The sequence below is a fragment of the Semicossyphus pulcher genome, unplaced genomic scaffold (genome assembly GCF_022749685.1).
Source record: "Semicossyphus pulcher isolate SPU_LCO1_2020_fin unplaced genomic scaffold, fSemPul1.0.p SCAF_5, whole genome shotgun sequence".
In the NCBI taxonomy this organism is placed as follows: Eukaryota; Metazoa; Chordata; class Actinopteri; order Labriformes; family Labridae; genus Semicossyphus; species Semicossyphus pulcher.
The window spans coordinates 33,064,111-33,135,000 of NW_027211726.1; the positions used below are offsets into that span (position 1 = coordinate 33,064,111).

At 43.6% G+C, this 70,890-nt stretch overlaps 3 protein-coding genes and 3 non-coding genes across 6 annotated transcripts in view; 3 read left to right on the forward strand and 3 right to left on the reverse strand.

The window, feature by feature from the left end:
* Positions 1-23,305: 23,305 nt before the first annotated feature.
* On the reverse strand, positions 23,306-23,379 carry trnat-cgu (transfer RNA threonine (anticodon CGU)). Its single transcript has one exon. It is a non-coding gene; the product is annotated as a tRNA-Thr (tRNA).
* Positions 23,380-23,643: 264 nt separating this feature from the next.
* On the reverse strand, positions 23,644-23,717 carry trnat-cgu (transfer RNA threonine (anticodon CGU)). The gene has a single exon. It is a non-coding gene; the product is annotated as a tRNA-Thr (tRNA).
* Positions 23,718-24,442: 725 nt separating this feature from the next.
* Positions 24,443-24,516, reverse strand: trnat-cgu (transfer RNA threonine (anticodon CGU)). Its single transcript has one exon. It is a non-coding gene; the product is annotated as a tRNA-Thr (tRNA).
* Positions 24,517-34,584: 10,068 nt separating this feature from the next.
* LOC138609546 (diphthamide biosynthesis protein 3-like) lies at positions 34,585-36,404 on the forward strand. Its single transcript, XM_069682175.1, has 3 exons — positions 34,585-34,754; positions 35,668-35,742; positions 35,959-36,404. Exons 1-3 carry the CDS (start codon positions 34,647-34,649, stop codon positions 36,037-36,039), a joined length of 264 nt encoding a protein of 87 aa, XP_069538276.1. The 5' UTR covers positions 34,585-34,646; the 3' UTR covers positions 36,040-36,404.
* A 94-nt stretch (positions 36,405-36,498) lies between these two features.
* Positions 36,499-60,312, forward strand: LOC138609544 (NLR family CARD domain-containing protein 3-like). Its single transcript, XM_069682173.1, has 12 exons — positions 36,499-36,898; positions 37,944-38,117; positions 38,390-38,548; positions 50,472-50,550; positions 50,700-50,928; positions 51,091-52,873; positions 52,983-53,156; positions 53,251-53,424; positions 54,208-54,381; positions 54,581-54,748; positions 56,531-56,577; positions 56,664-60,312. The coding sequence occupies exons 2-12, from the start codon at positions 37,978-37,980 to the stop codon at positions 57,260-57,262; spliced, it is 3,726 nt and encodes a 1,241-aa protein (XP_069538274.1). The 5' UTR covers positions 36,499-36,898; positions 37,944-37,977; the 3' UTR covers positions 57,263-60,312.
* An 8,746-nt stretch (positions 60,313-69,058) lies between these two features.
* The window catches only part of LOC138609485 (NLR family CARD domain-containing protein 3-like), an 18,577-nt gene continuing 16,745 nt past the window's right edge, over positions 69,059-70,890 (forward strand). Inside the window, exons 1-3 of the mRNA XM_069682117.1 lie at positions 69,059-69,101; positions 70,166-70,339; positions 70,612-70,752. Of these exons, the coding sequence (XP_069538218.1) occupies positions 70,200-70,339; positions 70,612-70,752 (281 nt within the window). The 5' untranslated portion in view covers positions 69,059-69,101; positions 70,166-70,199. The remainder of the gene's footprint in view (positions 69,102-70,165; positions 70,340-70,611; positions 70,753-70,890) is intronic.

Here is a 70,890-nt window from a genome sequence, read left to right on the forward strand (position 1 = left end):
AGATGTGAAGAAGTGAATCCAGACTGAAACCACTCAGCTGCAGCGGCTGGACGCAGGAAGGACCACTGACTGTGTTAATGTGTAAGTCTATATGCTCCATCATGAGCACGATATATTGATTATAATAAAACCTGTGTGTTACGTTAAATTAATACTTTTATGACAGATCTAGACCTATTCTCTGAGCCGTATCAAACGGACCTATAGAGCAAATCAAATAAACATAAAACCACAATTTAAAGCAGTTAAAAGTTTACTTTTACATCTGATAGGCGTAGTTTGAACTTTAAGGTTTGGGGTTCACAAAAATAGAGGAAATGCACAACAAAGTACAACAGAGGCAGAGTGATGAAATATTGTGAGAATGAGGCCGACCACAGAAACCGAACCTGAGAGTAAAGCAGACACAGATCCTCAGCGGGTCGCCTTTGATGATGAGCCTTGCAGGCTCGTTCATAGACCGACCTCGTGGTGTCTAATTTAATCCTTAGCATATCACAGAGGTCTGTCGTGTCGTGGGATCGCTGGACATTTATAACCCAGCCCGTGATGTTCCATGCTTTGTGAGCCTCTCAGATCATTTACTCCAGCACCTCCCGTTCGTATTTCTTCCCCACTTTCTGGCTGAAAGGAACCAACGTGGTTCAGAGCTGTTGCCATTAGCAATGACAGCGCCGCACAATAAGAGCATTATTGTGAAATTCTCACTGTAGCTGCTGTCAGTCTCTTCTTTGGCCCGAGCTGGTGTTGTTTTTAAAGCAGAAACAGAGTATATCTGTTCTAAAGGCGGCAGTAATGCAGTGAAAGTGAAAGTGTTGACACGATGTTGACCGTCATTAGTGTGTGTGTGTGTGTGTGTGTGTATAGGTGTGTGTGTGTGTGTGTGTGTGTGTGTGTGTGTGAGTGTCTCTGCAGGGCGCCGTACCACAGCTTTATGAAAATAATCAGTCACACAATTAGGAGAGACTTCACTAAGAACAGACTGCAGCCGCTGATAGCTCCATAAATTGTGCATCACTTGCCCCTCTATCTGCCCCTCTATCTGCCCCTCTATCTGCTCCGTCTCAGGGCAAACTGCACTGCTGATATTTAACCACAAACACGCCCATAAAGTGTCGCAGCTCGTGCAGTTTGCTCTCGTTTTGTGTCTGATTGTGGAGAGAAGCTGTCTGCAGCTCTGCTCCACCCTGACGGAGCTCGGCTCCACCCACAGATCGATGATGAGCAGGGAGAGGAGGGGGCAGCTCTCTAACAGTTTACTGTGAAGTCCAGACTCGACAGGTGTTACTAGCTGAGCCTCGCACAGCCCCGGCCTGATTGGTCTCCTGATTATAATAATAATGACAATATATCATTAACAGACTGTGTTTATAGACAAACACATTTTGATCACACAACAGGTGAGTTGTCGTCATGATCAGTGTAAGCTCAGAGCGTGACAGCCCTTATAATACTGTGCTGCAGTTCCCACCCGCTCTCTGCAGACGGTCGTATTCTCACTGTAACTGTGCGCTGCTGTTAGCGCTGCTGTTAGCGCTGCTGTTTGTGAGTTAGGGGCTTTTTGCTACGAGGCTCATTTACATAGAAAGGGGCCAAATTTGCCCCGAATTATTTGCACAATGACTCATTTAAATACACACTAACAGCACCGGAGCACAGCGCAGTGATCCTCCGCTCTGCAGCACACTTTGGGGTGCATTCAGCCCTCTGCGTGTGCGTGGAGAATGAGTCTTTTTGAGTCATTGACAGGTTTGGCGGGAACAAAAGCCGTGCAATCTTTAAGTGAATTCCCCCCTTAGTTTACTAATTGTATCTATTTTTGTAGAGCAAGGCATTAGGCTACAATAAATTATTAGTTCTGCGTTTTAGAAAAAAGATATTGAACTACTTTTGGATTTTGTCTGTGGTTCAGTGAACCCTCTGAACCCCCCCAAACTCCGCCTCCATTAGATCTTATAAGTACAAAGGTACTTCAGGCTTCAGTGCTGTGATCAGTCTCTGTTGTAGATGAATATCAGTGACGCTCGATGAATATCTTGGATGTATTTCATAAAATCAGACGGTAAGCAGGAAGTTCTCTCCCTCCTCCCTCTCACCGTCTGCTCACAGAGCTCCTGAATCAAGAGACCTGATTGGTCAGTGGGTGGTGATTAGTACAGGTTGATCTCTTATCTCTGTCAGGTGTTCAGCATACGTTACCATAGTGATCTTCCCCGGTAAGAAGTGAACCACCTTCGTAGTACTGAAAAGTCGGAGTGTACCCTGAAGTTAAAATCCTGCTTCGTACTGGCGGCCTGGCCCGGGTCACTCACTGCTCTTATAAACATGATGAAGTGAAGAGGAATAACGCTGCCCGGTTTCTTCCCTCTGTTAGGCTTTTCCAAACACATGACAGCAGTATTATACATCATGTTAGGTCGTCATGTTTGTTTGTTCACTCTCGACACCTCCAAGAGAACAAGCTGCGATTGGTCAGTGACCAACACGTAGTCTTATACATCTCTCGCCCAGGTCACAGAAAGAATGAATGACTCTATAATCTCCTAATCTGACACAGTGACCATATCAACAAAATATATATATTGTGTAGAGTGAACATGAATAATTCAGCAGCAGCTGTCCTCACGTTCAGCCTGGGTGACATCGAGACGCAACACAACAGGACACGGTCTCCAGGGGAGTCTGTTATACAACCGAGCACAGCCACGGCCAACTACCACTGCCTGGGGCTGATGGAGAGTGTGTGTGAGTGTGTGTGAGTGTGTGTGTGTGTGTGTGTGTGTGTGTGTGTGTGTGTGTGTGAACATGAGAGATTCACATTGTCAGCAGGAGCATGCCAGTGAACATGCTGCAGCAGTGCGAGGTAAGGCGAGGTGAGGAGAGACTGTGCAGAATCTGAAATCCTCTGCTGTCAAAACAAATGGCTGTTGTGTGTTTTGTCGGCTGACACCACATCGCCGTCTCTACGGTCCCTCCGCGTCTGAGATGATGGCGGGGGGGCAGGACTCGATCCGCCAGCGCTGGCTGCCTGTGAAGGTCGGGCAGAAGACACCACCGGAGTATAAATCAGGTCAAAGCCTCCAGTCGCAGCCTGCAGGAGAGCGTGTGGTTAGAGGGAGCAGCAGGAGACAGGCTCAGACGTAAACCCGCAGCTACTGCAACCATCTATGAGGCCAGCGTAGGCCTTAAAGTCCTCTGCTCATAACAGTGTCATCACTTTTATTATAAAGTCAGAACGTCGAGATTAAAGTGGAAATGTTGAGAATAAAGTCAAAGCACTTTGATTAAAGTCAAAATGTCTTTAATAAAGTTGAAAGTAGATAAACTAACATTTTGAGCCTCTTCAATCTCTCTGTTTGCTTTCTACGACGGCGTATTAGGGCTGAAATGGAGCTGGACGAGAAGAGAAATATTCAGAGCAAAAACTGAAGGTCGTGCTTTTCAAGAAAAAATGGCTAATTAGTGAGAATCTGCTGGCCCTAGTTTTTCCATTGTTTCATGATCCCGTCGTGTTTGTCTGAGCTGCTGGCGGATCTTAAATAAACTTTAGGTCGTGGGGTAACTGTCATGTGTGATGTAACCCCTGGGACAGACGGGGAGCATAGAAACGTGAGCTAAATCTGCTCCGAGCTCCGTGCCATGCACGCCAAAGCAGCAGAGCCAACAAGGCAGAGAGGGAGGAGCCTGTGAACCACAACCTACTTTTTTGGGGGGTCGCGGCTCAAAAAGGTTCCTATAAATACTATTTTCATACTTCTTGTTTGTTGCAAGTTTATGACTGACACGGGCCCTAATACGCCGTCGTTGCTTTCCTTCTCGTCCCGTGTTTCATGAGTTCTTAAAGTTTGTTCAGGTCAAAAGAAAATGAACTTTTTCATGCAAATTTACATTTGGCGATGGGCAATGGAATGACTCACCAGCTTGCATCATCTCCACACGTTCCAAGAATTTTACTTGAGCATAAAATCTGCTTGATGCTGTACTGCGAAAGCCAATCAGTGTTCAGATTTCCCTGATGTCCTGGACTTATGTGACTTATTAAATTCTTTGAATTCTTTTCCTTTTCTCAGCAACCGACTCGCCTTTACGAAATCTGTCGCGCTCTCGTGTGGCCCACATTGTTTCCCCTTCTCCCTCGCCTTGCAGTGAGCAGCGAGACGGAGCACGCACTACGTAACGACATAATATTGAAAATGAAAAAAAAACAACAACCAGGGTTGCCAGGTCTGAGCTACTTTTGAAGTGTTGCTGCGGACCCTGTTTGAGGCCCTGGAGAGGCGCGAGGCTGTGCAGTTGCACACTTTGCACAGTCCATGCGGCGGTTCTGTGCATGCACCTCCGAGGAGGTAAAGATGAAAGGAATCACAGCGTTTAATGTTCGCTTTGCTTTGGTCTGAACACACCTTTAGACCTAATTCAATCTTCCAAACTGTTGTTATCTGTTAAAGGGTCGACTCATCTGAAAGGTCGAATCCTTGATGTAGTTTTCACGTCTGTTTTTGCCCAGAAAATGTGATTTACATGAAGTGTTTGTGGTGTCAGAGGGTCAGCAGCACGGGCGTCGCCAGGGATTCTGGGCCCCATGAAAAGATATCCCATTGGGCCCCTTCACCACGCCCCAAGCCAACCCTGCACAATTGTTCTAACCACACCTGCATTATTCAATGATGCATTAAAAGAACTAAATATTTTTAAGCCAAGTGACTTGTTGAGTAACAACAAGCGGACCTTACCTGGTGTAATCTAACCTCTCAAAGTGATTAACTACAGTTTACTTTAGATTTAGCCACACTCGATGCTACGTCCCTAAAATTTGAATTATTAGTTTACTTCCTTTACACTCGAAAATAATGGAAAATAATCTTCACTGCTCCTGCTGACTGCCGTGACTCTAAACTGCTGGTATCACTTTGCTTTCTGTGGGGAGACATGGAGCTGCAGCCTGCAGCATCACTCTCTTAGCTCTCTGGACTGACTGCTCACAGATCAATCCAGTCAACCAGCGCAGGGCGGACTAAACTATTTGTGCATTTAGCAGGGGTGAGAGGGGCCTCTGAGAGACGCCACTACGACGCCCTTGGTCAGCAGCTATGGGCCAGTACTCAAGTCTCACTATTGGAATCATTATTAGCAGAAAAAAGTTCTTGGAACATCTCTAATAATCAGGGACACTTTCTCAGACTGTTGCTGTTTCCCAATTACATCGCCACAAAATCCTGATGAATTATTAATAACTTTTAACAATTGCTGTATTTCCATTCTGGGCTGCACCGCACCGCTGACAATCAGGATACTAAACCACGTTACAACACTCCCGTACGTGGACACACATTTACGATTTTGTGGCTGCAGCATGAAAACCTTTTGAAAGTCAGGTGACCAAACCACAAACCTGCTGCAGTGGAGGTCTAAGGTGATGGATGGGTCAAACAATCAACAGACTTTCATCTGGGAGACGTGAGTAAAAGTTATTTTTATTTTATATTTTATAGTTTTTATTGTATTGTATCTTTTACTGTTTCCTTGATACGCCTTATTTTAATTTGTAACCTTCATTTTAACACCACATCTTTTTTCTAAACACGTGTGACAGTATTTGTCAGTACGACAGCGAATTAGGGCCTTGTTAAAAAATACATTTAAAATAAGAATCAGAATCAGCTTTAAGGAAGAGAAATATTCAGAGGAAAGAAAAGAGAAAATTCTCAGATTAAAGTCGTAAATCTGCCAGAAATTAACGAGCACATTTATGAGATGATAAAGTCATAAACTGTTGAGAAACAAAAACTGGTAAAATCGTGTTCATAGGAACCTTTTTGAGCTATCTTGCTACAACGACAGGAACGTTGTTCACAAGAAGCAGAAGTAGCCGATGTTACAAATCGTTGCTTAGTGACCTTAGATTTCTACCACTACGGCAACCCACTGGATCATTTCACGGGCGCAGTGACCATCCCTCAGACAATGCTGGTGTCCAGAGAGGATTCACACGCAAATTTAAGACTTCGTAATCTTTGATTTATTGCCACTTTATCAGGCGAATTTACGACTTTAAGCTCGGAATTTTAAAATCGACTTTTTTTTTTTTAACAATGGCCCAAATACGCTGTCATAGGTTTAGGCACCTTTAGTTTTAGTTAAGACTATAGTTTAGGCTAAAATCAAACAGATGTCATTGGTGAGAGAAAAAGAGCTTGATGTCTTACTGGGACACAAAAGTCATGCTACTGCCAGGTGATTCTGTCTCGCTGTTACGAACAGGCTCTCCTGTTGCATGCACAAATATAATTACCATTAAAATACAAGAGTCTGAAATTCATGCCGACTCATGGAACACAAGTTAATAATTGATCTCTCATGAACTTCAACTAAACTGAGAAAGCACACTTACACACAGCTAGCAGTCCTCCTGAGATAAAAGCAGCACACGCAGCTGTCATCGACACACGCCGCCCTTAAACACTGATAACTGTTTGACCTTACAGTGAACTTTCTCATGCCTGGCAGGCCTGTGGTGCTGCTGTACACACTGTAAACTATCAGTGTTGTATTTGAGGAACTGCTGCTGCAGGTTATATATGTGTCGGACATATAGAATAACTTGAGAGAGGGTCTGGATGGGATAATAACAGCAGCTTGTTGACAGGTCACATGCAGCCGAGCAGCATGAAACTCCGCCAACAAGACACTTGTGTTATTAATAGCAATGGCAGCACTGAGGAGAGAGTGTGAGGTGTTTCTGACTCGTGGACCTGCTATGATTACCTCACTGAGAGTTTACACACTCAGGACTTCTGCTGTCAGTTTTAAACAGTGACATTCATCACATTCATCACATTCACGCTGCGGCCCTTTAGCTCTGACGTCCTGCTCAGAGTGAGAAGCCCAGTGACGTTGGAGCTGAGGGCCAGGTTGTTAATCTTGTGATCGAATGGAGTTTGAGTTCTTATCATTAACGCTTTCGTTTGATCAGCAATTAAGAAGACACTGGAAAATGAGCTAAATGAACCAGCTAACGCTCATGTAAGCTAGAAAATCATCACATGCTAACAGTAGCTCTGTTACAACTCAGGGAGGCATATTCCCACCCTGAGTGTGATGTCAGAGGAACATGGCCGTGGGTGGATGTGGTGAACTGGCTAAACACGCCATCACCTCCTGCAAGACCCACTTTTTACTTCAATGTTCGCACGAATTAGCAGCTACCTGTGTCTGTGCTCAGTGTTGGTCATACATTGATTTATTTGTGGCGTCCAGTGCAATGGAGTCAGGATTGTCATTGGCTTTTCCCCGCACAGAAGACAGCGGGCCGTAGTGATGAGAAGACCAGGTGTTATAAGTTACCTGGTTTGTTTCGTCCGGCAGCTGATCGCTTGTTCTCAACGTCAGCGAGCAGAGTTTGCGTTCTTAAAGTTCTCTGAACTTTTTCGGTCCAGTGAATAAAAACTCCCGTCAGATACAACCACAAACAGAATGTCATTATTGGCATTAAATAACTAACAAAACATTGATAGAGATACATAGAGTGTAGATGCTAACTTTACGCTCACACAGCCTGCCTGAGTGCTGCTCTCTGCTCTCGTGGTGGTGTCATCTACTCTCTCCCTCTACGTCAGCTTTTGCCTCTAAAACCGCTCACTCAGACTCTGCCTGGCCCGAGCGTCAGCTGGAATAACATCCAGTCCTGCAGCAGTCAGCACGCAGAGCAGGACAGCGAGGGGAGTTTCCTTTTTGTAAAATGAGAAGCTAAAGGAACTCCTGAGAAGCTCACTCAGCCAATGGATGGCATTATCGCAGCGTTCGTCCTCGTGGCTCATGGTGGATGCCGTAAGCTTTACTCAGAAAAAAAACAACATTGCAACTTTTTAAAAAAGCTGCCTGAAATAAGGCCTTCATGGCCGCAGAGGGACTGATTATCCATGCTGATTCCGTCTCCTCAGCCAGGACTTACTCCAGGACTGAGGTTGAGTAGTGCAGACAAATTTTAATCAAACTGTATCAGATGTTTGCGTGCATGCAGCAGGTCCCGAACACTTCTCTGTTATCAGGTGCTGTCAGGCTGTAGTGTAGGACATATCAGTGCTGAGGTGACGTTCTTCATACTGAGGCGGAGACAGGTGGGGTGGGGGTCGGCTGCGGGGGGTGAGCCCTCAGGAGACACAGTGTTTGTTTCCCACTGTGTGCTCCTCCACCTGCTATCCTGGGATTTATCTCCACTCAGCTGTTGCTCACCAGGTGGAGAGTGGAGAAGCTTACTGCTGCTTAACTCCCCCTCCTCACCCATACACCCCCCCGAACATCACTCCCTCCCCCCAAGAGAGAAGCTACAAGTAGGTCAGATGTGTGAACATGCTTCATGTGTGTAACAGAGAGAGAGAGCACAAGGAATACAAACAAGCAGCGCTTCATTGTTAGTGTTTCACAAGTTTACTTGGTTTAATGTGAGGTGTATTCAGGAGAACGCTAATGTTGGGTGTTTGTTTATTTATTTTACATATTTTGGGGTCTAAATGAAGAATAGGCACAGCGTGTTTTGGATTTGCTTCAGAACGTTGCTTCAGCCAGCTGCAAAAAAGCTCCTGGTCAAAGGTCGTCCACTAAAAGTTCTTGTTGTTTCCACTGACAGGCTCAGATTGTTCTTCTAAGTGTGTGACAACATGACAGAAAGGATCCCTACAGAGATAGACCTTTTTGTTACAGAGGAAGATGATTGTTTTAACCACACACAGACGTTACATCGCTCTCTGCACACACACCAGACTCCATTCATAAAAACACTGATTTTACATCACAAAAACAGGAGCTGCTCGATCTCGATCTGTTAGTTTTTTTAGGGTTATTGTGTGACACAGATAGTGTAGTGTAGTGTTAAAACAACAAAGTCACACAATAGCACAAACAAACTCTCTGACTGAGGCAGTGGCAGACCAGCAACTTCTGTGTGCTGCAAGGTAAAATTACTGTTTTTTTCAATGGAGTCTGGTGGCTGTAAACAGAGCGATGACAGCTGTCTCTGGTTAAAAAAAGCACCTTCCTTCAGAAGTATTTTTTATTCCTTTGCTAATTTAAACTCGTTTACAGTCATTAATGAAGCTTCCTGACCCAGATGTCGGCTCTGTGGCTTGCAGGGCGCCGCGTGTGTCAACATCTTTCCACACTCACAAACATTTCCTGTTATGTTACGGTATGAGACCAAAATCAAGCAGAAGTATTTTGGGTCGCCCTCTTTTCCTCACTTGACTCATTTCACTCATATCTGAAGTGTGTGCTCCTCCGTGAGCTTCATGCACACTCCTCAGATTGTGCGATCACTTTGAAGATCTCGGGCTGCCTGTGGGAAGCAGAGCAGCTGAGGAGCGAACGCAGATCTGGATCGGATAGTGTGAAGCAACACGAGACGGAGAGAGACTCTGTTACATCTCAGGAAGACTGAAGAAGTTCTGAACTGATGTGTCTGCAGCAAAGTCAAACCCAGAAAGTTCTGAATCATCTCACGTGAAATTCTTCCTTTGAGCTCTGAGACCGTCTCTTACTTTTACTTTCAAAGCCTTTGTGCCACTTCATTATGACTTTTTCACTGTCTTTATGTTGTGTGAGACTGTGTGAAAGAAAACTTCTATTATATCTCTTTTCTACTATGTTTCTTTAAAATATATCCTGTGAGGTCTCCTCTGTTTAGGATCCTATGGGAGCATGATTGTTTCTGAACTCAAAGTACCTCTCTGAGGGTTTGCTAACAGGAGGCAATAGATGCTGGAGGGGGCTTTACAACTTTTGGACACCTCCTCACATAAGCAGGTTGCACCTTTATGGACAAAATACTACAACAAGAACGAGTGAACTTTTGACCTTGACCTCTGCAAGCACATGGTCTTCCCCCCGGATCTGCTGGGTGTTCATGTTGAACCCCTGCAGGAAGAAAGTCGACTCCTTTCAGCTAATTAATGGAGTTAATTTTCATCCTGCATTTAGGTTTCTCCTGTGAGGAACCAGGGTGTTCAGGTCTGTGTAGACAACAAGGGGCACTGGAAGACACGAAAAAATCAAATAACCCCGTGCAAGAATCAGGGCCGAGGCCTCTTTTTCTGTGGTGGAATAAGTTATCGAACGTAAGTCAGTTTTTTTTCAGAAGAGCGGCTGCTCAACCCCTGATGAGACCTACTGAAGGAGAACAGCCCCAACAACAGCATCACTTGCATCCATGTCTAGTAAAGAGCCTGTTTAAGAAAGAGCAGGAGCTGTCCAAAATGTCCATGTCAGCCTCCTCCTCTCGAGCTTCAGGGCCCCTAGAACGGCACCCCGTGGGATGCTGCTCTCGCTCAGTTGGTAGAGCAGGCGCCTCATATACAGAGGCATCAGTCCTCGACACACTGATCGCAGGTTCGACTCCCCGTCTGCCGATCAGTCGGTGCATGCATGTCATCCCCACTCTCTCCTCCCTACATTTCTCTCTGCAGCTGTCCTATCAAATAAAGGCAAAAAGCCAAATTAAAAAAAGGCCTTCAGGCAGACGGCCCAGGGGCAGGACTGATGGCCAGCCTGGAGGATCAGGAACAGGTGTCGGCCGGGCCGCCGATGGAGAACCAGGTGTCTGCTGAACCGCAGACGAAGAACCAGGAACTGGAACCGAACAGCATCAGGAACTGGAAAGAGCAGGAGCACTAGCTAGCAGGGCATCAGGTGCTCACATGCAAGTGAGTTAGTGACGGGGGCAGCAACTTCTACAACAGGAAATAATTCAACTCACAGTGAGACCTGGGAACACCAAAGTTTCCTGAAAAGCCTCCACTCTTGCCCCTTCGGGTGAGACTGCCACATCCTCCCCCAGGTAAGTTACTGTCGCAGAACACGTCAGCTTTAGACACAGTGCTGTCATTAAACTCCACATGCAGAGAAATGCAGCATTTTTACAAAGTTATTTAAATACCACAAACTGAACTCAGCTCGCTGTGTTGAGTGGAGACATAAATCTTACATATCTCAGAGTCAGGACAAAAAAACAACTTTATGCACATTAAGTGTCCACAGACTTCCACGCCAAGTGAATCAGGTCTGTGGTTTGCGGTGGTCTAATCGCATTCGGTCTGAAATGAGCCTCGGTGCATCTTCGACAACACATTCTGGTTTAATCTGCAAACTATGTAAACCAAAGGCAGCTGTGTTTATGTCCCTGAACGGGGATATTTTCTGTTCACAGCAGTAAACTCTGGACATTATCACAGTTGGCTGCAGCTGACCTGCTGGGACTGAGGCCAGGTCAAAGGTCAGGCTGTGGGTCTGAGGTCTCTGTGGAACATGTTTGGCATCGCTGTTATGTGAAAAATATTCAGTGAGTAAACAAGAAACGGGACGGGTTGCATTTTGTCGAGGGTCCTGCTGTCTCAAGCACTCAGCAGAGATCCTAAAGTGGACGTTTATATACAACACATGCGCCTTCTGTTTGAGTGATGGTTGTTAAGAGGCACAGAATACTGCAGGAAGAAGATGAAGGTAACAGTTTTAGGAGAGGGGTCTTTTATTTTAGTTTTGTCACCCCAGAATTACTTTTTCTTTGGTTTGTTATAAAACAGAAACGAGTTTGCACAATAAGCAGTGAACATGTGCTTCGTCAGGTGACTGTCTAATTATCCCAGTTTTATGGATACAAGTTATTAAACTTTATCTCTTCGTGCAGGTTGAGGAAAACTCTCAACTTATTGGTGTGTTTGTCTTTCAATAGAAATTCAGGCATTTTACACCAAGCGCCCTATTTTTACATGTTGGAGTAAATGTGTACAAATTGCTCCAGTGCTTTCCTTCAGCTGGCAGGTAAGATGTATCAGAAACAGCCATATCATCACTCTCTTCAAAGCCACCAGACTCCATTGAACAAAACAGTCATCTTACCTCACAGAACACAGTTCCTGGTCCTGCCTTCACTGGCTACTGTTTTGTTATGTAAGGCTCCTTGGAGTTTTACATGGTTAGTTTAGATCCACCAAAATGCACAATATTGTAAAAAAATAAAAACAATTGAGGCAGCGGTAGAGCAGCAGCTCCTGTGTGCTGTGAGGTAAAATGACTGTCTTTGTCAATGCAGGCTGGTGGCTTTCAAGAGAGCGAAGTAACTGGGTCTGTTTCTGGTTAAAAAAGCCTCTAAGGAAAAATGTAGAACAACAAAAGTGAAGATAATTTATAGCACTGTAAAGCAGCATTGAAAAAACCCAATAATAAAACACACAACAATGTAGGAACAACAGCAGCCTAACAGGTTCTAAGGTAATAATTTGCTCTAAAGCTGGAGATGATTTGAGTTTTGGCATCAGCACAGAATCTTTGGTAATTTGAGTCCAACGTATTGTGACACCTCTTCCTTTAGAGTAGCGTCTCTCCCTGTGTGGCTGCCAGTCAGGAATCAGATGTCGAGACTGAATGAATTATCCACTTAGCAGAGCAACAGTGAGATGTGAGGGCTGAAGGCAACAACAGGTTCAAGGACAGAGAGGGAGGCTTCGTATACATGTCATCCTCTTTCACTGACACTCACTGACTCACATTACAGAGTGGAAACCAACCGGATTCTGGATCAGTCAACCATACCAAACTATAAATCCAGACATTGCAGCACAAAAACCCCAACCTGCCCCTTCTTCGAAACAATGCACATGTGAGTTACGTTTCATTACAACACAGAGTGCACGCTGAAGCTTTGTGCACAAAATCAGCTCAACCACAGTGCAATTAGCTGAGATGCAGCTATAAAACTTCCCCACTCACTGAGAGCGTAAACACATTCTGTCCTCGACAAGAAGCCACAACCCGACACCATCCAACACTCCGTGTTCCCCTGCAACACATCCACATGCTGGTATGTTTTCAAGGCCACCCTGACTCTGCTAAACACATGGGCTCCACGGTTACAGTTCGGAGTGCCTCAAACGTGCAACGAATGTGATGATTTACAAGCAGTTTGAACTTCCAGAAGCTGCAGGAGGTGAAAAGTTTCCACAAAGGAATGTGTGGAACGTTACTGTCAGCAAAAACGCCGCTAACATACTTGTTGTGAATTTTGTGGTGTTGATGATTCTGTTTTTTAAACCCAGGCCATATTTTTACTTATTCAGGGTCTAAATGACTAAATGGTACCAAGAGTGTTTGAATGTCTCCAGTAGACTTCTTCAGCCTGCAGCAGTGAAACAGGCTGTTATCAACATAATCCTTGATGGGTCAAAGGTCGTCCACTAAAAGGAAGGCTCAGATTGTGCTTCTAAGTGTGCGACAACATTACAGAAAGGATCCCTACAGAGATACACCGATCAGCTATAACATTCTGACCAATAATAGGTGAAGTAAATAATATTGATTATCTTACGATGTCACCTGCGAAGGCTGGCTCGGGTGGTCCGATCCAACAGAACAGCTGCTGCAGCTCAAACTGCTGTTGAATGCTGGTTCTGATAGAAAGGTGTCAGAACACACAGAGCATCACATCACAATTTCTTTTACATCACGTGGACGGCCGGGTGCGTGAGCGTCTCTTACCTGGGGAAGACATGGCACCAGGATGCATTATGGGAAGAAGGCGAGCCGGCGGAGGCAGTGTGATGCTTTGGGCAACGTTCTGCTGGGAAACCTTGGGTCCTGCCGTTCATGTGGATGTTACTTTGACACGTACCACCTACCTGAACATTGCTGCAGACCAAGTCCACCCCTTCATGGAAACAGTATTCCTCTCTCAGCAGGATAACGCGCCCTGCCACACTGCAGACGTGGTTCAGGAACGGTTTGAGGAACAAGTTCAAGGTGTTGACTCGGCCTCCAAATTCCCCAGATCTCAAACCAACGGAGCATCTGTGGGATGTGCTGGACGAACAAGTCCGATCCATGGAGGCCCCACCTCGCAGCTTACAGGACTTAAAGGATCTGCTGCTCACGTCTCGGTGCCAGATACCTCAGCACACCTTCTGGTCTTCTCAGTTTTGGCGGCAAAAGGGGACTTACACAATATTAGGCAGGTGGTGATAATGTTATGGCTGATCGATGTAGACCTTTTTGTTACAGAGGATTTTTTTAACCACAAGCAGACGTTACATCGCTCTCTGCACACACACCAGACTCAGGTCTACCACAGTCGTGATTGGTTTTTTCTTTGTGTTATTTAATGTAACACAAAAATTGTGTTGGATCAAAACTACTTAAAACACAAACGTCACAAATGAACACAACTGATCAACGCAGAGGTGAAGAAGACACTTCTGTGTTCTGCAAGGTTCTACAAGTTCCATTCGTGTGCAGTCTAGTAGAGCCACCGCTGTTCTGTGTGGAAACGCACACTCTTTGTGTTCCAACCAGCAAAATAGTAATCAGGGCTGATTCTTGTGTCTGCTACCTCTGGGCACAGACTGTCTGCTCTGCTCACCAGTTACATAACTGTTTGTTTTACACACACACACACACACACACGCACGCACGCACGCACGCACGCACACACACACACACACACACACACACACACACACACACACACACGTGGGGATTTCTTCTCCCTAAAAGGCTGTGACTGTTTAACAACAGATTTGACAGAACAGGCCTGAAGCTGCTGCTCGTGTCAAACACAGAACTCCTTCAGTCTCTGCTCACAGATAATTACAGTTAATCCTCCTTCTCTTCTAAATGTTAGTAACATTCAGATGTATTATTTTTGTTTGTCATTGCTTGCAGCTTTGATAAACTAATGCATGTTAAATGAAAACTTGGTATTTATTCTTATTCCTTACTATTCCAGTAAATGATGACAGCTCTAATCCCCGTTAACTTCACTAAGTTTATGATCACGTCCAACAAAGGTCACAGCTATAAAATCTGTGTCACAGAAATAAAATGATTGTGTAACATTAAAATAACACAATATTTCTCTTTCAAATAAAAAGTTGGTCCGGGGCTGTGCGAGGCTCAAGCCCGGCACACGGGCGCACTTTGTGCACGTGTGGAGACGGTCTGGAGCCGCTACGCAGTACGGGGGTTATTATCTGGACGAGCTGATTCGATTAAAAAAACGAAGCTGCGTTACAGAGAGTGAAACTAAACACCTGTCGAGTCTGTACGATTAACTGTTAAAGAGCTGCCCCCTCCTCCTGCTCATCAAACATCTGTGGATGGAGTCGGTCCGTCAGTCTGCAATTTGCTTCGTGAATCGGACCTTGAGACGGAGCAGATTTAATGAGCGATCAGTGCCCCCCAGGAGTTTTACCACTACAGTCTTTCTACTGTTTACTGTTAATCTACATTTTAGCATGATTGATCACAAAAGTAAATAAGTAAAGCACCAGTAGCTCATCAGCAGACATGTGTTTTTGTTTCCCACACTTTCCCACTTTCTTCAGAGCTGCACTGATTCATTCAGCGTAAACCTTTAATCTTGTTCACGTCTCTCCAGGACAAATTGATCACTATAAGCAGGTTATTGTTATATGTGATGAAACTAACATTTGATTGTCTGCTTCATCTCTTTGGCTGGTTGTTGTCTGTTAAATGCTTCAGGGAGACTTTTTTTTGTCATTGAGAGGAAATGACTCGATTTTCCGGTCATGATATAAATGTGAAGGCAGCAGCAGCCTCGGGGAGCGAAGCAATCAGGAAACGAGCAACGTCTAACCGGAGTACAGTTTTTAAAAATGTAATTACTGTATATGTGTCTCAAGCTTTTTAAGCACATAAGCTGTTTTTAAATGTAACCATGATCGAGGCAAGTTTATTTGCAGCATTCATACATAGAGCAAAAAGTGCTTTACACAGTTAAAAAAAGAGCATTATAAAATATAAAATACAGAATACAAAATATAGTCAAATATAAAAACAGATCTGGTCAGAACAATGCAACATTAAGTGCTTTCTGCTGTTCATTTATATTAACGTTGGTAAAACGTTGCTCAGTGACAAAAGAAATGGTCACCTTCTCCGCAGCTCGTGTGACTTTTCAGCATCTTTCAGTTCCTTGTTTTCCTTTAATGCCGCGTTTTACAGCCTTTTTCAGAGAAGAAGCTCTAAAATCAAGAAGCAGACCCACACAGATTATTTTTCTCAGGAGTTTAAATTTAGATTCAACATTGGAGATAAATGTTGATGTTTCTGCCACATGTGGAAATAAGCAAAATACTTTAAACAGAGTCATTGCCTGTAAAAAGATGGCCGACATGACAGCTCCTTAAACCCGCTCTGTCGCCCCCTGCTGCCTGGCTGCAGTATAGCTCATAAAGCCCGCCTCCTCCATGTTAACAGATGGGACATGAGTCAAACTATAAAATCAAAATACACGTCAAATACATTTTTCTCCAACATGGTTTCTGTCATTATAGTTAGTTCTTATCATGCTGATTTATGTCACAGTGTTCATTTTTCTGTCAAGTTTACTTTTAATTAGTTATATGATGCTATAAAAAGGGGGTGTGGCCTCATGATTGACAGCTCTGTGGACAAATGGGGCTCCTGCAGCGTTCTGTTCCCGAGTAGCAGAGTAGAGGAGGAACGACGAGAGGAGACGTAACTAACACTAACACTACAGTCATTGAACTTTCCATAAGCGTGAATATCTGCTTCAGACCGACACAAGAAGCTGTTCTGCTGCAGACTGAGCCCACCTGAGGGCTCCAACACGCCAAGGACACCTGAGGGCTCCGACACACCAAGGACACCTGAGGGCTCCGACACACCAAGGACACCTGAGGGCTCCAACACGCCGAGGACACCTGAGGGCTCCGACACACCAAGGACACCTGAGGGCTCCGACACACCAAGGACACCTGAGGGCTCCGACACACCAAGGACACCTGAGGGCTCCGACACGCCAAGGACACCTGAGGGCTCCGACACGCCAAGGACACCTGAGGGCTCCGACACACCAAGGACACCTGAGGGCTCCAACACAGCAAGGACACCTGAGGGCTCCAACACACCAAGGACACCTGAGGGCTCCAACACGCCAAGGACACCTGAGGGCTCCAACACGCCAAGGACACCTGAGGGCTCCAACACGCCGAGGACACCTGAGGGCTCCAACACACCAAGGACACCTGAGGGCTCCAACACGCCAAGGACACCTGAGGGCTCCAACACGCCGAGGACACCTGAGGGCTCCAACACACCAAGGACACCTGAGGGCTCCAACACAGCAAGGACACCTGAGGGCTCCAACACGCCAAGGACACCTGAGGGCTCCAACACGCCAAGGACACCTGAGGGCTCCAACACACCAAGGACACCTGAGGGCTCCAACACGCCGAGGACACCTGAGGGCTCCAACACACCAAGGACACCTGAGGGCTCCAACACAGCAAGGACACCTGAGGGCTCCAACACGCCAAGGACACCTGAGGGCTCCAACACGTCAAGGACACCTGAGGGCTCCAACACGCCAAGGACACCTGAAGGCTCCAACACGCCGAGGACACCTGAGGGCTCCAACACGCCAAGGACACCTGAGGGCTCCGACACGGCAAGGACACCTGAGGGCTCCGACACGGCAAGGACACCTGAGGGCTCCAACACGCCAAGGACACCTGAGGGCTCCGACACGCCAAGGACACCTGAGGGCTCCGACACGCCAAGGACACCTGAGGGCTCCGACACGGCAAGGACACAAGGTAAAGGTGTGTGTCAGGTAGAGGAAGAGGCGGGACGTCTATACTGTGGCTCCACCAGCCGATCTCTGCTGCACACACTCTGGATACAGATGAGCAAGATGGCAGCGCCCGCTCCCGGGGAGGATTTAAGGCTTTTATACAATGAGAGGAGGAGGAGACACGTCGGCCATCTTCATATACAGTTAATGGTTAAAGTCAACTCAGTGTAAAGTTGATCATTTAACCACTTTGTTAATAAATAGAATACATAAGCAAAAACAATTAGAAAACATAAATGTTAAAATAACTTTTAAAACATGTTTTTGTTTACATCCGAGCTGCTCTTCTGTTGATCACTGGTCACTTGTCTCTGCTGTTCATCTACTGTTTGTTTACAGCTCCAGCAGATGAAACATGCTGTGACGTGAGTGTGTTGATCTTTACGGCTCAGATCTCCTCCCTCTGTGGATGTTCCCGTGCTGGCTCCCCCTCTCTGATCCTGGTCGAGCCTCCGGGGGACGACAGATAATCACAGTTCTGGCACAGCGTCCCACATGTGACCCAAACGCCCCACGTCCTACGTCTCTGTTCTGTCCTGATTCACTTCCTGTTTGGCAGTGATGCTTCTCTCTTGGCAGACAATCACAACAGCACATGGACTCTCCACCTCTTCACAAAGCTGACTCACAAAGAGAAGCTGTGACCTCTGACCCCAGGAAGGATGCCCACTACAGGCCTCAGCCAGGAGGACAAAAACAACAGGGCTGTTTTTTACTTAGTCGAGGGGTTCTTATCTTTATGAGGTCTACCTTCTCACGGTGAAGTTTACAGTATTTCACAACACTATTACTGAACGGCCTCACCTGAGTGCTTTAAAAATAACATAGGTAGATAAAAAATAGATGATGGACTCCCTGACGAAAACAGTAATTGTACCTCACAGAACACAGGAGTTGCAGGTTCTGCTGTGGATGGGAGGTACACCATGAGACCAGTTTTAGTTTTTTCAGACCCGCTTATAGATACCGATTGTCTCTTTTCCCATTGCCAGTGAAGTATCCTCCTGTCGGTGTCTTATCTGCTGCGTCACCGTCTGACGTCACAAACGCGCCGCAGACAGGGTTAGTAACCAGTGAAGATGTTACGGTGGTTAGGTCTTTATTGTTTCTGTTACTCATTCAGTCTGGTTATCAAACTCAGTGCCGACGCATGTGGAACGATGTTCGAGCGCTGCTCGGACGGAGACGGGTGGAGTTTGTAGCTGAGATGAGGAGTCGCAGAAGTTACTGACGGAGCGTAGCATTGCACCAGAAAGGGGGCGGAGATTAACGTGTCAACACGGGTTTCATGTTCCCATCAATGCCAATCTGAGCCAGGGGGGATCCAGAGGGCTGGCCTGGGCCCCCCTTGAAATCTGATTGGCCACCCCAAGTGCCACCCCAAAATGCTAAACTAAGATTGGCTATTTGCCTTGTCAGAGGGTCTTGTGTTAAAATCAACTATTTGGACTGTGTTGCAGCAGGCTCATTTAGTGCTTTAAATTGTTACTCTGACCACACATCTTCTGTTTCAGTCCGTCCTAGAAGGTAGAGTTAATTAAATGCTATTCATATGTGTGTGTGTGTGTGTGTGTGTGTGTGTGTGTGTGTGTGTGTGTGTGTGTGGACACATACTTCATGCAACTCCTGCATAAGTCAGTGCCCCTGTTGGGTCACCCCAGTCAAAAAAGTCTGGATTCGCCCCTGTCAGAGCCGAGGTGATAATTACCCGGGTCTATAGAGTCAGTTGACCTGGGTCTGAATGCTGGTTGTAGCCTTTCTGGGTGTCAGCAGGTTTTTTTGACCAGTGGGAAAGGTACTCGTGTTCCCAACACAAACAGTAACAGCTGTTATGGATAAGTATGTTATATGATGTCATACCTCTCTCTAGAAAAATAAAACCTAGTCCTGACTCAGGTAGCTTCTGCTGTGAAGAAATGAACTCAAAACCCTGACCTGTCTCTGCATGGAGGCTTTAGAGGAACGAAGCAGCTTGTTGGATGTTTCAGAGTCACCCAGAGAGAGGAACTACTCTGTGAAGTTATGGGTGATGTTTGGGTCTGCTGTATTATATCATAGTGTTTACGCTGTTTGACTTTGTCTCTATGTGATGATGTTACTTAAATAAACAAGCATGAAACACAAGCATGTGTTTCTCCTACTGTAAAGTTCCCATTTGTTGTTGTTGTATAACCTCCCATGTGTCACACTTCATACGTTTCTTTACAGCTCACATATTTCTCCCTGACATGTGCAGGTCTTTCAAAGCACCAGAACATTTTTCACTGCGCTGCCTCCGAGGCACAGCAGCCTTCATGGAGCTACAGTGTGGATGTAATCAGCCATGGCTGCTAAAAACAGACATGTGTGTGCGTGTTAGTGTTTGAATGTGACAGTGAGACCTCAAGGGGATTCTGGTATTTTTAAACCTGGACTGTATTTTCATATTTTGGGGTCTAAATGATTTAAAGGTTAAAAAAAAGTTCTGGTATTGCTCCAGTAGATTTCTTTAGCCTGCAGCCATGAAACAGGCTGTAACCCGTGTGAACCCGATGAAGGTACTTATGTACAGTACACTGACAGGCTCGGATTGTTATTCTCAGTGTCTGACAGCATTACAGAATCCTACAGAGACAGACCCGTAAACAGTTACATCCTTTTAATGAAACAAAAAGAAGCCTTCATCGCTTTCTTCAAACCACCAGACTCCATGATGAGAACAGTCATTTTAACTTGCAGAACATGGGAGTTTCTCATCGACCACCGCCTTGATCTTTAAATTTGTTTTTAGTATTTTGTGACGTTCGTTTTTATCCAACACAATATTTGTGTAACGCACAATAACCCAAACAAACAGACTGATTGAGGCAGCAGCAGAGCAGCAGCTTCTGTGTTCTGTGAGGTAAAATCCCTGTTTTTCTGAATGGAGTCTGGTGTGTGTGCAGAGAGCGATGTAACGTCTGTGTGTGGTTAAAACAATCATCTTCCTCTGTAACTAAAAGGTCTATCTCTGTAGGGATCCTTTCTGTCATGTTGTCACACACTTAGAATAACAATCTGAGCCTGTCAGTGGAAACAACAAGAACTTTTAGTGGACTTTACAGAGATGTTAAATGTTAAACCCACAAACGTCTCTCATTCCAAACTGAGTGTTTTGTTCCGTCTTCACTTTCATGCTGTTAACCTTTTATATAAATGCAGCCTCAAAGGGGCTTGTTTGGATCTTAAGACTATAAATCCAGATACATTATATTTAGAGTGTGTAAGTACAACGGCCCTGACATACAAAACACAACAACTGTGGATGAAACTGAAGATTAACTAAAGATTATTGAAGCAGAAAACATAACACAAAGTTCAACACTCAATGAATCAAGAAGAACAACAACTTACTTTCACATTTCTCTAATTATATCTCAGTGATTATATTTTTGGTTTGTGGTCACTTGATGTTTTTACTGCTTTAGGCATTTCTGCAATTTTATTTGCAGTTACATAACAGTATAACAGTAAACAGGAGGAATGGGACACATCATTTCAGACTTCTTCCCTACACTGTGCATGCTTGTTACATTTTATGAGGGGGCGGCAGGGTGTCATTTAATTCCTGAGAATCAACACCTGATAAGTGGCTGGGGTGAATCTATGTGCTAAATGATTTAAATCAGTGTTCAGCTTCAGGCTGTATCTAAACTTCATGGCTTGGAAGCAGCCGGAGAAAGAGAAACTTGTCAGGATGATGGGGGATGGGACGCAGTTGTGGACCCGGGGTGTCTTTAAAGTGGGAGGGATGACCACAAAAGTCACAAAGCGATCACAAGCGATTATATTAGTAAATATGTCTGACAGTAAACATGATGGACAGGAAACATGGCCGACAGGAAAAACAGACGAAGGTAAACACGGCCAACAGTAAATATAGCCGACAGGAAACGTGGCCCACAGCTGATTTGTTCGTGAAAATCTTCATGTTGATTTGGGGACAAGGACGAGGCTGGTTAGCTAGCTAGTCTTGTTGTTACAAATACTGGAAACTTATATTAACTTTACTCAACCCTACACAATGTTATTGACTTTAAATCTTGTTATCTTAGCGTTAGCTTTCTGGCTAATAGCTAAGAGCGTTCTATGAGTTGAGCGGACTGGAAATGTATCCACAAGTCGTAGCTAAGACCCCGTCTATTTACCGGAGGTGTGAACAATGTTTCCATTGCATTAGAACCTTATAGGATGGGAACGGTTCTTTCAGGAATTAGTCAAACCAGGGTAACAGAATTTCTTCTGGTTATGAACTTAAGTCGCGTGAAAACACAAACTGATGGTCTTACTTTTAGGGCACCAACGCAGGTCCCAAGCCAAGAAAAACATGACACAGGGTGCAGACGAATACTAAGAAATTATAAGGATTTGCACAGGAGTATGCAATCTGAATCTTTGTTTCTGCACTTCAGAAATCATAAAAATAAACTCTCATCAAAATCAAAAGCAAATTATTCCAAATTTAAATATTATTGATTTTATTGAAATCGTCAAATCATGTCTTGATAACAGGATACGCTGGGTTCAAATACCAGAGTGGGGTCTTCCTGATACGAACATTGTATGTAAGCCCACCGCATGAACCCTCCACAAAATATATTTGTACATTGTTTGCTCGTGTGTAATTATCATTTCCCTTTTCCTGTATGTTATTTTCCTCTTCGTGCTATATGTTTTGGTAGTACACATTTTTAGAATAATATATGGAACAAGTTGAAAAAGTCTGAGGAAGACGGTGAAGTGAGTCAGTCACTGGGGGTTTGCAGGTTTGCTACAGATAAGAAATGCAAAGTGCAGAAGGAGACCCGGATCAGATAAGAGGAGAGAATAAAAACAGCCTCCTGCTTCCACTCCACCCCCCTCGGCTCTGTGGCTCTGTACACCACTTTTCAAGGCTGTTTGACGCTTTCTTCTGTCACTGTACTCGTTCTGTACGTCTATTTTTAACAGGCTGGATGGAGCAAAGGAGAAGACAGATAGTAAAAGAGAAGGTGTGTCCAAACAGTACGGATCAGTTTGGATCATATTTAAACACAACTTTAATTATCTTTCTCAGAAAGCAGGAGACAACCAAGATGATGGTTGGAAGTTAGAACCTTAATTAACCAGGGACACATTCAGTCCTGACAAAACAGAGCAAGTGCGTTCATCACCCCTTTGTGTTTGTTGTTTTATGCATGAGCACAGACTTTTTAAGACGGCGAGTTTTTTTCACAACTGGCTGCTGGTTGGGTTAAACCTCTGACCCACCAACCAAACGAGAGGAATAGTACCTCACAGCTGATACACACCGTTTCAGAGGAAATATTTTCTTCAACCCAGAAACCAGAGCAAACTGTGCACGAGATGTTCGTGAGTTAACGTTCAGAATCAGAATCAGAAATACTTTATTTATCCACGGGGGGAAATTTGAGCGTTACAGTCCAAGCTGCAGCACATGGTGATGACAAAAGTACACATTCAAAGTTTCTCACAAACATTAAGTCCACTGATAAAGATAACATCACTGACCCATAAATAACTACAAAGTCTTTGATATGCTAACATAAGCTACCATGAAAGTTCTTTTTGGATGGTGGCATTTTGTTTCAAAGGACATTGGGTTTTATTCTGTAAACTGGAGGACATGGAAGGCACTGCTGGGAATTGAACCCAGGATCTCTTGTTTACGAGGCAGGCGCTTTGACCAGCTAAGCCACAGCGCCTTCAGCTTGTTGTTGATCTTGGAATCCAGTGGTAAATGTTTGATGTCATCACAGATCTCTCTACTCTGGTAACAAAAGTCTGTTTTTCAGGGCTTCCAGTGGAAACCGGGGTTATTCTGAGCCATGGCTTCTTTTTCTACTTGCTGTTCATTGTTTACAGTCACAGTAGTAACTCTGGATTATTGTTCAGCACAAATACAAGATGTGTAGATATTTTTTCTTTGCAACATGGGCCCATGTGAACAGCAACAAGGTAGTGCCTGGAGGCACTGCTGGGATTTGAACCCAGGATCTCCTGTTTACGAGACAGGCGCTTTGAGCAGCTAGGCCACAGAGCCTTCTGTTCATCACTGACATCCAGGACATTCTGATTTTGTCTTGAGCTGTTCTTTGTTTACAGTCTCAGTAGTAACTTGGGACACGAGAATGGAGTTGGACTTTGGAGACGACAGTTTTGTGAGCTGAACTGAGATGCCGATGTCTGTTTTTCAGAGCTAAATTGTAATCACCTGATAGCTGAGGGGTTTGGGATTGCATTACTGCCAATGTGCTCCACTTCTTTTGCTCTCCACAGTGACGGATTTCCTGCAAACAACTCGCCAGAAGTTCTTTCTGGATGGTGATATTTTATTTCGATTTTTGGAAGGACATGGCTTGAATGTGGTCGATATCACTCAGGAGAAATGCCCCAATATAAAAGTGGATATTTGTAGATGATCCAAAGGTTTAGCTTTCCTATACACTTGGGTTTCATTCAGTAAATAGGAAGTTCCTGAAGGCACTGCTGGGAACTGAACCAAGGATCTCCTGTTTACGAGACAGGTGCTTTGACCAGCTAAGCCACAGCACCTCGTATCCCCACCTGATTGATGTTCTTTATCAAAGTGACAATCAGTCACTGGAAGCCTGGATTTAAAACAGAAACTGCAGCATGTTGTAGAAACCAGATATGTAGAGAGAGTTTGTTCTTGCATTCTGGACACAGTCACGTTGTACTGCTAATACCAGGGACATAAAGATAAGTGTTAGTTATATCAGAGCAAGGAAGGAAGGACAATCCTATAGGCACTGCTGGGAATCGAACCCAGGATCTCCTGTTTACGAGACAGGCGCTTTGACCAGCTAAGCCACAGCACCTGTTGATTGGGAGTAAAAAGTTATAGCTAATCTCACTAATTCAATCCAAGTAGTCAACTAGAAATGTTTCCGTATGCCAACAATAGCTGCCTTCTGGTTGGACGGTTGTTGTGAAACTCGCCTGTTTTGAGAGTGAAAACGTTCTATCCAAGAAAAATACATTTAGACCCAAAATTCACCGAGAACAGAAAACCAATAATCCCACTCAACCCCATCAAAGACTTTCTCAACATCTAACGATAAAACCGATTCAGCCGCTTGAGGTGTCAAAAGATAAACCTCATTTTAATGTCTTCTAATATTAGACCATAATTGCCCTCCTCTGACAAACCCTGTTTGATCTTCCAGCCAAGGCCTTGGCTTAAAGTCTTACAGGTGAATCTAACATTCAGTGCACGATAGTCTGTCCTGAAAGATTGGTCCCACTTCTGTTGCTACTGATTGTTCTTGGTTTTTACCACATAAAGGAGAGCGGTTGTTGCTGTACAGATTGTAAAGCCCTTAGAGGTAAATTTGTACTCTTGATCTATATTTACATTGTCTTGAGTTAACCAATATAACTGTCACTTATATGTAAATCCATTGGGTAGAAGAGCACAACAAGACCAGAATATATGAACAAATACTGTTTTCCCACAATAACCTCCTCAGAGAGCTTTAATGGCACTGTGGTTTAGCTGGTCAATTTTGGGTTAAATCCCGGCAACACCTGTTTGAGTCTTCCATGTCACAGTAGAAGGACCTGGCTGCAAACAAACGGACCATCTACGGTCAGTTTAGGGCCAGTTTTACAGCAACTGTCCAATCAACAGGTTTCAAGTCATTTCAAGTTGACTTTTGGGACTAAATCCGTGGTGCTATCTATATTAGTGAACCTAAAGTTTAGGAGACACTATTTTCTAGGCTTCACCTGTGAACAGGCGCTGTAGCTTAGCTGGTCAAAGCGTAAACAGGAGATCCTGGGTTCAAATCCCAGCAGTGCCTTCCTCACAGTCCTGTGGCTGTAAAGCAAACCACAATATGTGTGCAGAGCTCAAGTACAAATACTGCAGCACATGTTTGGCTTCCAAGGAAATCCAACTGTACTTAGGCTAGTTTGAACTACGCTTGTACTCCGAGTCATGTTGACCAATCACGTATCAGCAGAAAAAACAGTCTGTGAGGAGGAACGTAATGCGCCGTGATGTCATCCCGGCTCCCATCAGCGTGATCTGACGACCTTAGCTTCTTATTAATCTCTATAAACAGACGTCTGCATGCTAACAGCTAACAGCTAACAATCTGTCTTAGAGCTAAAGTTTAACTTGAGATGAATTCCCTCGACGCTGTGTCACGAAAGCCGTTCCGCGTTCAGATGTCCCGACTTCCTCGAATGCATCAGATCGAACCGACTTCCGTTCAACAAACTTCTCATTGTAAAAGTTTTCTTCCCCTCCTGAGGACCGACCTGACAAAGCCTGAATTTTTACTTCTTACAAATCTGCATCATGATGTTGAAATTTGGGCAAAGAGCCGTTAATAACACGTAACTCACAAGAGAACGGTTTCTCTTTCTGTAACAATGCAGCACACGCAAAAGGAAGTCCTGAAGTCGAGGATTGCTTACCGCCCGGCACGTTCACCGGTGTGACCAGAGGCTGTATCGCCTCAGACTGTAGCCGATGGGATCTGAGGTGGGCTGACAGTGACTGATGGGCATCTGATCTAAAGCACCCCCCCCTCTCTGTGTTGTAACAGGACATCCTGGGGTCAAATCCCAGCAGTCCCTACGTAGTTATTCCATGGCCATTGGTAAACTGAAACCTTATACAGCCTTCAGTGAAAGTAAAGTCAACTGTTTTAATGTGAAACACCTTTTGGCACTCAAAGGCATCCATCTTCATCTTGCATTTATTCATTACCATCATTGATTTCATTTGTTTTTACTTCAAGTTTCTGCAGCCGTCACCAGCGTTTCCTCTCAGATACAAAACACAGTTGACAGAAGTTTTTCATAATCTTTGTTTTAAATCACCTCCTGATTTTCTTTATTTCTTCTGAAGATCTTGTATGAATTAATTTCAAATATAACTTAGAACATGTTTCAAGTTTGGACTCAACTAGAGGCCCGGTGCCTTAGCTGGTCAAAGTGTCTCATAAACAGGAGACCCTGGGTTCAGATCCCTGCAGTGCCTTCGTCAGGATTCTTTGTCTTGGTTGAACTTGGCTGTAGCCTAAAAATCCATGAGCTCAACATGTTAGATCGCTATAAACCAGAGACACTATGTTAGATCTGTAAGGCTTTACATCCAGAGACAAGTGGGTTTTAACTACATGAAAAGTAAAGAACGTTTCAATGTGGCCGAAGCATTTCAGTCTGTGCCCGTTGTTTGAAACACCTGAGAAACCAAAAAAGACCCCGAGAAGCTCCAGACTAATTCACATTTGTGAATTGAAATGTAGCAATAGTTGATTTAATCCAACACTCTCGTTGTGTGTACTCAGTAATGAATCCTGCAGGAGCTGCAAGCAGTGAGAGAATCCTTAGCTTGTTTTACATTGTCTAACCGGCTCCTCTGTGTGCTGCTGTTTGCTGTGTTTCTGTGCCAGATACACTCAACACTATCAGGAGTATTATGTTTATCAGAGCCTCAGTCCCACTGCCTCCACATCAGGGAGCCTCGAGCAGAGTGGTGATCCAGCGTGCCGCACTGCATGCTGGGAGCTCAGGTTCCTCTGCGGCTCCTACAGTTCTTTTTCCGTCTCACTCAAACATCTTCCCTGACGTGCCTCCGTCTCTCCCCTGTGATAACAGATCACGTGATCTGCAGGAATTCACGGCACACGTGCAGAATTTGATGCGGCTGACATCAAAGATAGAGGAGGTGTTTGCACGGAGGAGACTAAGGGCATGATAAATGTATGGAAATCCCTGATGCTTATGTTTCCCTTTTAGAGCCACTTATAATGCCACTCACACCACCTTTTCTTTCAACCTTATGTGGAAGCAGACTCCTTCACCTGAACTCCTGGAATAACAATCCTGACTAACCTTGAGAAGCAGAAGGAAGGTTTGCTCATCTTCAGAGCGACTCATGGAAGAATTACATCAGTCAGGGGCCTACTGGGTGCAGACTCAGGGGCCCGGGGGGTGAGGGCCCTTTAAGGTCTCTTTTCAAACAAAGTAGTTCCTGTTACCTGTTGTCCAACCACCAAAGTGAAAACTCTGAATGCTTGCACTCGAAGAGGGGATGAAAAGGGTCGATCTCTACGATAACGTCAAACACTTCCAGGCAGGTTGTCCTCAAATCACCTCGTCACACTAAAGAGGATGGAAAGATTGTGTTTATGATAAAATGACAGCAGAGAGAAGTTTCAGGGCCGACCTTCAAGGCTGCACCTGGAATAAAAGTGGATGTTATTGTTGGTAAACTGTATGTAGTCTGTTTTGAAAGGAACAGAATGCACACTGAAGCTTTAAGTCTGTTCATACTTATATCTAAATGTTTGGAGGTCTTTTGGACACCTCTGCAGGATAAACACCGACTAACTCCAATGTAAACCCAACTTCATTAACATTCGACGCTCAGAGCAACTGCTTAAAGGTCTTTTCAGACGGGGGCGATTGACGCGCCTTGTCATTCATTTTCAAAGAGAGGCGAGCGGGCAGGAAGGGAGGCGCGGGCAATCTGACAGGCGGAGCGACAAGCGGGCGCGATCCCTTGAAATTGTGGCTGTCGTGCTCGTCTCACGCACACGCCTGCCCGCTGCCAGAGTTCTTGAACTTTTTCCGACGCGTCGCGCAGTAGAAGCCACAAACACAATGGATGAGAGACTGATCCCTGCTGTGTGTGAGTTCCCGGAGTAACAGTTACCGGGACATTAACAGGAAGGTTTTTGCATGGCAGGGCAACGGCGCAAGACTGGATATCAGGTAATGCATCGTACACTGTAAACCCCAATCCATCCATGACACAGAAGGCAGATGCATGCACTGTTGGAGTGTGCATGAAAGGCAGACGAACTTCTGTAGTGTGAGTAATGAGTAACAAACTAATAGTTTGATTAGTAACGGTAATGTGGTTACTGAATTTAAGACAGTGAGGCGTTACATGATGTAATGTGATTACAGTAACAGGTTAACACTGGATCTCATACAATGCATTGTGCAGACAGGTTTGGACTGTTTTCTCGTTCCCTTCTTTTGCCTGAAGTATGACGGACATCTTCTTATCATGTGTTTTTTTATTGCTGAACCCAATCGAGCTGATTTTATATTTAGTGTCAAATATTTATTTTAGTTTTGAACTTGAAGTAGATCTTGTGTGCAGAGGATGTTGAGGCAGAGAATCGGCACAGTCAGTTGAACCACCGCAGTGCACATGTAGCTTTGTTCCCCTGCTGGCTCAGGTGTGTGAAGATTTTAACGTGTTGCATTGACCAAACCAAATGCTCTCCAACAGGAAGTTTAACCTGTGAGGTGTGATATTTACTCTGTGATTCATGTTGAATCATCACCAGCAGGACTTTCACCTGTTCGCTCTAATAACACTGAGTCAGAAAAAAACACCAGGACTGGGCTTCAGAGGCTTTACTGATCACATGTGAGGGATGATACTGTCAGCTATTTTATGTAAACACCTTAGTAGACTAGAAATGCTTCTGCTACAGATTCTTTCTACTTTTAGTTTGAATTTCTTCCACCTTTTTCAAACTGACATTTTCCATCCTCCACTCAGTGTGCTTTCCCTCAGTCACAGCCTTCATCCACCTTTGTCGGTACAGAGAGAGCTCCAAGGATTCCTCTTCGTGCCTGATATCCTGTCGTGATATTTCACACATGTTCTCTATCAGTCCGAGGGGCTTCTGTAAAAATGCGTAGCCGAGGCTTTAAGGGAAGAAGACTCAGGTAGAGAGGGAGAGACTCGCCAAAAGAACAGATAATCACTCCCACATGCAGGCTGGCAGAGAGCTGACTGATGCTCTGCCAGGAAAGAGAGTTTGACGTCTGTTGGAAAAACAAAGCTCACTTTCAGTAAGTGAGGTTCAAAGTTTACAGCTGGGGTGTGAACAGTGTGTGTGTGTGTGTGTGTGTGTGTGTGTGTGTGTGTGTGTGTGTGTGTGTGTGTGTGTGTGTGTGTGTGTGTAAAAGGCAGGGGTGATAGTGACAACAATGAAGCGAGGAAGTGTCTTATTAGGTCACCATCAGGGCTGTGTCGACTGCAGAAATGAAACTATATCTTCTGCTGAAGGCCTCAAAATGATACACTATGGAAAAACAGAAAGATCTCTCTCTCTCTCTCTCTCTCTCTCTCTCTCTCTCTCTCTCTCTCTCGCTCGCCCACATCTGCTGCCGAAACAAGTGGCAGGCAGGTAAACAGAATGAACCAGGTAACTAAAAATAAACGTATCTTTTTATCACACTGGCCCGCTGTCTTCTCTCCGAAACAATCCTGGCATCCTGCACGGGCAGCCACAAATAAATCACTGTATGCCAAAGGAGCTGAAGGAGCTCACAAGCCAGGTACGGTGAGAACAGGCACAGATAGCTACTAATTAATGCTAATATATAACAACAGTGTGTGAGACGTGTTGGACGGTCTGTTAGTCCAGTAAAGCACACACACAGATTATCTGTCTGATATTTACATGAACAAATCTCCAAAAGGCTCCAACAGCACAAACACGGCCCAGAGGTTACGTTCAGTGACTGAGTTAGCTGAGGGGACACCTAGCAGACAGCTAGCAGCTCCCAGCTGTCACTCAAAGAGGCCACGCCCCTAATGCTGCATCACTTTAAGCCTTAATATAATGTAAACAGGTGAGCTGTATAAAGATTCTCCCCGTACAGTTGTCATGAAGAGAGAAATGAGCTATAGAGACCCAAACTGTTTTTTGTACCAGGCTGTAAACATGTTTATTTCTGCTGTAAAGTTTAACATGGGGCTCTATGGGGACTGACTCACTGCTGGAGACAGCCTCAAGTGGACACCAGAGGAACTGCAGCTTTTGGGACTTCCACCTTCAGATCTGGAGGATGCCCCCTTTTTCAAGACTTTTGTTTGAGAAAGAAAAACGTTTTTCACATCCATGATGTCAACCTTGAAGAAAAGTAACTCCTTCATCTTCCAGAAGTCATAAAGTGTACACAAAAACACCTGCAAATTGTGACTGAAGTTACAAAGAATAAAGCTGTCTCTTTCAGACTCTGTAGGACGTTAGTTTGTGTTTCCAGAAACACTCGGGGATTGATGCTCACAGAATGAGATTAAGATATTTTGCTTTACCAAAGTGGATTTCGTGCAGACATCACAAAAGAAACAGGCCTCTGCTGTGTTTCCCTCCTGTGAGCAGCGCAGCCTCCGGTCATGTGTGGAGCTCTCAGGCTCTGCAGACGTTTCCTGTCCTCTGAAAAGCCTCACCTGAGGTTAAAGTACCAGACAGCAGGGATGAAGAGGGATTGTCGGGATGATCCCTCCACTCTGTTTGAGGAGCTTCCTTTTATTTCCTGTAATGAAAAAGCCGAACATAATGTCCCCTTTCATTAGGACACATAAAAGATGGACAGAGTGAACCTGAGGCTGCAGGATGTTCTAACAGAGAGGACGGTCTTTGTTTGACCCTCAGAGTGAAAGTTATGGTGCTATAACTCTGTGGAGACGAGGATTAAAGCGGCTGCAGGGCTTCCTTTAATTCTCGCTGCTGAACATCAACAATGAGCTTTTATGACGCTTTAAAAGAGACGGATGAAGAGTAACGTCCACAGGAAGTACAAGAAGGCCCCGAGGGGCTGGGTGTTTAATACGGCACTGCATTCCCCGGTTTTTAAAGTGCATATGTATGTTTGAAACACATAGAGTTTATCAATGGGAACACTAATAAAATACAATAAAAGGAGTTGGTAGATAAACCAATAAAACATGATTTACAGTGAATACAGCATGGCCTTATAGAGCCAGCAGTGAGAACGCGACACATCATTTAAACATAATTTACATAAAGAACTTTTTTATGTTGCATTTATTGTTCATTAAACTTCTGTTCCTACATCTGAGCCTGCTGCTCTACAGAGGAAGAGATGCCAATATTCAAAATTAAGAAAAAAAATGTATGTACCAAAAATAATAATGGCATACATTAATTGATAGAATCTGACATAAATGGATATTTCTGTTTAATTTAGCCTCTTTTAATTTTCCTTTGTATTAATTGCCATGTTTGAATACTTTTTTAAATTAAATTTCCCTTTTAATTATTTCAACGTTTTTTACATATATTTATATTTTTTTTATTTATTTTGAAATTAACTAAATATTACATTTTTTATTTAAATTTTGAGTCTGGATGAAAAAAAAATTTTAGATGTAAAAAAAATAATTACAAAAAAATGTATCATGTATTCAGATTTCAGGCTTCTGTAGCTCACCTACTTTCAGATCTAATGCTGGTCTCATTAGTGGTTTGATAAACATTAAAGTCATTATCAAGTGATTGCATTGAAGAACGTTTTCTTCGGACGCGTCTCCTCCTCCTCTCGTTGTACAGAAGTGAAGCCAAACACCCCCCCACCCCCATCCCCGCTGCAGGAGCCCCATTTGTCAACAGACTGTCAATCATAAGGCCACACCCCCTTTTTATAGCATCAAATAACTAATTAAAAGTAAACTTGTCAGAAAAATAAATCAGCATGATAAGAACTAACTATAATGACAGAAACCATGTTTGAGAAAAATGTATTTGACGTGTATTTTGATTTTATAGTTTGACTCATGTCCCATCTGTTAACATGGAGGAGGCGGGCTTTATGAGCTATACTGCAGCCAGCCAGCAGGGGGCGACAGAGAGGGTTTGGCTTCACTTTAGGGAGCCGTCATGTCGGCCATGTTTTTAGACAGCCTATGTACAGTACACACAGAGCGTCACTTAGTCAAAGAAGTAAACATGGAGGTCAGGTAGGTTCTGATTCAGTCCTTCAACAGATGGATGTTTGGGGATGTAGCACTTTGTCTTTTATTATTTTGTCTAAAATCCTGATAGATACGCTGTGTTGTTTATAAATTAAATATTCATAGCTGTAATAATCTCCTTTAATATGATGTCTGGGGAATGCTAATTAACTCGACCCTGGAGGCTTTTTAGGCAATTCTTCAAATTCCTTCATAATTATATTCATCATCTTTCTTCATGTGTGAATAAAGACAACATTTTCCTACAGCCTACTGTATCCCCATTTCACCTTTTACATTATATATATATATAAAAAATATACAAGGATACTGAAATGACAAGTGTCAATGACGCTGTCAGAAAGGTTATAATTCTACTTCCTGTTTAATTCTGAGGTCAAACACTCAGTGGGTGCTGTTGTACAAAAGTGCAATATATAATATTTCAGAAATTCTGCCTCTCTTATGTAAATATGATTTATACTGTGCTGCAACGTACAACGTGAATGATAAAGATAGTTAAACTGATAAAGCTTACCCAATTTTATTTTTGTTTTTTTAGTGCTCATTGTTTTTAAATGTTGTGTCTCTTTGTTTTTGTACAAAATGTGCTGTATGAATAAAGCCACCTTGCATTAATACATATGGAATATTCATGTGTAGTAACTTGGTGGATTCCCACCAGCAAGTTTGTTTTAAATGCTTCACTGACACCTAGTGGTGAAATATCAGAACTGCATTAGCGCCTCTACACTGCTGTGCCGGCAGGTCATTCCTCATCTGATTTCTGACTTCTCTCAGGAGTGATAATGAGCATGGTCTATGTAACCTTGTTTCTTAATTATTCAAATCAACCTGAAGTCTTGATTATCATGAACATTAAAAGAAACATAATAAATGGGGCTGTTTTTACTGTAAGCAGACATGATGTATTAATTCATCTATAAACCAGGGACGTCAAAGGCTGATAATTATCTTATACAACCCCACTTCAAACAAACAGAACTATCCCTATAATAATATTTATTTGCGGTGTGGATGCATCTGTCACGTCACTGAGGAGTTTATGATGATTGTGCAGATGACCAACACTGCAGGTGTGGCTGTGAAACTGTGGTTGTGAGGCTCAAGAAGCAGCAAGAGCCTGAAAATGAACCACGTTATGCGTGTTGTTATACAAACTTTTATCAGAGCTAAAGGACTGAACCGCCTCTTTTATCTTAACACGACATTACGCACAGGCTGCCCTCACACTGAGGTCCGCCGTTGAGCCGAGGAGTGGTGCTCGAATTCTTCTTTGAATTCCACACAGAGATTGTTGAAGTCATGGCACAGAGAAGACAGCCAGCGGCAGAGTTGGATGAGCCAGACTATGTTACAGTTCTTGCTTTTTCAGTGGACATTACAGAACATTTGAATGTGTTGGGTGTTAACATGCAGGGCCGCAACAAGGTCATCACGGAGTACTGTGACAGCCTTCATGCTTTCCGAATGAAATCGGTTCTGTGGGAGGCGCAGCTGTCCAGGGCCATTTCTAGCTTTTTGGGGGCCCTATACAAGATGCTGCTTGGGGCCCTTATTTTGTCAAACTTTGATGGGGGGACTCCAAACCCTTTAAGATGATCCGGGGAGATACATCAATCTGGTAGACTTTAAGAGGGAAACAGACTAGATTAAAAAAAAATCTCAAATTTAGTTTAGACATCGCTGCCAGCAGCTCTTAAAACACTGATTTTCTTAATGAGCTTCTGAATCACAACCTTTAAGCGTTAAGCTTACTGGATTTACATTTAATATACATGTATAAAATGTTTTTTTGTTTTTAGTTTGATTATTTGAGATAAGTGTATGTAGTTATTACACTTTATTTTTCATAATTCCTTAATATAAAAATGAGACCAAATAATCCCTCACTGATATTTATATTAAAATATTCTTCTCTAAAGGACCAGATTTAAATAAATTAATAATCAATAAATGATATGTAAAAGTTACCTTTAGTTGCTGGTCTCTCGCAAAGACTGTACAGTCTATGGTCTCTCGTCTACTGGCGCCCCCTGCTGGACATCAGCAGCAGCTTCATGGGCATGAATGCGTCACACAACTGAGACAACAGCGGTACACGTCATCACACGGCGCCATACCTCACGCTGGAACAGATGTAGAGCTGAGTTTCGGTCGGGTTTACTGTCAGGGTTCGGAGACATGTCGGTGTTTCACGACGAAATCGAGATCGAGGACTTTGAGTTCGACGAGGACACGGAGACGTTTTATTTCCCGTGTCCCTGCGGAGACAAGTTCGCCATCACTAAAGTAAGAAAGTGAAGGCTAACAGCTAACAGCTACCTCTCTGTCAGCTTCTGACGAACGCCATTACTGTATATTTATAATTAAAGAAGCCTCTTCTTCTAGACGAGCACACGACGTATAACCATTCTTCCTGTTGTAGCCTTGACTTCACATGTTCTGTACAGGTGGACTTCACGCCAAACGTAATTTAAATATCATATGTGTCATATATGTTTATTCTGCTGCAGTGACACACTCTCCTGAAAAAGAAAAAGTTGAAGGACTTCAACATTTCTGTGAGGTCTAATGATGTATTCGGCAGGCATTTTATGATCGTTTGGATTGATGTATAAGAGCTCTTCAATTATGTTGTATGACACTGATATACAATGTCCGATTTGTTAATTAAGTTTCGTTTTGTTTTGTTTTTTCATTTCTTCAAGAGCAGATCCTTCGTTTTCTCAGTTGAGTAGCCATATACATTGGATATATACTTTACTGATCCCAAGGGAAATGTATGAATTAGCTTTTTCTTTTTCTTTTTTAATTTAGTAAGTTATGTTCGTCCCACCAAACTCCACCTACATTTTACGTTATTAAAGGTTCTCCAGCTTCACTGATGTATTTGAATATTGACTATAACAAGTTTTTAGACTTTCACTAATCATTGATGTTCTGATGAATTCGGCATATTGACCATCTATCTGACGTCGCTGGATGTTAGATTTGTTAGTCATATCTCTCTGAGTGTCTCAATCTATTTGAGATTGGAGTTTGGTTTGATGTGAAGCCCTGTTCTTCAACTTTTGATAGCACAGCAGGAGTGTTTGAAGGTTTTACCTCTGGGATGAACCTGCTGTGTGTTTATGTGTCTGATCTCTACTCGTTAAAACATTTCAGTCTCTGAGCGAGTGTCTGGACTCTTGTCTTTTTAAAGGAGGATCTGGAGAACGGGGAGGAGGTGGCCACATGTCCGAGTTGCTCGCTCATTGTTAAAGTCATCTACGATAAGGTCAGTAAACACATCACACCTGGTTTAAAGGCTCACAGAGCACCAGCTGTGAACTGTCTCACATCATTTTCAGAAAAACTATGATTTTTATTTGCTGAACAATCCTCCGACGAAGACGTTTGATGCGATACAACCAGAAAAATAACTTTATTGTGAAGGTCCAAACACTGACAGGAAGTGGTCACTGTGGAAATAAAAAGTCGATTTGTGTTTCAGGAGTTGTTCATGTCCGGAGAAATCATCGAGGCTCCACTATCGTCTTCACAACCCAGACTGGAGCTGGTCCAGTCCTCCTGACCCCTGACCTGTGAAAACCACGGACTGCCCCTTTCAACCAGCCAATAAAAACACCTCTCACAGCCAGGGAGAGGGAAGCTCACAGCAACTTCTTCTTCTGTGGTTTTAGCTTATTTAAAAAAAAGCAGAAGCCTTCTCGTTGTCGTGTCTGATTTTCTTTAGGGAAGTTACTGAAGGATGGCACGTTCAGGTGCTGCTGGGAAACCTCAGAGTCTTCAGGGGAGAAAAACACCTGACAGAAAAACCTGAAACGAGCTGACACGAGTTTGATCTGTACATATGTCTCATATTCCAACATTAACTTATTTCTTCTTTGTGCTCGTTTGATCAGAATAAAAACTTTTTTTTCTTTTTCTTTCTGCCAATTCTCAAATGTCATGTTTTTAATGTCACATTTTAAGACTGAAACGTCAATCAGCTTCTGTCACCAGATGAAGGAAAACCTCATTGTTCCTCTAATGAGGACAAAAATTCTGATTCAGCTTTAATGGATCTCATTTTATTTGATGTGTGTGTCTTATTTATATCAATTCTACAAAGAGAACACAGCCAGTCCTACCAAAATAAGATGCTTAGCGTCATAAAGTCAGAACTTTGACGTCTTTCTTTCTGTAAGTGAAAATTCAAATGTCTTATTCATCAAACCGTCTCTCCTGCACTGAATAACGTCAAATATTAATTTAAAACTGGAACTCTGACTCCCTGTTTATAGAGTAGACTCATATTAATGATTGTAATATGTCGTTCAGGCTGAGAGCATTAATAGATATCAGACGAGCTCGAGCCTTCCCCCTTTCCGGTCAAAGTTTACTTTCACTTTCTCCAGCCTTCGTGTCGCAGCTCGTCTCTCCGTCTGAAGGTAAACAAACATTCTCACCGTTTGTCTCTTGAATGGCTCTCTGCACCTCTTGCTGCTAACTGCTGTTAGCATGTAGCAGTGGCAGCAGAAACCTGCCGCTCGGCTGTTTGAAGTGAAGTCACAAAGTTCGACGAACAGCTCACAGCGGCTGTCCGTCCTGCTGTCAGAGTATTCTGGGTTTAAAGTAAAAGGAAGCAGAGCCAGAAGTTAATGTGGAGACAGCAGGAGGGAGCGTTTAAAAGGGCTTTATTTTTTTTTTATATACGTAGGTATATATGTCACTGCGTCACTTAATTATTATATAAATGTGTAACTACACCACTAAATAAATAAATATGTAACTGCGTCACTAAACGAGCCGCCATTTTGAATTAGGCAATACAATAATAACTAGTGTCGCTCCTTCAGTTCGTGCTCTCATGTGATCAACAATCGAATCAAATATAAAATTCACGTTTCTTTCTGGAGGACAGACTCTTATTTTGACAGGACCTGTCTGAATTAAAGTATGTTTGAGTCCTTTACAAGAACTTGTTAGCTACAAACTTGTGACTACATGTTGTTGGTTTTCAGGAGAAGATTATAAATGTAGTTTAAATATATATAATAATTTATAATAAATACAACAATCTCATGATGTAACAGAGATGAAACGTGTTGCTGCCACATTTGTGTCTTTGTGTGTGTGTGTGTGTGTGCGCGGTTCAGCTTCACTAGTTTAATGGACAGCCTGTGTGAATGTGGGCGGAGCAAAGGTAAAGGTGTGTTGATGCACCGAGAGAACAACGAACAGAATATATAACACATACAGATTAATGTTAACATGAAGACGGTCCTCTTCAGTCTCCTCAGCCTCTGATGATCAGTGAACGCTCCTCTTTGCTCTGTGTGCAGCTGAATGACGCCACCTGGTGGACTGATGTAGACCTGCAGCAGCTGATGGCGCTTCCTCTCACTGCTGTCTGACTGCTTTAAAGCAGGAAATATCAGACAGTCAGTGACCGGCAGCAGATTCATTCACTGATGTAAACTGTTTCCTCTGCAGATCAAAGTGTGTGAGCTGATGTGAGTTCAGCATCATGAGTCAGTGTGAGGACAGAGAGGAGGGGGCCGCTCCCTCTGAACCTGAACCTGAACCCAGCTGTGTGTCCTTAAAGAGTGACAGGTCAAAAGATGGTCTCATTGATTTTAAGAGACACCAACCCTCTGCAGTAAAGAGGTAAGCTGTTATGATATTTAAAAAGTCCTTCCTAACATACATTAATAATCTCACATGTGAACTCTGTCCTGTAAAACATCAACTCTACTCTCCTGTTCAACTCTTTGACCTGATTCGCTCCAGAGTTTAAAGAAAAAGAGCCGATGATACAAAAAACCTGAAATCATTCAGCTTCCACTTTTATTGAACTTTAATGTTTTGATCTTTTTCGGTTTGTTTTTTGGTAAATTTCGGTCGTGTTGGTGATGGTGCACTTTCTCTCTGTCTGACAGGAACTATGGGAGAGAAGCCTCCGAACCTGAACCTGGACCTGAACCTGGACCTGAACCTGAACCTGAACCTGGACCTGAACCCAGCTGTGTGTCCTTAAAGAGTGACTGGTCAAAGGATGGTCTCATTGATTTTAAACAAGGATATATATCTGACAGACAGTAAGTAGTTCTCAGTATTAAAAGTTTAAAAACAATGAGCTAAAAAACAGTTCCAGTTTCATAAATTAAATGTCAGTCTCAACTAGGTTTGTCACGATACCAGAATTTTAAACATAGATGATCTGCTGTCTCTTTGCTTTTCGTCTGTCTGTAGACGTGAAAGGGACATCACCAAATTGTAAATGTTTTTGTGTGCAAAAATTATTGATTTTTTAATGGGGTGCCAGCCAGGAAATATCCCAGCAAAGTTCAACCAGCTCAACCAACACAGAGGATGTATGCTTTAAATCTAAAAAAAAAAAAAAAAAAAAAAGTATACTTTTTAAAATTTTATTTGAACCTTTATTTGAACCAGGCATGTCATAATCAAGAACAAATTCTCATTTACAATGGTGGCCTGGCAAAAGGCAAAGTGTCTTGAGGGAATGGGGTTAGTGGATGAAAAGGAAATGAAAACATAGACAACATGCAGTACATACATGGCATGCAGTCTAGCACAGAAGCACTGGGCATGAACTAGCAGGCAAACAGTGACGTGCAATACAACAAGACAAGCAGTATGACAAACAGGCAAGGCAAAAACAGCAGCAAGGTGACAAGAATACACACAGGACAAAGTAAGCAGCAAACAGACAGAGAGTTGTTTAGTTGATTTTTTGTATTAGGTGGAGAAACATCAGCATGTTTCAGTGAGAATATCCATCACAGAGTCCTTGTAAGCTGACTTTGAGATAAAAATGTCCAGTTTAAGTGTTTTTTGTAGATCGGTCCAGTCTTTGGCTGCAGCAGCCCGGAACACAGACAGACCATTTGCTGTATTTGTTTTAGGAACCGTCAACAGAATATGGTGAGCAGAGCGGGTGTTGTAAGCAGCAGGTGTAGTTTGCAATAACTGGCAAAGGTAGGGAGGGGACAGACCAAGGAGGGTTTTGTAGATAAGCACGAAACACTGAATTTGACAGCGGGTGTGTAAAGAGGGCCACTTGACAGAGGATTAAAGAGTACAGTGGTGGATTATGAAAGGAGCCTTAGTAGCAAAATGAATAGCAGAGTGATAAAGAACATCAAGCTTCTGGAGTATGCCTTTGCATGCAGACCAATGTATGAGGTCGCCGTGATCAAGCATGGGAAGGATGGTCATTTGAACATGAGTTAGTTTAGCAGAGGAAGTGAAGGTGGAGCGCATTCTATAAGAAGCCAATTTTAGATTTAACCTCGCAGGACAATTTGCTATCTAGGCAGATACCCAAGTATTTATATACAGTGACCTGGTCTAGGACAGCCCCTGTGAGAGTGGTGATGTCTCGGGTTGGAACGGGTACCGAACCCTTCCTCCTGAACCACATTACTTTGGTCTTAGTGGTGTTGAAGAGGATGTTTAGGGTGGAGAGGGCCTGTTGAACCTTGTGGAAGCTATCCTGAAGTGATGTTAATACAGCATCTGGAGACGGACCAACAGCATAAAGGACTGTGTCATTAGCAGAAAGCTGAATAGATGAGTCACCAACAGAACAAGTAATGACATTTATATAAATAGAAAATAGTGTGGGGCCTAAGACGGATCCCTGGGGTACACCCTTGGTGACAGGGTGGGGCTGAGAGAGAAGTTGTTCTAATTTAACACGCTGCACCTTATCAGTGAGGTAGTCAGAGAACCATGCCAGCAAGTGATCAGAGATCCCAATGCTGCCTAAACTACCAGCAAGGATAGAATGGTCGACAGTGTCGATGAAGATTGCAGCACAATATTGTTTAGAATCCAAAGCAGAGTGATGTCATTGGGGACTTACAGGGGTGCAGTAACATAGCCATAACCAGATCGAAAACCAGATTGAACACCAGACAGAGTATTATTAGCATCCAGGTGATTTCAGGGGTTGACAATGAGCACAATTTTCCACTGGCACTCCAGGCCAGTAACTTTTCAAATTCAATGGTCCTGTCATCAAAACCACTGGCCCTGAAATCATTTGTTATTTCGGAATTTTCCAACGTAAAATTCAGTTTCTCCTTATGTAAGGGTTCTTATTACTGAATATGTGTTCAGTCAATTGTGGAACTATTGTAAACTTGTAAAAATAGACCAAAATAAGCATATAGGTATGTGGCAGTGACAGTGAGTGGAAGCACATTGGAACAATATCTGTCTAATGATATTACGGTTATCAGATCAATTGTTCAATATTTGAAGATCAATATTTAGGTGCCAGACAACGCCACTCTGGGAGTTTCACCCAGAGAAGTATTTAGTTCACCCACACTTAGGACACACAGATTCGGATACTCAGGAGGCCAGAGACGTGGTTCAAATACTTACAATACAAATGCTTTATTTTTAAATCAATTTCTTTAAAAGTACGTAAAACACACCATTCACACAAAAAAGGGGGGGAGAGGAAAATAAAGAAAAGACCTAATCAGGTGCCGAGGCTTACCAGATGGACGAGGGACTAGTGAAGGGGGGAGGGATCCACCAAAACAAACCAAACAAATCACCCAGGCACACGTGACACACACACAATGGTGAAGTAACTAAATCCCAGGGGAGCACAGCACACAAAAGGGGGGGGATACCGCCACCCGGATCACCAGTACCACCACCGGCCCTCAGCAACTGAAAAGGAATAACACATTTAGTGAAATTGAAACAATAAAACAAACAAAATATATAACAAAACTATACTAATTAATCGGTAGGTTACAAATTAAACAAACTATACAAATTAACTACCCAAATGAAACAAAACAAACAACTTAAGTTCACACCCAAAGGAAAACCCACAAACTACCCAAATTCAAATAAAGGAACTAAGGAACAGGTAATCTAACTAAATCAAAATAATCAAACAGGAGTACACTTATACAAATGAATCTAAACGTAAAGGGACATAAATCCCCACCACACGATCACACCATTAAAATGTCCATTAAATGATATAAAGCGGTGTGGCTGGCATCCGTCTCCCTCTGAAGGAGGAGGTGAAGCAGCCAACTCTAGCAGGTGGCCAGATGAGCAGCATGCAGGGCAAGAGACGGACAACCAAACAACTTCCGAACAGTCAGTAGGATCCTCGAACACAAAGCAGCAGTGTTTCCTCGTCAGCTGATGGTGACGTATAGCGGCGAAATATTTACAGCCGCTCCGTTCAACTTCACCTGTCAGAAATTAACATTTACCAACTAGCTGACAATGATGCAGTTGCGACCTACAGTGATGGATCTACATACCTCTCAGCAGCAGCAGACCCACACACACACACGAGAGGAAGGCAGAAGAGAGAGACCCAGGCAGCTACCGGCATCTCACCTGCGACCACACTAGCATTAGCCAGCTATGAGCATGCACAATAACGCAGAGAGAGATGAGAACACTCACCACAGCAACCCGGAGAGAGACACACACGCGCCAGAGGCACACCAGTTGCTCTGTCGCAGCCGGAAGTGACAGACAGGAGTGCAAGAGAAAGAGGCAGGGGGGAAGTCGCTACTTAAATGCTTCCCCCTAGTTCAATGATTGGCCAACAGTGGCGCTCCGTTAATTGCAGCCGCACACTGCATAAAGAAATAGATATATTTCTATGCTGCTACAGGTATAAATAGAGTTCCTTTAACACTCTTGGTTCAGCAACTCTGAGACCCGCATGAATAAGTAGTAATAGTTGCAGTTGCTTTACTTATAAGCTGTACCAACCATTTCTGACGCTGTTCAATGTTGTATGTTTAGTTAGCGTGATCAGCCCGTGAGTAACTTTTTGAAATGAAATCATACCTTCTCCTACTTACTGTAGCCTTTAAACAGTCCGCTCCACGTCCACTCCGTGAACGGTCTGTTTATGTAGCCATAGCGCTAACGTGCACCGGGACGAGCGGCAGCTGATAACAGGAATACACACACTTGCCACCTCACGTAACGGCCCGTCTGAAAAACAAAAACGTGTGTGTTTATACTAGTCCGCAGTAACTTGCTAACATCAGTTAGCGTGTTCTAGAATGACAGCTGCTCTGTCGCAAGTGCAGCGGGTAGTGTGTAACGTGTTGTTGAAAGCAGTAGCCATTCTGCATAGAAAGTAATTAGTAACGTCCGGGACTGTGAATCTCAGGAGGGCTACTATATTGTTTACATTGTGCGCTTTTGGATCTTACTGGCACACCGGGCCAGTTAAATAATAATAATAATAATAATACATTTTATATATATAGCGCTTTAAAAGGTACTCAAAGACACTTTACATGTAAAAAAACAACATAGCAAGACATTAAAAAGCAATATACAGTATAAAACAATCAAGGTGCAATTAAACACACGGTCACAGATTAAAAGCAGATTTAAAAAGGTGGGTTTTGAGTCCAGTTTTGAAAGAAGGGAGTGAGGGAGAGTGTCTGAGGTGATGGGGGAGGGAGTTCCAGAGGGAGGGGGCAGCAATAGAGAAGGCTCTGTCCCCCCAGGTCCGGTGCTTGGATTGGGTGAGAGGAGTGAGGAGGTTGCTGTTGGCAGATCTGAGGTTGCAAGTGGGAGTGTCTTGGTGAAGGAGGTCAGTGAGGTAAGGGGGGGCTAGGTTGTGGAGGGCCTTGTAGGTGATGAGGAGGATTTTAAGTTGGATTCTTTGTTGAGTGGGGAGCCAGTGGAGGTTCTGAAGGACTGGGGTGATATGATCTCTGGTGCGGGTGTGGGTGAGAAGACGGGCGGCAGAGTTTTGAATGTATTGTAGTTTATTGAGGATTTTGGAGGAGGTGCAGTAGAGGGTGATGTTGCAGTAGTCCAGTCGTGAGGTGATGAATGCTTGAATGAGTGTTTCAGCTGCTGAGAACGAGAGGGAGGGGCGAAGACGGGCAATGTTTCTGAGATGTAAAAAGGCAGTTTTTGAGATGTGGTTGACGTGACATTGAAATGAGAGGGATTGATCGAAGATGACACCAAGGTTACGGACGTGTGTGGAAGCAGGAACAGTGAAGCCATCGATGCAGAGGGAGAAGTCGGGGCAGGATGAGGTGAGTGATTTAGGGCCGATGATGAGGTTTTCAGATCTGTTGCTGTTGAGTTGAAGGAAATTTGCATGCATCCAGTTTTTTATTTCTGTGAGGCAGTTAGTGATGGTGGAGTGTGTGGCAGCAGTGATGGATTTGGTGGAGATATACAGCTGCGTGTCGTCGGCATAGCAGTGGAAGTGAAGGCCGTGACGGCGGCTGATGTGACCAAGGGGAAGCATGTAGAGGATGAAGAGGAGGGGGCCAAGCACCGAACTGTGAGGGACACCTTGAGAGAGAGGAGCTGAGTTTGAATATGAATTATTGATACTTATAAACTGGTGGCGGTTGGAGAGGTAGGATTTGAGCCAGGAGTGGGCGGTGCCAGTGATGCTGAGGGATGACTCTAGGCGGTTGAGGAGGATGGAGTGATTGATGGTGTCAAAGGAAGCACTGAGGTCGAGTAAAATGAGGATATTGAGGGAGTGAGTGTCAGAAGCGAGGAGAAGGTTGTTGGTGACTTTGATTAAGGCAGTTTCTGTGCTGCGGTGGGATCTGAAGCCAGATTGAAATGGTTCGTAGAGTTGGTTGGAGTCCAGGTGGGTTCTGAGTTTAGAGGTGACGTTCCATTATTTTTGACAGAAAGGGGAGTTGGAGATGGGACAGTAGTTGTTGGGGATGTCAGGATCGAGGCCGGGCTTTTTGAGAATGGGTGTTACAGAGGCAAGTTTGAGGGCAGGGGGGACAGAGCCAGTAGACAGGGAGGAGTTGATTACAGTGAGGATGAGGGGGAGGAGAGCAGGAAAACAGGCTTTGGCTAATGAGGAGGGGATGGGGTCCAGGACGCAGGTGAAGGTCTTCATGCCAGACAGTGATTTGAGGAGGTCGGAAGGGGAGATCAGGGAGAATTGGGAGAGTGACTGGTCAGTTAGGTGGGGAGTGGGAGATTCAGGGAGGGTGAAGCTGGGAGTGGGCAGTTGGTTGTAGATTGTTTCGATTTTAGTTTGATAGAATGATAGAAAGGAGTTGCATTTGTCGGCAGTAAAGGAGTGAGAAGGATTGTCCATAGGTTTTGACAGTTTGTTTATATTGGAGAAAAGGACTTTGGGGTTAGCGGAACCGGAGTGGATGAGGCCAGAGTAGTAAACGGAGTGTGCAGTGTTGAGGGCGTCCTTGTAGTGTTGAATGTAATCTTTGAATGCCAGGATGTGTACTGTGAGTCCGGTTTTCTTGGAGAGTCGTTCGAGCTGACGCTTTCGGGATTTCATTTGACGGAGTTCAAGCGTTCGAGTTCTTAGCCCCAAGTCGTGTCCAGGGGTCGTCAGGGATGGAGACCGGAGAGGAGGCATCGGCAGCAGCACAGGCATCAATCGCTTGGGGACTGGTGGTGTAGGCGTGAGCTGGACCAAATGTGTCCATGAGTTTCTCAGCTTCCTGGATTTGGTACAAGGTGGAAATTCTTCCTTCCAGCTCAGCAATTTTATCTGCCAGGTGGGCGCAGCTGACACATGCGGACGGAGAGGTGAGTGGAAGCATGGGAGTGTAGTGGCTGGGGGACAGAAGATGAGAAAAGGAGGCCAGTACAGGGCAAAAAGTGATATAGTTATAGTAGTTTAGCGACCAGTAGAGGGTAGAAGGCAGCAGACAGAAAGGTTGCAGGCACTTACACGCAGGGGCTCCTAATCGGAGCCCGCCGCGTTGATATGGCTTGAGCCGGGGTGAACCACAGGTAGGACAGCAAACATCAAGCAGCAAAACTTACCGACACGGGTCAAACAAGTGGACCCGCTGTGGAGATGTGGCTTCAGTGTGAAGATAGTTGCTCGTCGAGGCACCCGGTGTCTGAAGTACCCGAGGTGTTAGCTCCCAAAGCTAAAGGCTAAAAACAAGCCGGCAACGCTAGCTTCGGCAGGCTGTCCGGACCGGCGAACGTAAAAGTTAGAAAAACGAAGAGAGTGATCGCTAAAACAACTACACCTGGTAAAATATGCAGGTAAAACAGTCAGGATCTAAAGGTGCGACGTAAAATGTGTCTCAGAAGTTAGGTAAAAACTAGTTAAAATGTCGAGTTAAAACAGAGCTCCTGACAGCCACTCACAACGCCAACGCATGCGCACTGATGAAAAGTTCCCAATGACAGAAAAGTGTGGTCAATGCTCAATCTACTGGCCCGGTGGGTGAAAAACATACCGTTGAGCCACCGGGCCAGTGCTTAGGGGGACGCACTACAGCTGTTTTGTGACTCTATGTTCGTTCATAATTAATAAACAGGGCTTAAAGTATTCCGGCACCGTGCTAGATTTCCGACAAAAAAAAAAGTCCTAAATTTGAAGAAAAATGTCTTGATATCACTTTCGAGTTCATGAGTTTCGTCTGCCAATGATATGAGAGGAACACAACTCTCCATCTCTCAAACTAACATTAATAGCCAATCAGAAGTAGAATGGGGCGGGTCTTGGAAAAATGTGCTTTAGCCGAGTCCTATGCTGCATAGATGCCTGAGCGGAGACGTCACGTAGGAGAGTAGGATGTAGAGTAAATTCATTAAGCCAGGGGAAGATGCCCTCCTAATTGATAAAGGATTAAAAAATAAATAGCGCTGGGCGTGGATAGAAGAAATAGGGAAAGACGGTAAGCCTTTTGGTAGCTGGTGCAAGAAGTTAAGAGAAGCAGGTGCTTTTTTCTGCACTTTGTGCTCGAGAAAGCTAATATAGCGGTAAAAAAAGTGCTACCACGTCACAAATTCGACCCCGCTCATAAAGCAGCTGTTCGCGCTCTCCAACACACAACACAATTACCGGGAGCAACAACCACAGCTGACGCACCGGCATCAATGACTGACAGTGTGTGTGAGTTGAAATTACGTGTGTGCAAGTTCATCGCAGAACATGACTTGTCTTTCAAACTCTCCCAACCCCTGGTAAATTTATGCAAAAAAACAGCTGAAGACAAAATTGTTTTGACAAAACTGTCTATATCTTATCAGCATGCCACCAGAGTTTAAGAGACATATTATGGAAAAGCTCAAAAACGGCATGTTTTCATTAAATGTCGATGAAGCCACTAACCAGATAACGGACAAAGTCCTCAATGTCCTTGTTCGTTTTTCTGATGAAGACAATAATGGAGCAAAAACTCAACCCCTGGCAAGCAGGAAAATGAATATAATGAATTTCACATACCCTTATAACATTGTCACCGGGGGTGTAGTGGACAGTTTGATCTAAAAATATTGATAATTTTTAGCCTTATGTGTGTTCATACATGCATGTAGTATTCTTTGTGATGTTGTCATAAGAATAGCGTTCCCCCACTTAAATATTCCCCACTACACCACAGATTGTCACCTTGTGATTGTAGGTCATCTTGTAACCTGTCAAGGACAAAGCTTAGCAGCAAAACTTGATATCAAAAGTAACCTAAAAGTTGCCTGTGTTACTACTATATTGTAGTGAGGTGGAGTACTATTGCCACCTACTGACCTTTCTTGTTATTGCAGTTTCAAAAGGCCCACCATAATCTGCAATCATCCCCCCCCCCCCACACACACACAAAAGTTCAGGCTCAGGATTTTTTTAACCCTTGAATAAAGTATATTCACATAAGACAGAGGTAGTTCTGCAACCCATAAACAACAGAAAAAATAAAGTTCAGTTCATAACACAAGAGGTGTGCAAGAGGAAAGTTGGCTGGGATGAAAAGATACCCCCAGCCTTCTCAAAGCAGTGGTCACATTGGCTATCGAACCTACATTGTATGTCAGATCTAAAGGTAAATCGATGTATCAAGCCGAATGGATTGGTCAACTCAAGTAAGCACAGTTGCATCACTTTTCTGAGGCAAGTGAATTTTGATATGGGACTGTGTCCTACTTGAGGTTAGAGAACATTTTCAACCACGTAAACCTCGCTTTCATGCTTGGAAAATCTTGAGTGTCACCCCTAAAGCAAACTACCATCCCCAGACTCGAACTAACAACTGCTGTATTGGCAGTTCGAGTGGACCAGATGCTCAGGAAAGATTTGCAGCTTGATTTGACACGATCGGTTTTCTGGACTGACAGTATGACCGTTTTAAAGTATGCAGCAAATGGAACAGGCGGGCTACTTGGAAAGGCCTGTCACTAAACTCTGTATAATGTTAGCGGCATAATGGCGGCGAGCATGTGTGTTATGGTTGTCTTATGTTGTACATAGTTTGATGTATATATTGTTATATTGATTTACTTTGACCACCAGGGTGTGTATTTCTGTTGGGTAATTGGCCACATGACTAGGTCATGTGTTTATAGGTCACAGGTCAATGGAAGTTAGTGGGCATAGGTGGAGGGAACATACGGTTCTTACTGTAAGACTCAGACGTAACCGCAGGATCACAGCAACATTGGATTGATTAACACTCATATCATCAACTGGTAATCATCACTCATCTGTTTCATCATTACAATAAACGGGAACATCACCCAAAATCAAATTCACTCTGGACTGTTATTGGATACGCAGTAAAGGACAAATCCACCCCTGGAAAAAGCCACTGTCAGTCAAAGCTGGTGTTCTCTGCTATCAGTAGAAGCAATAATATTTGAAATTGGCCATAGCTGTGGAGAAAGTTGTACAAACAGCTGTGGTTTCACCCATTCTACATTCCTACAACACCCAGCATGCATTGCACCTCTCTCTCTGAAAGGAACGGCCCAGCGAGGGCGTGGTTACATAGGGAAGTTATAGGTCTGCACGAGAAGTCTGCCTATTTGTTATGTTCGTTCTTTCGACCAGAGCAGTTGGTAAACATAGGGGGGAATTCACTCGCCTACTATTCACAAAGCACATTGCCCTGATGATATTCAAGTTCAACCTTGCCCAGAGTCCAGACTCGACAGGTGTTTACTAGTATTACTCTCTGTAACGCAGCTTTATGTTTTTAAAATGAGCGCGCAGCAGCAGCGTATAGTCCATCATGTGGACAAAGTGTGCCCGTGTGCCGTGGTTGAGACTCGCACAGCCCCGGACTGATTGGTCTCCCGATTATAATAATAATGACAAAATATTATTATCAGAATGTTTTTACAGACATGTACATTTTCTGAACAAACAAAATGTGGAATTGTCGTCATGATCAGTGTAAACTCTGAGCCTGACAGCCCTTATGATACTGCACCGCAGCTCCCACCACCTGCTGTTAGCGCTGGCGTTTATGAACTAGGTGCTTTTTGCCACGAAGCATAGAAAAGGAGATAAATTTGCCCTGAAGGACTCATTGAAATATGCACAAATGGCTCCGGAGCACACACAGGCTGTTTCCCCCCTTAGAGTCCTACAAGCAAAACAAAAACAGAGCATCATGGTGCTCACCTGCGTTGTACTGTAGTGTAAGGAGAGCAAGAGGAAGAGACGCTGGGGTAAAATACTCCCCGTTTCAGGTCAAGGACATTGATTGCTGCAGGCGATCAAAGGGGACGGGCGCTGTGGTTGTCGCACAGAGCGAAATTGTATTTTTGTTGTACCATAATGGCATTAGCTCCCCATAATAGCATGATAGGACTGAGGTTGAAAATGGGCAAATTTGCCCTTAAGACCATCTTACACACCTATGCAAGTGGCCAAGTTGTAGCCTAATCGGCACATTGGACATTGGATAGTCACTACACACAGTCAGTCATGTCAGTCAGACGATGATCCCAGAGCTCTCTGGCCAGTTGTGCTGTTCACAGTTCCGTTGAGGCTTGTGTTGATTTGCACCAGGGACTGAACTACCTCGACTTTCAGCTGCCTACCTGGAGTTTGTGGAGCTATTTTTGAGGTGCTTTCCATTTGCGTTTCCTGTCGTCAGTTAGCTGCTTCCCAACCTGCACACCAACAACTGCAGCACCAATATAAAAACAAGGGGAGGGTGAGCAAGATGAATGTCTTTGGATCATGACACTCCCTCCCCCCTGAGAGAAGCCTGAACAGACTCTGATTCTGAATGGAATTCATCTCTCGTCCAGATCTAAGTGAATCCATGAAATTCTTCCTCCTCACGCCGGAGACACACCGGATGCCGGAGGTGTGAACGACACAATCAGTTAACATGGGCGCCGAAAGGAAACAGGCTCCGCTCCGCGGCTATTCACGGCGCTTCGGTGTCCGGTGTGTTCCCGGCGTCAGATTCCTCCTAAAAGATTTCAAGATGCGACGGTACTGCTGCTTGTCCCATTCTGTGGCTGTGGGATAACATGGTTTAAGTCGAGCAATATGTACAACACAGAGATCCTCTCCTGAATCTTCCAAGACAATCTCTTATTCAGAGGACTAATTTTCCTCACCACTCTGCATGGTCTTTTCTATTTTGGCGCAATCTTAGCAGAGAATGACTTGTCTGTTTTGTCCTCCAGGATTGTGAATCGTGTAACAGAGTTGTCAGACTGCTCTCTTATGTAAGTCTGGATCGCTCTGCTGTTCCCCAGATGTATTGAGCGTGCAGCGATTCACAGATATTTTTGATGGTCTAATACGATAATTGCTTAATGTTTGTTTCTCTTGGCAGTTTTGTATCTGCAAATTTAATACAGGCCTTTGACTATTTTGTAACTCAAAGTTGTGACAGTCGGTTTATATATCTTTAAATAAATAAAAACATTAATAACAAAAATTGCGATTGAAGAGAAGTAAGTTCCAGCTTTCATTCAACAGTTCAGGTTGGATCCACCCTCAGCTTTGGTTTGATCCAGTGTTCTCTGGGTTTCTCTTTGGATTTCTGGATGTTTCACTCGCTAACATTCGCACTAGTTAGCTTGTGTGAGCTGTGCTGAGCTTCTGTTTTACAGAAGTCAATAAGAACGTTTTACCAAACAGAAGTCCAGACTGCTCTTTAATATCTGGTAAACCTTCTGAGTCAGTGTTGTCTTCCTCACTTTAACCCAAAGGACCTTCACCTTGTGTCTGTCTCTCTGAGCTGATTCTTCATGATTCCTCCACAGAGTCGACCAGGAGAGCTCAGAGGGTTCCAGTGGTCAGTCTGCCAAGAAGCATCGAACACACCTGGACTCCATATTTATGGTCTGTACCTGTACAACAACTACTTTACATCTGTTCTGTTCACAATGATCTCGAGCTGCACTTTTTAGACTCTTCGGTCTGTCCAACAAGGACCTGATGTTTGTTTTGATTTTAGTTTGATGTTTCACTCATACAAAGTTCTGTTCCAGCTGCTGGAGGAGAACATCATCACATTTGTGAAGAACGAGCTGAAGAAGATCCAGAAGGATCTGAGTTCAGATTACCCAGAATGCTTAGAGAGTCAGAGGGAGGATGAGGAGGAGTTCGATCCTGAGGAAGACGAGCAAAGGAGGAGCAGCAGAGAGGCTTTTCTGAAGATCACTGTGGACTTCCTGAGGAGAATGAAGCAGGAGGAGCTGGCTGACTGTCTGCAGAGCAGTAAGAGAGTTTTAACAGATTTAACATGATGGTGAAATGTGGTATTTATAAATGTCACAAGAGATGAAGGGGAACAGGTCTGTATATGTGTTCGTAAGAGGAATTATATTGTTTCATTTATAAATCTCTATATCATTTTTTATTTGTTGTCTTTTCTTTCAGAATGCTCAGCTCCAGAGTGCCGACAGAAACTGAAGTCTAACCTGAAGGAGAAGTTCCAGTGTGTGTTTGAGGGGATCGCTAAAGCAGGAAACCCAACCCTTCTGAATCAGATCTACACAGAGCTCTACATCACAGAGGGAGGGACTGGAGAGGTCAATGATGAACATGAGGTCAGACAGATCGAATCAGCATCCAGGAAACCAGACAGACCAGAAACAACCATCAGACAAGAAGACATCTTTAAAGCCTCACCTGGAAGAGATGGACCAATCAGAACAGTGATGACAAAGGGAGTGGCTGGCATTGGGAAAACAGTCTTAACACAGAAGTTCACTCTGGACTGGGCTGAAGACAAAGCCAACCAGGACATACAGTTCATGTTTCCCTTCACCTTCAGAGAGCTGAATGTGCTGAAAGAGAAGAAGTTCAGCTTGGTGGAACTTGTTCATCACTTCTTCACTGAAACCAAAGAAGCAGGAATCTGCAGGTTTGAAGAGTTCCAGGTTGTGTTCATCTTTGACGGTCTGGATGAGTGTCGACTTCCTCTGGACTTCCACAACAATGAGATCCTGACTGATGTCACAGAGTCCACCTCAGTGGATGTGCTGCTGACAAACCTCATCAGAGGGAAACTGCTTCCCTCTGCTCGCCTCTGGATAACCACACGACCTGCAGCAGCCAATCAGATCCCTCCTCAGTGTGTTGACATGGTGACAGAGGTCAGAGGGTTCACTGACCCCCAGAAGGAGGAGTACTTCAGGAAGAGATTCAGAGATGAGGAGCAGGCCAGCAGAATCATCTCCCACTTCAAGACATCCCGAAGCCTCCACATCATGTGCCACATCCCAGTCTTCTGCTGGATCACTGCTACAGTTCTGGAGGACGTGTTGAAGACCAGAGAGGGAGGAGAGCTGCCCAAGACCCTGACTGAGATGTACATCCACTTCCTGGTGGTTCAGACCAAACTGAAGAACATCAAGTATGATGGAGGAGCTGAGACAGATCAACACTGGAGTCCAGAGAGCAGGAAGATGATTGAGTCTCTGGGAAAACTGTCTTTTGAGCAGCTGCAGAAAGGAAACCTGATCTTCTATGAGTCAGACCTGACAGAGTGTGGCATCGATATCAGAGCAGCCTCAGTGTACTCAGGAGTGTTCACACAGGTCTTTATAGAGGAGAGAGGACTGTACCAGGACAAGGTGTTCTGCTTCATCCATCTGAGCGTTCAGGAGTTTCTGGCTGCTCTTCATGTCCATCTGACGTTCATCAACTCCAGGGTCAATCTGCTGTCAGGAGAACAAACAATTCATCATGAATCTGCAGAGACACATTTCTACCAGAGTGCTGTGGACCAGGCCTTACAGATTCGAAACGGACACCTGGACTTGTTCCTCCGCTTTCTCCTTGGTCTTTCGCTGCAGACCAATCAGATTCTCCTACAAGGTCTGATACCGAAGACAGAGAGAGCCAAGAAAACGAGCGAGGCAGCAGTTAAGTATGTCAAAAAGAAGATTGAAGATAGTCCCTCTGCAGAGAAAAGCATCAATCTGTTCCACTGTCTGAATGAACTGAATGATAGTTCTCTAGTGAAGCAGATCCAACAGTCCCTGAGATCAGGACGTCTCTCCACAGAGAAACTGTCTCCTGCTCAGTGGTCAGCTCTGGGCTTCATCTTACTGTCATCAGAAAAAGATCTGGACGTGTTTGACCTGAAGAAGTACTCTGCTTCAGAGGAGGCTCTTCTGAGGCTGCTGCCAGTGGTCAAAGCCTCCAACAAAGCTCTGTAAGCACATTAATATTTACACTAAAAATATGACAAGAACTCAACCTTCAAATCCGAGGAGACAATAATTTCTTAGTTCTTGTCTTTTACCTTTGCATCTTGTCTCCAGACTTAGTGGTTGCAATCTCTCAGAGAGAAGCTGTGAGGCTCTGTCCTCAGTTCTCAGCTCCCAGTCCTCTTCTCTGAGAGAGCTGGACCTGAGTCACAACAACCTGCAGGATTCAGGAGTGAAGCTGCTGTCTTCTGGAATGGAGAATCCAAACTGTACACTGGAAACTCTCAGGTCAGGATTAAACAGACTTAACAAGTTTATCCAAAAAGATTTCATTGACTTTCTATATTTGATTTGTAGTTGACTGAGTAATGATCCTTTTTAGGCTGAGTGGCTGTAAACTGTCAGAGAGAAGCTGTGAGGCTCTGTCCTCAGTCCTCAGCTCTCAGTCCTCTAGTCTGAGTGAGCTGGACCTGAGTAACAACGACCTGCAGGATTCAGGAGTGAAGCTGCTGTCTGCTGGAATGGAGAATCCAAACTGTACACTGGAAACTCTCAGGTCATGATCTTCTATTTCTCTAGAAAGTTTTTCATTTTTAAATGCAGTTTGTTGTAATTCAGAGTCACATTTTTTACAGCACAAAATTTTAACTAGTCACTGAATGTCAGCTTTAATCCTGAGTCACAAATTATAAACTATCATCTCCTATTTGTTTCTAAAGCCCCTTTCCCACTAGTCCAAAAACCACCCGGCTTTTTTGCTTCATGGGAAAGGTTACAATCGGTATTGAGACCCGGGTCAAATAACTCTGCAGTAGACCCGGGTAATTATCGCCTCGGCTCCGATCAGCATTGATGGGAACACTAAACCCGGATCGACACACTAATCTCTGCCCCCTTTCCGGTGCAAATTCTGCCTGTTTCTGTCCCAAAAGCACTTGAACATCATTCCAAATGTGTCTGCGCCGAGTTTGATACATAGACTGAATGAGTAATAGATATTCACTGGCCTCCATGCTGGTTACCAAAGAGTATAATATTCTTTGTGCATGCTATTGTTTACTCACCCTGTCTCTGGCACATTTGTGACATCAGATGGTGATGCAGCAGAAAAGAGACGCAAAGCAGTATTCTCCACTGGCAATTGGAAAAGAGACAATCAGCGTTTATTAGCAGGTCTTCCCGGGTCTGAAAAACCAGCGCCAACGCGCTCATTTTGTGGGAAAAAAATAATAGAACAGCAAGTATTGTAACGTGTGTATAAACTTTATCACCAGAAGTCCAGAATAAATGTTAAAACTTAAACATTGTTCTTGTCGATTGTCCATTATTCCCCCTTTAGACTGAATCACTGTAAACTGACAGAGAGAAGCTGTGAGGCTCTGTCTTCAGTCCTCAGCTCCCAGTCCTCTTCTCTGAGAGAGCTGGACCTGAGTAACAACAACCTGCAGGATTCAGGAGTGAAGCTGCTTTCTGATGGGCTGGAGAGTCCAAACTGTACACTGGAAACTCTCAGGTAAGATCACAGAACAGTCTGTGTTAAATGATTCAAGATACTTTCTCCATTATAAGCTTCATTTATTTACACTACTGCACTTATATCAAGATTGTGAAATGATTCATTTGTTTTAGTCATTATAATATATAATTCTTATTGTATCTGTCACAGCAGTGTGCTCAGGTGACCTGAAGTGTGTGTGTGTGTGTGTGTGTAGGCTCTCAGGTTGTCTGATCACAGAGGAAGGCTGTTCTTCTCTGGCCTTGGCTCGGAGCGCCTCCCACCTGAGAGAGCTGGATCTGAGCTACAATCATCCAGGAGAACCAGGAGAGAAGCTGCTGTCTGCTGGACTGGAGGATCCACACTGGAGTCTGGACACTCTCAGGTATGACGAGTCCTGCTGCAGCCACAACAGACAGTGTGATAGAGGACGAAGTGCTGGAAACATGTGCTCTGTCTTATTGGGTGTAACTATGGATAATGAAGCTTCATGTTAGTTTATGCAGGACACAGAAGTCATACTCCCCAGCTGTAATGAGCTGACAGCCTGCTGATTGAATCATCATGTCTAATCATTAACACACCAATCACAGCCGCTTCTCACAGCAAGGCCCTTTAAATGTAACTTCGTCTCACTCATCCCTGCTGCCCCACTGCTGCACACACATTGCTTAGCCAGCCTCTTCCTTTCTTGTCATCTACGACAAGAGACTCTCGGCATAGATGACGGTTGGTCTCAAGGTCTGATTCACAAAGCAAATCGCACTGATGATATTCAAGCGCAAACACGCCCATGAAGTTTAGCAGGTCTGTGCAGTTTGCTCTTGTTTTGTGTCTGATTGTGGAGAGAAGCTGTCTGCAGCTCCACTCTATGCTCTCATACATAAACTGAGCTCCACACTGACGGAGCAAAACTCTTTTAACAGTTTATTGTAAAGTCCAGACTCGACAAGTGTTTACTAACTAAGCTCAATTTTTTTAACAAGCGTGCAATACCAGTGCTTCTCCGCCCTGCATAACCTCTCCAGACTGTCTCCGCCCCTAATGCCTGCATAATTACTCATTTATTTACTCGTTAAACATTATTGGAGCACAGAGATGCTGTTTGCTCAGCAGTGCACTTCAGGGGTGCATTCAACCCTCTGCATGTGCTTCGAGAATAATTCTTGAGAATGAGTCTTTCTGTGCCATTTGCAAATGCTTAGCGGGCGCAAAAGCTGCACAATCCTTCAGTGAATTCCCCCGAGTCTTTGGATCTTTAGAAAATGTAGTTATATTCATGATGACTTCTCTTATATAGTCAGTTGTTCACAATATTTATACTTAAACTGTAAAGAAAAGACGTGATGTGTAGTCACATGTTCCCTGTGATGTGGACAATGATTAAAGCTATGCTAGTTTGTTTGGTGAGGACGCTGATGAAGAATAATCACAGCTGGTGGAGGAACAGAGTGATCAAATTAAACAGCAGAATATAAGTAGAGACAGATTGAGATGAAGAAGCGACATGATGAAGCTGCAGTTCATGATGTCTCTGACAGGTCAGGGATGCTACGTCCTGCAGAGGTGATGTAGACTAACAAGGGTTCATACAGGGACACGGGACACGAGAGACAGACTGAGGGGTTTGGTGCAGATGGTTCAGTGTTTGGAGGCCAGCACAGATCAGAGCCTGAGGAGCTACAGACGGTCTTTTATGTTGCAGTCCATCTGAGAATCTTCAGTTCAGTTCAGGAGGAAAGACGACTCAGCGTGAAGCCAAGAGCGACGAGAGAAGAAGAGGGGACAAAGGACGTCCAGACCAGTCCTGCTTTAGGTCAAACAGTCGGCTCACAGGAGTCCGAGCACGAACTCTGAAGTCAGACTCACATGATTAATGAGCGTCAGCCTCGGCTCCTCTCTCCTCGCTGAGTTTCCTGGCGTCTCATGCATCACAGTGGGACAGACTGAGATGTCAGTGAGGGAACATGGATGCAGTGTAGGAGACGTGGGATGTTCCCTGTGTTATCAGATGTTATTACATCCTGTGGGTCACTCTCAGTCTGAGCAGAGTGTTAGAGGATCAGGGGGAGCTGGATGCACATACTGTATGTTTGTATCAGAGTAATGTAATGTCCGTGTTTGATGCTGTGAGAGGACGTGCTGATCTGACCCCTCCTCCTTTCAGGGTGGAGCCTGCTGGAGCCCGATGGTTGACACCAGGTCTGAGGAAGTGTAAGTATTCAACCTTCCTCAAACTGTGACATCATCATGTATCATCACACTGTCAATAACTGAGGCTGTCATGTTCTCTCCATCAGACTCCTGTGAGCTCACACCCGACACAAACACAGTCAACAACAACGTCCAACTCTCTGAAGACAACAGGAAGATGACACATGTGAAGAAGGATCAGACATATCCTGATCATGCAGCCAGGTTTGACTTCTGTCCTCAGCTGCTGTGTAGGACTGGTCTGACTGGTCGCTGTTACTGGGAGGTCGAGTGCAGAGGAAGAGTTAATGTATCGGTGAGTTACAGAGGAATCAGCAGGAAAGGAAAAAGTACTGACTGTGTGTTTGGAGGAAATGATCAGTCCTGGAGTCTGTTCTGCTCTGATGGTCGTTACTCTGTCTGGCACAATAACAGAGAAACAGACCTCCCTCGCTCCTCCTCCTCCTCCTCCTCCTCCTCCTCCTCCTCTGGTAGAGTAGCAGTGTATGTGGACTGTCCTGCTGGCACTCTGTCCTTCTACAGAGTCTCCTCTGACACACTGATCCACCTCCACACCTTCAGCACCACCTTCACTGAACCTCTGTATCCTGGGTTTGGGTTCTTACGTCATCTCTTCCAGGGGGTTGATTCTTCTGGTTCCTCAGTGTCTCTGTGTTCTCTGCAGGAGAAACTTTCTCACTGCTGAACATCAGTTTGGTCTGTACAGAATCACATCATCTGGCAGTGGAAGAATTCATCTATTACCACTGTTGGGACCTCACCTTGTGGCTCAAACCAAGGAGCAGCCAAAAGGTACTACTAGGGGTAAAACACCTCAATGACACAATATCCCAGAATGCTCTTTCCTTCACACCTAGGTGTGATATGAGGGGGTAAGTAAAACCCTGTGGGGAGCTGTGGGAACCCCGGGGAGTCCCTGTGACACAGCCAGGATTTCACACAGGAAGTAAAAGTCAGTGTAACTTTGTGGCCTTCTGTGTGACAGAGCTGCATTCAGGGGTGTTTTTCCTTTTCAGCCTTTCCACAGCGAGTCATGTTTGAATGTGTACTTTTCTTGTTCAAGTTATAACTTTAATTGCATCAGCATGCAGTCAGCAACACTCTGGACAAACAGTGACTGTTAAAGTTAGTACTTTTCTAAAATCACTTGAACGCATCCGGACAAGCCCACTGTAACCGCATCTCCTCATCTGCATACAGTTACTGCGTCTTACCGCGGCATCTTTTTCTCCTCCCTTTCGTACTAACCGACATACACACATACGCACTCACATACACACACACACGCCACAGTAACTCACACACACCTTAAAGTTACACATCGTGTGCAGCATGTAGCGTAGCTTTATCCATGCCATCTTGCTGACTTTACCAGGCCACACACTTTCCCTTTGTTCAGTTCATACGAACTTACTCTGCCATTTTAAACCCACGCCTGACGCCATATTGCCCCCTTCTCTGTACCCCCCTCCCATCACACACACACACACACACACACACACACACACACACAGGTGGTTGCAAAGGTCATTATTAAACAACATTAAGATAGGTGTAACATTAAGTGTAATAATTAAGACTAAAAGTGTAACATTTGGTTATTATTCCCTGATCCCATGGCGGTGCCCTGTAATAAGTCATTTTGATTGATTAATATTAATAATCACAATTATTATTACTAATAATTATTAATAACCAAAGTGCCCCTAACAATCACAACGCTACTGTATGAAATAATGTAAATGATTAAAAGATTCTTTAGTAACATTGTGAACTTTTTCTCCTTCACGTCTTTAAAACTCGTCTGTTTTTTGGTGAATGAATCGACAGCTCTGAGATGTTTGTGTTTATCAGTGTCAGGTTTTCTTTATTAATGCTGCCCGGAGATTTGTGTAAAGTCTCTTCACAGAACAGCAGCTTGTTAATGTATCGTTTAATCAGGGGGTGAAGGTTTTATGATTGTTCAAAAATGTACTCAAAGGTCAAAGTTGATGTTTTTAACAAACAGAAGATTAAAGAGAACTTCACATGTTAACCTGTTTGTTTTTTTTACATCAGATGCTTCAGAAAAATGTAAAAAGTGCATCAGAGAAATAAAAGACATCTGTGGTGTTGCGTTCAGTGAAAAATATTTTCAAAATATTTTCTCTCTGGATGAGAAAATATTCTCTGCTGGCCTCGACTCATTTCACCGTCCTGATCCTGTCAGCTGAAACGATGGTTTGTGATCTGATGTCTGAGTCCATGTGAACAGACAGAACATCAGGCCTCTTCAGCGATGTGGTCAAATGTCTGCTAACACAACAACACGCATCAGTGACATCCAGAGTCTAAATCTGGACCGGTTACATCATCACATCATCACATCACATGTATGAACTCTGCTGTGTTGAGCTCACTCTCTGCAGTCTCACTTAGAATTCTTGTTCATATTGTACAGCCTATTTTATTGTTATTGCAGTACATTTTCCTACCAGTGAACAAACCCGACAACAAAGAGTGTCCCTGTTTACAATAAGAATAAGAAAACCTTTATTGATCCCACAATGGGGAAATTTGTAGTGTTTGATATGTAGTGTTATTATTGCTTGATCAATACTTGCTTCATTAATCACTTTATTATTATGATGAGTTCTTTTTCTGGTAACCGGTTTTCCTGACCCGGGTTACAACTGGTTCTCTAAAACCCCTTTTCAACCAACGCTAACCTGGTTCTAGTTCAGGGCCGGTGCTCGTGCTGGTTCGGAGCTGGTTCAACTTGCAACACAGGTTCTGTCATCCCATTTTCTAAATATAACTAGACAGTCATAAAGTTTGCCCTTCACTTCAAAAATTCTCATTGGACAGATACAACTCGCTTAACAACTTAGTTTTGAGTTCGGCCAGGGATTGGACATCGAGAGGGTGGAGACCTACAAGTACCTGGGTGTTCACCTCAATAACAAACTGGACTGGTCACACAACACGGACGTCTTATACGAGAAGGGCCAAAGTCGTCTGCACCTGCTGAGGAGACTGAGGTCCTTCAGGGTGTGCAGGACTCTGTGACAGACATTTTACGACACTGTGGTGGCGTCTGTACTCTTCTATGCAGCCGTCTGCTGGGGAGGAGGGAGCACAGAGAGGGACAGGAAGAGACTGAACAGACTGGTGAGGAGGGCCGGTTCTGTCCTGGACTGTCCTCTGGACTCCATAGAGGAGGTGGGCGAGAGCAGGATGTTAGCCAAGCTGACGTCTATCATGGACAACCCCTCTCACCCCCCGCATGAGACTGTGGGGGCCTTAAGCAGATCTTTCAGCAGCAGACTGGGGGCTTTAAACTCGGTGACGGTCATGGAGTCGGTGGTGGAGGACTCGTTACACTTTCAGAGTTCTACTGATAAAGCTAAGTCATGTTTTTGTTTGCCTTGTTACCAGACGTGCATTACTAGGCTGTGTTTGGCGTGCTACTCATTTTCAAATCTATGTTACGTTAAACCCTGCAGTTATATTTGGGTAATGTTATGTCACCGACAGCTAGCTAGCTTGCTAGCATTAGCATTCTACTAACGTGCTACATTTTGCCATTGGCTCATTTGACTCCTAGGCAAGCATTGTGTGCAATGGAAACGTTTTGTTCATTGTTCTCATTGTTTTTACAGAAATGACGCCGAGGCCGACGGGACGCTGCAGCCACCGCTGATGTTAGCTCGCCTGCACCATCGAGCAGCTCTGCCACAGTTAAACTCCATGTTGTATAAAGCTTGTACACATGTACAAACGTTGTTTAAAAAATAAAAATGAAACAAGAGTCCCGTCTGTGATTCAGTGCTTATTTTTGAATCAATAGAGAAACAAATAAAGACAATATTGATCGCTTTAACACAAAGAGAACAGGTTTGTTAGTCTGTGTAGCTTTGAGTAAGAAAAATGTCACTCGTCCCTTCTTATGTGAAGTTATCGCCATGTTCGCCACATATGTAGAAGTACACAGCAGGTTTCAGTCTGCCAGTATCTGAAAAAGGTTTCATGAGCCGATATTGCATTGGGTACGCCGGCGGGCCACCGATCAGGTGATGAACATCACAGCCGGAGATGTTCACTTTGTTTTGCCCCAGCAACTCCCCGTCACTGAGGGCATGATTTGCTGATTTGTTTAACAGACACCAGTTTAATCGATGCTAAATAACAAACTAAATCAAGCTAGCGGGCTAGCAGAGAGGCTAACAACATCTTACGTTCAGTCTTATTGAGAATAAAACTGCACTGGAGTCAGGCCAGCCTCCACTTCGAATAACACAGTCAAGCCAGCCGCAACTTTTTTTTGGGAGTGCGCATATATGCTCGGCCGTACGGTAACAGCGTGAAAGAACTGATTTCAAAATAAAAGCAACTTTTCGCCGCTTAGCTCCGCCTACCCTCTCTGGCAGACTAACCACTTCCTGGGTGACGGAAAACGCGTCACTAACTGGGCGCCGCTTGTGATTTTTTTCACTGAAAGTCGCCACAGACACCCAATACTGCAAAAGCAAAGGCTTTCATCAGTGGGCTCAATAACCTTTGTGTTACCTCAGTCGGTGATACATAGTGACTTAACAGACATTTATTAACATGAAAATCTTTGAGATTATTACATTGAATTAAGTATACATTGGAATGAATCTGTCTTGATTCTGATGTGGAATTTCAAAATGAGTGCCCTCTAGCATGGCTTACATGAGATAACTCGCTCCTGATTTTAGATTAGGATTAAAAGGAAACTACCTGTTATCACACACTAATTTCACTTCAGAGTGTTAGTACAACACCCCAGGGTGTCACTCAGAAACTATCAGGTCATTCTGATGTGGAATTTCAAAATTAAAGCCCTCTAAATTAGCAAAAATTAGCACTTTTTAGATTAGGATTAAAAGGAAACTACCTGTTGGCAAAGCTATTTATTTATTGTGTTCTGCCCCCAATTTGCAGGCGGGCTCGAGTGCGAGAAAGTATAGAATTCCCCCAAGACAGAGGTTAAATGTGCGGGAATGTGGGAGCGGACAGGTTTCAGTGCTTGAAATGTAACAATGTTGCAACCTTGTGAGTGAATAGTAGGAGCAGAAAAGAAAACACACACACATACAAATGCAAACACCTGCGTCTCACATTGTCATTGTTGGAAGAGCCCCCTAAAGGCCATATAAAGCCTTGCACCTGTTGCGTACACCATTACAGAAGACGGAAAGATGTCGAAGAAAGAGGGTGAGCACACTTTTTGGGAATAAGGTCTAAATACCTATATAGGGCTTTTGGCCAAAGAAATGTCCATTGATATTACTAATGCATTTGTAATTTGATTATCAGATTATACGTCCATAGAGACCACCCGACTTCGGTTGAGCTAAATTAGTCGTTTGTTTTGATGTTGCCAAGCTCTGTATGATGTTCTGCCATTGCAGTAATTCAGGTCTGAGAGCTTGTACAGAGGCTACACTTCTGTTCAACTAATTGTCTCATTTATAGGCTTCTCAATTTAATTGTTGGCTCTGGTTGACTATGTAGACTAGATATATAACGTAGGCCCAAATAGGCCTACAGATAATCCCGCCATCGTATGTCTTTGTCATAGTATTTCCATTTTTTAACAGTCAAAGTTGTTATTACAGTGATAACTTCGTGTAACTATACTGATATAACAGTTTTTTTTCAATGGCTTATTTGGGGCAAATTTTGGTTTTAATTAAGACTATGGGGCGGGGACGGGGGCGGGGAATCCGGGTTTGCCCTAAAAGTAGGAGAATAACAACACACGCCTCTTGGTAGAAGATTTAGGCTACAGCATGAACATAAACAGATTAACTTGTCCTTGACCTCTCTCCTTTAGTAACCCATTTAATCCCAATTTTTTCCCAGACATGAAAATATCAGAGGTGAAAACTGAAATGTACTTATTTAATTAGTTCAGTTCCAAATTAATGTGTGTAACATGACGCGTAAGGAGGCAGCGGTAGACCGTCAATTCCCTTGTTCTGCGAGGTAAAATGACTGTTTTGTTAATGGAGTCTGGTGGCTTTGAAAAGACAGATATAACAGCTTTTGCTGGCCCAATAGCGTTCCAGCGTTGCAGAAGCAAAACGTGCGTGAGGTGTAAACAAAGAGCGCATGCTTCAAATATGCACACACTGCTCCGCCCTGCCAGCTCTACAGTTTACACAGACTTCGTTTCGCCTCTGTTTCGCCTGTTACTACCTCGATGCCGGCTCAGAGGCGAGACGATTTTGCCCCACCATTCCGCCTCCGTGCGTTTTACATAGAAGACAGAACATAACAGAGGCGTAATAATCCCACCTTGAACTGGCAATGTAAAAAGGCCTAGTGAAAATCAAACGGCACCGCTGTTTTGATGCGATGCATGACACTTTGATCTGATTGGCCTGTTTTTGATGCGATACATTTGATTGGTGCAATGGACAAATATTATTGCCAAAGGCTTAAGGACTCTCCATCCGTATTGTTCAATAGCATTCAAGAGGCCCAGACTGAAGACTTGGGGATCAGAAAGAACAAGCCCAGAATTCTGGTGTCTTGGTTTTTGCCGATTTGACGACAGCCCAGTCTCTGTTACGGTCACTGTCGACAGTGAGGTAGACCTCAAGGCCAAAGTTGACTTTCAAGAGGGGAGGAGCATCCATAACAAAATAGAACTGATTAGGAGACCTATCAGAGCAGACAACAGAACGAAATTAGGCAAAACATTACAGAAGGAATTACCACGAGCCATGTATCTACATAAACTATCCAAAATAGATGAGGCTGTGATGAAATCTGGCTGCAGGGATGAGGCACCTACTCCTCAGGTGCTTCGAAATATGAAGTCAGAAAGAAAAGGCCTACACAACAATGAGCTTCTAAGTCTGCAGCTAATGCTCGAACAAAACAAGAAATCTCCAGATGAGGTCGTCCCAAAGGTCTTTCTGCATCCAAAAGGTGTGCGTCTCTGGTCACAAAGAAGCATCGGAATCTATCAGGAGCGATGCCGGGAGGACATCATTTATCTGGATGCTACTGGCAGCATAAAAAAAAGAAAAGGGCTCTCCTCCTTTTTATGTGTATGAGCTGGTGGTAAGGCATCCCCAGACAAGCTCCTCTCCCTTACCTGTAGCTACTTACCTGACCTGTGACCACACCACAGCCTCAGTAACATATTTTCTTGAGACATTTCAAACAGACGTGGCAAGGGCTTATGGAGGCATGCGGCCACCCATCATGGTCATTTGTGATGGGTCAATGGTCCTAATGCAGGCAATATGTTTGTCATTTGCCAGAAAATGTCTGCTTCACACAATCAACCATTACTACCGCATAGCCAGTGGAAGAGCAACTAAGGGAGATTTTGAGGTGCCTATTCTTCATCGCTGCCTGAGCCATGTAATGAAGAACGCCAAGGAGATGTGCAGAAAGTAGTAAGCATTACGTATTATTACTACACTATTTTGTAGACTGCATAGCCTAAAAAGTAAGGTGGTTCAAATTTCAGTTTTATTGAGAGCTTCTGTCACAGTTCATTACATTCTTACAGTTCAGATATAATGAATCTGACTGCATTATGTGCACAGAAGAAACACAAGTCTTTCTTACACTGTCTCAACATAAGTCTCTTCTCTTTACAAAAGTTGTGTCTATTACTGATATCACAGCTGGGTCTTGGTCTTCCCTATGCACACACAATGAAAGGCTCCTGGTAGAATGACCTTAGAATGACCAAAAAATCATGCCAGCATGCCTTACATAAAAGGCACATAGGATTAACATGACACAGAAATTGTATAATGTAGTTAAATGCTGTCAGGTCATAGTATGTACATATTTCCTTACAGTACATATTACAATACTGTCCTCATTTATTTTTGAAATCCCACAGTGCACAAACCACTACCATCTGGCAATGCACATTTTCGGTCTCCTCACAACTACCAGTACCTTGCAAGACCTGGATGACATGGTACAGAGTGCTGCAGTTTTGTTTTCTAGTCCATCCAGTGGGGCCAATGTGGAGAAACATGTCAACAACCTGCAAAAGTGGCTTCAAAACAAAGGAGTAGAGTTGGATGAGACTGCCAAGTCCCAAATGAATTCTGAGGGTTTCCAGGTGCCCTTTATAGTCGTGTTAAAACATTGACATTTATTAATTTGGCAGATGCTATTATCTAAAGCGACTTACACATGACATAAACAACACAATCAACAACGTAGTTTGCAGGAGAACACAATAGGTGCTATGAAGCTAAGTACAGGTCCATCAGGATATAGGTGCTTGTAAGAGTAGTTCAAGGACTGGGATATGTTCAAGGGCAAAAGGTCAAAGTAGAAACTTATTAGAGGTCAGTGGGGTCTCTAGATTTGTGTCCGAATACTGAACATTTCCAAACACACTATTGATCACACTTTTATGATCAACTTTAGGAACGCAAAGAAAACAACTTTGGAAACATTGTAGGGAAGTGATTTCCAAAGCTCCACTGGACACTGATGGTGAGCCCAACCTTTACGTCTGCAAAGGCCTCGTGTCTCACATCAATAAGTACCTTCTTCCCTATGCTGGACTGTGGAGCGGGATAATGCTTCGTTAGTCATATTTAAGTAAGCATCAAATCTCCTTTCAGAATGCAAGAAAAAATATTTTCTGCATATAAAACTCATAGAATCATTTATTTCAATGCAAAAGGTGACCTTAGACGACGTGGCAAGGGACAAGCATACGAGGACGACTCCAAAAAAGATGATGTCCTGAGAAGCACTAAAAGACAAGTAATTAAAATTCATTCACCATATGTGGACCTATTTTTAATGAACATCTCATTGTGTCTGAATGCTAATTTGTAATATATATACATGTGATTGTATGATTCCTTTTTCAGAACATAACAGAGGACAACAGGACACAGGGCATAATGGAGAAGAGCCAGTGGGATCATATTCGTTCCAGATCAAGCAGGCTCACAAGACTTGACGATTTTGTTGTCCAGTATCAACTTAGCCACACTGCTCTGCTGAAGGAGTAAGAAGACTCCAGAAGAGTTTTTTGAAGAAAGGTTAGCATATAAATTCTTTAATCATGTCATTGAAGATGATGTAGTGAAATTTTGAATAGCAGAAGGTTTCCTTTTAATCCTAATCTGAAATCAGGGGAAAGTGCTCATTTTTGCTATTTTAGAGGGCTTTAATTTTGAAATTCCACATCAGAATGAGCTGATATTTTCTGAGTGGCACCCTGGGGTGTTGTACTATCACCCTGAAGTGAAATTAGTGTGTGATAACAGGTAGTTTCCTTTTAATCCTCTTATGAAATCAGCACAGATCAACCAAGCAGTGACCTGGTGCACAGACCATGACCTCTTACTCAACACATCAAAAACAAAAGAACTCATCGTCGACCTAAGACGCCAGCCATCCCCCAAAACTCCTGTGTTCATTAAAGGTGAATCCATCTCCAACACTGACACATTCAAATTCCTTGGAACCCACATCAGCTACAACCTCAAATGGAAAATAAACACAGACCACATCAATAAAAAAGCCCAGCAAAGACTTTTCCATCTCCGACAGCTCAAGAAGTTCAGAGTAAGGTTTCATCTCCTGCTCCGCTTCTACACAGCCATCGTCGAAAGCATCCTCACTTCATGTATATCTATGTTATATGTTTAATGTTTAATGTTGGAACCTGTACCAAGCTGTACTGGAAACAAACTGTGTGGTCATTAAAGAATCAATCAATCAATCAATCAATCATCTCATGTAAGCCATTTTAGAGGGCTTTCATTTGGAAATTCCATTTCAATTTGAGAATGAAAAGTCGCTTTTATTGTGAAATCAGTTCTTTCAAGCTGTTACCGTACTCCCGCGCATATATGCGCACTCCAAAAAATACATGGCGGTTGGCTTGACTTGAAGAGGAGCAACTACGGCAAACATACCATGTAGTCCGTCATTGTTATTGTGAGAGAAAAGGCTTGTTCGAGATGACTGCCGGCTCGCCTCGACAACAGGCGAGAGTAGCCGATTGCAGTCGGGGGAGGAGTCTTAAAGTCGGACACTTCTTTGTTGGCAAGTTTGCTGCTGGCCTCGTCAAGCATCGATAATACCAACACCTCACTGTAAATTGAAGTGAATGAAGTCTTCATTTGTTGTTGTTGTTGTTGTGGTTGTTATTGTTATTATTATTACTATCATTATTATTTTAATTGGATTTTATATTAAGTTCTCATTATACTTTATTCAGGGCTTTTGATAGTGTGGAGCTCCTGATAGGCTCAAATGTGCCAAGAGCATTGGAACCCCTGGAAGTCATCCGAAGTGTGGATGAAGAGCCATATGCAATTAAAACAATGCTTGACTGCAATCGGAGAGTTATCCACTGTACACTCTGAGTGTTTCTTGCCTTTCTCCACATTGGTTCCAGTTTTCTTTTGATTTATGTGGAGAATACTAGGGTGTTTTGAACCACACGTTTTGCAAGTGAGACGTTTTCTGCATTCCTTACTGATGTGCCCAGTGCACAAGCAGCCAAAGCAGATTCCATTCTTCTTCAGGAAATCAATCTTCTCACTATTAGTCCTCCTCTCCAATAGAGGGCACCAATCCAGTATGTGTTCACCCTTACAAAATGAACAAATCTTCTCAGACACATGTACATCTTTAAACTTGTTCTCTTAAACTTTAAACTTGATCCTTCTCTTCATCATAGCTACGGTTGTGGCAAAGCTACGTCCTTTAGCCCTTGAGCGGAGAGATGGTTTTGCCTTGTAGTCGTCCTTAACTGCCGATGATGGATTATCTTGTATATTTCCAAATACAGGATCAGTTGCAATTTTCACTTGATGTTCAATGAAAGTGACAATATCAACAAACATCGCTCTTCTATGTTTTCTTTCTTGGATGTCACATGCTACTGTTCGCCACTTGTCCCTCATCCTGTAGGGCAATCACCAATCAATCAACCAATCACCGATGAAGGCTCACTGTATTCCACTGATGCATATTATTTTTATAAAGTCACTCCTGGTACATTGCTAAAGGTCCAGATGATATAACCCAGTAAAGTATTTAGTCCAAAAGCATTATTCCATCCATAAGTATCCATGGATCGCTGTTCGATTTTACTAATCAGCCGTCAGAAATGCCACATTTCCCCGTGTATTTACTGTACTAACTTCATATTCCCTTGAATTGCCGCTCTGTTCCGGTATCAAAGTGGAGGCGAGCGTCTTAGCTTTCTATAGAGGTCTTATTTGAACCAATAGGCACCACTGTCTGATCACAACACTCTGTAACTCACCCACCGGTCACTACATGGGAGTTACTGCACTGTTTGTCTATCTATGCATATCTCCTGTAACATATTATTATAGTATAATATCAGACTTTGGTACTTAAACTTCTGCATCTTTATGACCTCATCCATACCGTGCAATTATTATCATATCATGTGAAATTGTTATTTATTTTGCAATACTGTCAGTCACTTTACTTATCATCAGCCAGATCACCATGATACACACAGTGTGTGTTTTTGTATAAAAACCATCCACATTAAGTGAAAGGTGAACATAGTGTATATATTAATTATTAATATTGTTATTGCATTTTATTGTCTTTTTGTTTTGCCTTTTTTCATCCATCCCTTGTTTCACCCTGTCCTTTACTGTGAGCTGTTGTAACAAGTGAATTTCCCCCAATGGGGGATCAATAAAGTCTATTTTATCTTATCTTATTCTGATCATCGAGGATCAACCACAGTTTGTATTAAAGGCTTTACTGACACCTAGTGGTGAAATATCAGAACTGCATGAGAGCCTCTACACTGCTGTAGTGTGCAGGTTATTCCTCATCTGATTAAACAAAACTTCTCTGGAGTGATAATGAGCATGCGCTGTAAATAAATACATTTATTCATATGAGATGTAGTCTAGAAAGTTTTCATCTCTGTGTTCAATTAAGTCAATATTTCAACTTTACTCTCGAGCTGTTTCTTTGTTAGGGCCTCAAAAATAATTCACACACAGAGAGAATCTCACGTCAGTTACCAGTAGGTAACCAGTGTAACTAGTAGGTCTTAGTTATTCAGATCAACTCGAAGTGTCCGTCTTGATTAGTGCACAGTGGCTTCCCTCCCTCACAGTTTACTTTTTAGCCTTCAAGAGCACCTGGCATTCACCTGTAGTTTAACGCCTTGATATCGTGAGCATCCGGTATCCCTCTTTTTTCTATAAAAGCCTGAGAGTCATGAAGAACTTTGACGTTTTGTTTTTTTATGTGAGTGAAAATTCAAAGTTTGTCTCATTTATCAAACAGCCTTTCCTGCACTGAATCGCGTCAGATATTTATTTAAAACAGGAACTCTGACTCCCTGTTTATAGAGTAGACTCATATTAATGATTGTAATATGTCGTTCAGGCTGAGAGCATTAATAGATGATATCAGACGAGCTCGAGCCTCCCCCCTTTCCGGTCAAAGTTTACTTTCACTTTCTCCAGCCTTCGTGTCGCAGCTCGTCTCTCCGTCTGAAGGTAAACAAACATTCTCACCGTTTGTCTCTTGAATGGCTCTCTGCACCTCTTGCTGCTAACTGCTGTTAGCATGTAGCAGTGGCAGCAGAAACCTGCCGCTCGGCTGTTTGAAGTGAAGTCACAAAGTTCGACGAACAGCTCACAGCGGCTGTCCGTCCTGCTGTCAGAGTATTCTGGGTTTAAAGTAAAAGGAAGCAGAGCCAGAAGTTAATGTGGAGACAGCAGGAGGGAGCGTTCAGAAGGGCTTTATTTATGTTATTTACATAGGTATATATATGTCACTGCGTGATATAAATATGTAGCCGACTACATCACTAAATAAATAAATATGTAACTGCGTCATGAAACGAGCCGCCATTTTGAATTCTCCAAAAGGGCATCGCTCCTTCAGTTCGTGCTCTCATGTGATCAATCATCAAATCAAAGATATAATTCACGAGGAGAGACTCTTACATTTTAATTTTCTTACACTTTGTCTGCATTAAAGTATGTTTGAGTCCTGCCTTAAAGAAGTTGAACTGATCTTCAGTGTTTCTCTCTACTTGTACTGCAGAGGCCGAAATTAAACTTGTGACTACATGTGGTTGGTTTTCGGGAGAATATTTTAAATCTAGTTTAAATATATATAATAATTAATACAACAATCTCATGATGTAACAGAGATGAAACGTGTTGCTGCCACATTTGTGTGTGTGTGTGTGTGTGTGTGTGCGCGCGCGCGGTTCAGCTTCATTAGTTTAATGGACAGCCTGTGTGAATGTGGGCGGAGCAAAGGTAAAGGTGTGTTGATGCACCGAGAGAACAACGAACAGAATATATAACACATACAGATTAATGTTAACATGAAGACGGTCCTCTTCAGTCTCCTCAGCCTCTGATGATCAGTGAACGCTCCTCTTTGCTCTGTGTGCAGCTGAATGACGCCACCTGGTGGACTGATGTAGACCTGCAGCAGCTGATGGCGCTTCCTCTCACTGCTGTCTGACTGCTTTAAAGCAGGAAATATCAGACAGTCAGTGACCGGCAGCAGATTCATTCACTGATGTAAACTGTTTCCTCTGCAGATCAAAGTGTGTGAGCTGATGTGAGTTCAGCATCATGAGTCAGTGTGAGGACAGAGAGGAGGGGGCCGCTCCCTCTGAACCTGAACCTGAACCCAGCTGTGTGTCCTTAAAGAGTGACAGGTCAAAAGATGGTCTCATTGATTTTAAGAGACACCAACCCTCTGCAGTAAAGAGGTAAGCTGTTATGATATTTAAAAAGTCCTTCCTAACATACATGAATAATCTCACATGTGAACTCTGTCCTGTAAAACATCAACTCTACTCTCCTGTTCAACTCTTTGACCTGATTCGCTCCAGAGTTTAAAGAAAAAGAGCCGATGATACAAAAAACCTGAAATCATTCAGCTTCCACTTTTATTGAACTTGAATGTTTTTATCTTTTTCGGTTTGTTTTTTGGTAAATTTCGGTCGTGTTGGTGATGGTGCACTTTCTCTCTGTCTGACAGGAACTATGGGAGAGAAGCCTCCGAACCTGAACCTGGACCTGGACCTGGACCTGGACCTGAACCCAGCTGTGTGTCCTTAAAGAGTGACCGGTCAAAGGATGGTCTCCTTAATTTTAAACAAGGATATATATCTGACAGACAGTAAGTAGTTCTCAGTATTCAAGTTTAAAACAATGAGCTAAAAAACAGTTCCAGTTTCATAAATTAAATCTGCTGTCTCTCTGCTCTCTGCCTGTCTGTCTCTCTGCTCTCTGTCTGTCTGTCTCTCTGCTCTCTGTC

Excerpts from the sequence above, each read along its gene's own strand:
- LOC138609546 (XM_069682175.1), top strand. The coding sequence starts at position 34,647 with ATGTCGGTGTTTCACGACGAAATCGAGATCGAGGACTTTGAGTTCGAC. Across the intron at positions 34,755-35,667 it reads ACAAGTTCGCCATCACTAAA|GAGGATCTGGAGAACGGGGA; the intron begins GTAAGAAAGTGA and ends GTCTTTTTAAAG. Across the intron at positions 35,743-35,958 it reads TTAAAGTCATCTACGATAAG|GAGTTGTTCATGTCCGGAGA; the intron begins GTCAGTAAACAC and ends TTTGTGTTTCAG.
- LOC138609544 (XM_069682173.1), top strand. The coding sequence starts at position 37,978 with ATGAGTCAGTGTGAGGACAGAGAGGAGGGGGCCGCTCCCTCTGAACCT. Across the intron at positions 52,874-52,982 it reads AAAGCCTCCAACAAAGCTCT|ACTTAGTGGTTGCAATCTCT; the intron begins GTAAGCACATTA and ends TCTTGTCTCCAG. Across the intron at positions 53,157-53,250 it reads TGTACACTGGAAACTCTCAG|GCTGAGTGGCTGTAAACTGT; the intron begins GTCAGGATTAAA and ends GATCCTTTTTAG.